This window comes from Wolffia australiana, chromosome 19 (assembly GCF_029677425.1).
Source record: "Wolffia australiana isolate 7733 chromosome 19, ASM2967742v1".
NCBI classification, from domain to species: Eukaryota; Viridiplantae; Streptophyta; class Magnoliopsida; order Alismatales; family Araceae; genus Wolffia; species Wolffia australiana.
Window position 1 is genome coordinate 3585340 of NC_135853.1, and position 72089 is coordinate 3657428.

The window sequence follows — 72089 nt, forward strand, 5'->3', positions numbered from 1 at the left end:
CACAAGCCAGAGAGATCGCCGAAGCAACCCTCTTCGTTGTCATGTGGTAATGCACGAGCCTCATAGAGGATGGGGGTGCAACGGCAATCTCCGAATTAGCTGAAAAAAATTGGCTGATTTTTTCACAGCAGCTTCCTGGCATTGAGAGATACCAGTATACAAATTTTCACGTCAAATGGAGGCCTACAATGCTGGGAAAATTGTTTCCAAGTTTCCAGGAACCTCCTTCTAGTAATTTTTATTTTAGAATCTGTATCTTCACCGTCCTATGTCTGTTGGGCACCAATTTTTTTAATATTTAGTTACAACCCATTGGAGGTACATGCCAAATTTCGAGCCAAAAGGATACCTAAAACATAGGTAACCAAGAATTGAAATTTGATTTCTCACCTCTATTCCACTCTTTTGAGCACCAAACTTGGATACGATATTTATAATTAGCAATTGGATAAGAATAAAAATTTTCAGCTCAAATGGAGCCTTGCATATGAAACAAATAAAGAAAAAAATTGTAATATCCTCCCTCCGCCGGCTAAAATGCCCAGGCCGCTACGCGGCCACTATGCGGGCACGGAAATTGTGCGGGTGTTCTACATGCGCAAGCGCATGCGTGTGCGCACGGGCATGGGCGCTGTGCGAGCGCTATGAGCGCTTGGCTACCACAAGCCAACTATCCCTGTTGTAACTTTTCTGACACCTCTAGCTTCAAATTCTGAAAGTCTAAAGAATCAATAGGTCACACTTTCACAGTTTGTATTCGTACTAGAAATCAGAATCAAAGGAGCTTTTACCCTTTTGTGCCACATGAGATTTCTGTTCTCGCTAAACTCATCTAAGGACACCTGTGTTATCTATTAACAGATGTGTCACGCCAACCCAATGTCCCACCTGATAATGTCTTCTGCCTGGATCGCCCCGCTAGAGTGGGGCATTGGCTCCAAAAAGAGGGGCGACGCCCCGCCTCCATCTCATGGAATAAGTAAAATAACATTGGGAGTAGTGGTATTTCATGCGTCATGTCGAAGAGTGTCTCCCACTTCTCCTAAACCTCTCCAGCCATTTCATAGAGTCATACTAGAGTCAAGCATAAGACGGTCTTCTTTCCCCTCTAGTTTGACCAATCGTGTTCCCTTCGCTGTGATTTTGCCAGATAGTAGACAGGGAAAGTGGGAATCTCGTTAATCCATTCATGCACATCACTAATTAGATGGTGTTGCATTTGACTACCTTGAGAGATTCATAGTTACTCTCATCGTTTAACTGTGTTTGGTCGAGTCTCTTCACTTTGACATTCCAAGCATTGGGCAGAAATCACATAGCGTGCGCATTTGTAGGGACCCTTGCCATGCTTTGTTTTACTTAAACAATCAGATTCCCTTTGTCTGTACCAGTTCTGAGCCAACTGTTTGTCTCGTACTTGCACATGCCTTCAGGCATGGGCGGGGCGGCCAGGGAGGGCCCCCGCTCCATCCCACGCTGTAATTTGGGGTTGCCAGACTAATTCAATGTGTCCCTTAATGTTGGGAATCATGTATTTGATCATCATGATCTAAACTTACATTTCTATAACATCAAATTGAAGATTGAGCTAAATACCAAAAACAAAGATAGAATTGGAAACATCACCTTTGAAAGGATTGACTCTATCATTTCTTGGTTCCTTGAATAATCATATTCAATAAGTCCAAGCTCTAGATATATCAACACTATCTTTAGGCCAATGGGTTTCCTCTTCATTTCTTTGACTAGTATTGGTGGAAATCTGATTTTCTCTCCATTTAGCCTCATCATAAGAAACACTTGGAAAGAGCTAGAGATGGGAGGGTACTAAAAATGACTTTATTGAATAACAAACAAAGTTTTCCTCTTTTATTTATTTATAGCCCCTAAGAAAATTTTACAGAAAATCCCCAAATATATTATTGATGGAAATATATGTGGTGGCAACAATCACACATTCCATATCATGTGCATATTCATTAATACAATGTGTTGATTATAGTGCGCGTGTAATGTTTATAATGAAGTCCACAAATACATGATCGGAGTTAGTAAATTATGATGAGATTTTAATATGGAGATCACTAATATGAAGTACATTGAATGGAAATTATGATGAGATTCAAAGGATACATGTGAAGGACATTGAAGCATCCGGATACAATAACTATATCTAGCCTCACTCATATGACCACTATAGTTAGTCTCGTATCCATTAGGGTGGATACACTAATGATAGATAGTGAGTGCTCTTTAGTGGAAAGAGTTCACTAATTAATCCATACGAATACCTAAATGATTCATGCCACAATTGTGTAAGTGGTCGTTAGACGTCATGTGTATGGACTCTCGCTGTCTATAAAGCAGTGTAGTTCATTTGACAAATTCCCACCTTTTTATCTATCCCTCAGATGTTTGGATTTTTACAACTATCTACACATGCAAAAAAAAATTTATATCCCTACTCGGATCAAGATATAACTTTCACCAAAATTTTATTATGATCTCTTTTTTCTAATAACATTTAAGGTAAAGCACGATATCTTTGAATAATTAAAGTTTAACTTTCATTTTTTATTTTTTGAATTTTCATATTTATTTTATGAGTAAATCTAATTTAATGAAAATAAAACAAGTAAAAATTATTTCAAACTATTTGTAGTAAGATCAGATATTATTAATCCTATTTAACATAATTTAATCAAAATTTATTGAAAAATTTTGGAAATTTTGATAAGAAATTGTAATTTAAAATACTAAATAAAATACCTTATCAGACTCTTTTAGAGCGCTGGGTGATGGTTTTTTTTTATTGGCAAAAAACACGGTGCCAGGTATAGCCAACCCGAGGGTTGTGCCCATATGCTGATCCAGCCGTGCCCTGGACACCACCCAGGAGGTTTTTATTTATAAGATGTAGTGTTTTTCAATGTTTATAGGCGTGGAACGAGTATATATAACCCAATTACACTCGGATCCCACTCGTCCATGCCCATATTTAGGGAAAAGAAAAGATACATGAGTGATACATCGCAGCTGCGCGAGGAAGTGTGTGCGCCTCCGTCCCTCCGGAGCTGCTCCGCGATGTCGATGTAGTAGCTGGTGACGCTCTATTCGGGGTGTGTCTTCTCCGTCGTCAAGTGTGCTCGAGGTAGTGCCCGGTGACGCTCTAGTCAAGGCGATCGTTGTCCACGCCTCAAATGCCAGCACTCCACGCAATCCTCCAATCTCGCGGGCTTGGCTTCGCGAGCAGGTGGCGTGTGCGGAGGGAGGGCATGCCAAGACGATCGAGCCGATGGCATCCTCGGGTCGTGGTCGGGAGCACCTGCCAAGAATGGAAAAGAGAGGAGGGGGTGCGGACATGTACCGCGTGGTTGGCAAGGGCATCGGCTGTCTGGTTGCCCTCTCGCAGCTGGTGACGATAGCACGCTATGCGCGAGCGGCACCGCACGATGTCTTTCCACACGCGATGTAGTCGCCACTGAGAGCATGTGCCTGAACGAAGCATATCAACCAATATTTGTGAGTCTGATTTCACTACGATATTGTGAAGGTTTCGTTCCTCACAGAGGAGTAGACCGTCACGTATCGCCATGGCCTCAGCTACTTTGTTAGTTTGTATGCCATAAAAAGAAGAAAAGGCAAAAAGTAAACTCCCTGTGTGGTCTCTGAGGATACCTCCTCCCCCTGCTGGCCCCGAATTCCCTTTCGTCGCCCCATCCACATTTAGTTTGAGATAGCCTATTGGTGGCGGGAGCCAATAAACAACTCGATACTGGATGCTTGTGGCAGCGGGGGTCACCGGGATGCCAATAGAGCGGAGGAGGGCGCACGCGAGTGCTGATCGGCCGACTCGATAGGGGAGTAGAGGATGGATGCGCCGAAGCCACAGCTGAACTCGACGCATGATGTCCATTGCGCGCATGGGTGTACCTACAAAACGAGAAGAATTTCGCCCCTTCCAAATCTCCCATAGAAGATAAGCTATGGTGATGGGGAGGATGGGGCTCCGGGCGGAGCGAGTTGGCGAGATGATAAATTTGCCAAAACACTCAGCCGGGGTAAGGGGGCGAAGATAGTCGGTGATGAGGCACCAGCAGTCCACTGCTGTCTCGCTGTGGAAGAAGAGGTGGTCGATCGTCTCCGTGTGCGGGAGATTGGGACAACAATGGCAGAGGGAACTAAGAGAATAGCAGATCCGAGTCACTCGATTGTCAGTCGGGAGGCCTCGGTGTATGAGTCTCCAAAGGAAGAAGGAGACTCGCGTATGGATTGCCTGATGCGCTGGGTGATGGTTGATCTTGATGGATGTGAGTGGACTGAAACATATGAAAGATGTACTGGTGATTACGTAACAGATGATGGTAGAATGGGCTCATGAGCATCTGAGCGGGGGCAATGAGGACAGAGGTGGGTATGTGTCAACAAGTTGTGGAGTTGGATTTGACATGCATGATGGTGAAAATCTAGGATATTGGTGATGATACCATAGGTAGAAGGATGAAGATGTGAGCCAAAAAAGATGGGGATCACACTAACCTTGTAGTCTTGTGTCCAACAGGTTGAGTGTTTCTTTCTCTAAATGATTCTTAATTTGAACATCATTCCTTCACTCTTTCACTCTTGGAAAGCAAGAATGGACCCAAACAAGATTTTCAAGGAGTAAGTCACTCCACTAATTGTAATTAGGAAAAAAATTCAAGGGTGCATTTTTTCCAAGGATGGGGGATCTATTTATAGATCTCAAAGTGTGAATATGGACTTACCAAATTCGGGCACAGTTCCTTCGAGATTGTTAGATGCCATTGTTTGAATTTGAGAAAATTTGACCCATCTGATGTTGTCTCTCCTCCAATTTCTGTAGAGGATCGCCATCATGGAACATAATTATAGGTCTGAAACATTCGTTTTAATTTTTTTAAAAATTAAATTTTGTATTGTCTGACTCTTTAAATTCTTTTTTTTATGAATTCAATGTCATAAAATTCCCTAAAATATCAAAAAATCCAAAAAAATCATAATATGATTCTAAAAATATAATAAACTCCAAAATATTTTAATTAATATTTTATGACTTTTAAAATTATTTTATTCATGAAATTAATATCATAAAAGTATGTTAAAATAACACAAAGTCAAGAAATAATAATAATTTATTTTAAAGTACTATAAATCATGTCAAGTTTTTATAAAATGCATTTATGTTCATTTCTGTGAAAATAAGTACATAAAATACATTAAAATAATAATAATATCATGTTATTTATGATTATTAATTTTGAAACACAAAAATATATTTACAAGGTATCTTTGGTGTCTTAGGTCTAAGGTCCAGTAACCAAACCATAACATGAATGCACTTGCTTTAAGTTAGGTATAGTACTATTCAGAGATTCATTTAGATCATTATTTGAACTACTTTCCCAAAGAGTACTCTCCATATATCCTTAGTGTCTCTACACTGATGATGATACACTCAACATTACTTATCATATGAGATAGACTATGTAATGTTATTTTTGAATATTTTGATGTCCCTCTCCAGTATCCTAAGAATACTAGTATTCAGAATATTTAGGTGTAGTGATCACTATATTATCATCTGTTCATAAGTATTGTAGTCCTTGGATGTATTCACGGACTTCAATTGTAAGCATTGGCCATGAATTATAATGAATATATCATATCATTCAATATTGAACAAGATGTGAACCAAGTAGTTGGCTTGGAATTCACATATAATTCCCCCACTTAATGTAGGCATGATGAGTTGATTCAACTCCTAAACTAGTCAAGATTCCATGTTTTAAACTATTCTCCAAAGCTTAATAAGACACTCATCTTATAATTTTATTCTTTGAAGCCCAACTAGGGTGTACGATGCCTTCCTTTGAATCTTAAGTCACTTGTATGAGTCCACTATGCTTCAAACTGTCACTTTGATATGGATTTTATTTTTGAAGCTTTATGTCCTCGTCCTCATTACCGTCACTAGATTTCCTTGAAATAGCCTTACATTGACCTCAATGCTCCTTCTAAAACACTATTGATAAAAATTATGCCATATTGACTATTCCAATACATCTCATTGACTCCTAAAAATCATCACAAACTAATTTTAACAATATAATTTAGATTCATTATTGTAGAATAAAATAGTTAATCCAATTGTCTGATAAAAGAGCCAAAGGCTCAATAGATATGAATATCTTGGATAAATAACTTCATATAAAAATATTTCTGGTCGAAAATTTCTATCTACATAAAACTTTTTATATGCTTTAGATCAAATCAAGAATAGATGTACGATGATATTAGAAAATACATATTGAGGTTAGTAAGCAGATATTTACTCAAATATTCAAATATAATATCCTAGAGAAGAAGTTGTGGAGTCAATTAAATCAGCTAGAATACATAATTCATACTATATAGTAATGATCATATTCAAAATTTTAATTAGCGTTCGCCCGTCCCGATACCGGTACCAGATGACGGTATCGGGATGGATGCTGTATCGAATACCGGAAAGGCAATTTCCGGTATCCGCTCATTCCGATATCCAGATATCGGATATCGGTATCGGATATCAACTGCTACAGTGCCGATATCCGATATCGATATCCGTCTCAATGTCGAGATCCGTCTCCGTCTTAGGGGGAAGGATGACGATATCGGATATCGGGCGTGGATATCAGTTTTCGATATCCAACACCGATATTTTTATAAAAATATATTTCATTTATTATAAATGAGTGAGATAGATAGTTTATCGATATCGGTACCAATATCTGGATATCGGTTTTCGATATCCGGATATCGAAAACCGACATCCGGCATCCGGTATCCGTCTCCGACATCCGGCATCCGGTATCCGTCTCCGACATCCGGATATCGAAAACCGATATCCGGCATCCAATATCCGCCTCGTCCCTCCACCTTCGGTATCCGATACCGATATCCGTCTAACCCCTTATAGACGGATATCAACCGATATCCGATATCCGATATCCGGCACCGTCCCATTTTTTCCCGGATATCGGATATCGGTTGTCCGATACCGGATGACGGACGGATATCGGTTGGGCGAACACTAATTTTAATACACAATTTTTATTTATGAGAGAATTGGACTGAACTAAGAAAAGAAGGTATCATATTTAATTTTAGCTCATGATTACTATGTTTTTTAAACAGAGTATGAAACTTAAACTGTCATCAATGGGTAACATAGATCCATTAATGCAGGTTAATCTAATATAAAATGGTTGATGAGTGTTTAAAAACCAAGATTCCTACTCAAACTGTTTTCTGAATGTTCCATTTTTACCAACAATAAATTTCAACCTAAAGGTCAGATTTGAGTATTCATTTATGGTCTATTGAACTGTATTTGAGTGTAGAGTATTGTTTATCAAGAACATAGATCATGGTATTGTACCGCTCAATTGGAAATATAAAAGGACAACAAAGACATTTCTGATTTAACCCAAAATGTAGCATCAAATGCTACATATTTTATGGTTATTTTGGCATTATTTTACATACATTCTATTCATTTTGATATTAATTTGTATTTCATGCATTACATGGGCCATTTGGTTCAACCAAAAGAATTTAATGTAATTATTACATTATTTACATGCCCATTAATTATAATTGAAGATATGTTAAAAATATTAATTTTAATGGGTTTAATTATTCCCTCAGTTATGCTTTTATATTTTTTAGTGCTGAAGTCAAATTTAGAGAAAGAATATTCATTTAAAAAGGTAGGAGAATGAAAAGGAAGAAAACATAAAAAATTGTGTTTTTGGTTAAGAAACAGTAGCAGAGACACTCAGGTGAAACAATTTCTTTTTATTTATGTCTTCGCAAGCTTCTGATTCATCAACATACACTTGGGAGGGTGATGAGGCCACGTGGGTGGTGAATCAGAGCATGAGTTGCTGATGAGGGTGGCTGATGTGTTTAATGATGGGGCTGTTGACATGGCTCAAGGGTACACTAAAGATTAAATGGGACCAGGGTTGTGATTTAATTACAGTGATTAACCGTTTTAAAGGGCAATCCAATGGCCAAGGGCAAATGCATACATATGTGCCCCCGGCCATCGTCCTCCAACCATATGGCAGTTTCCAGCCGAGGGGACCTCCATAGACAATCTGACAGATTAAGAGGACCATAATAGCCAGTCCATGCCATCTTTGGCCGTGGGGGGTCCTTCCAGGCCTTAAAAATGGATCTTCAATTCCCAATTTTATGATTTTATGATCAAAATCTGTAGCTTTGGTGGGAGACCAATTTAGAGCCCATACATGCAAAGCAGGGGCCATGACACCTCCATGAAGGCTTGGCTCCAATATTTCACTTGAATTTCTCCCATTTTCCTTATGAATCTTATTTCATAAAATACTGACAATCATCTATTTAACGTATAAACTATACAAACCACATTATTATATTACAATGCAATATTGTCTAACCATATATTAATATATACATAATTTTTTCTTAATTTCTCCTGATCTTCTTCACTATCTTCTATTATTCACTCTCTAACTAAATTCTCACAATTCCTCTAGAAAATTAAAAATAAATACCCCTTTTTGACTAATTCCCTACATAATCATCCTTATTCCACTACTATTATATCTATCCTACCCTACATACAACCTAAGTATCACTTAAAATAAATAATAATACATAAAAAAAATTATACTATGAATAATATCTTACTAATATAATATCTACCTTATTACTCCTACATCTTAATTAAAATATAAAAAACTCTTCCACTAGATATATTAATATCTTCCTCATTATAATAATTGAAGTAAATATCAGCCTCACTTACTTTCTTTCACTAATATCTATAAGCATATTAATTCTAAAAAATACATAATCAATAATTTCTCTTATAACTGTAATAAATATTTTTCCCTTAAAAAAATTCTTAGTATCTATTTTTACTTACTACTTTTTTTTACCTTATCACTATTATATCATTATTCATACTTAACTTCTTATATTATCATATTACAAACGTAATTCATCTAATAAGTCACTTCATCATATTATTTTCCATAACACTAACTCAAGTATTAGATACAACTCTAAAAGCCAGTCCCCACGGACACAACCTCACTCCTACTTGACATATGTGATTGAGTTTCTATAATTAAAAATTTTATGAAAATTGATTTTCAGCTACACAAAATCTAACTCCTGAATTGTTCTTGGTAAATTTCTTCACTATATTCAGAGTTGTGAGTTTTATAGTCATGAACATGTTTTAGTCACCGATAATAACACCATGAATCTTCTTTTGAAATATAAACATTACAAATCCTAAACCTAGATTCAGAAATCAATTATCACAAAAATTACAAAACCGAATCTGAAACAAGATGACCCATCCAAAAAGTAAGAAAAAACTCTAAATAAAATTCAATAAATCCAGATTTAAAGGCAATTTCTTTTAATCCCCAAAAAAATCAAACCAATCGGTTTTTAATCAAACAAAAAGCCTGAAAGATCAAAATTTATGTATGTATCTGGTGTGCCCTGATGACACACAATATTAATAGTTTAATATTATGATATTTCCATATTTATTCATCTTAAATTGGTTATATATGCTTGTTATCAAACCTAAAATAATCAAGTCTATTTTAAAATTATTTTTTAAATTTTTTTTCAAATTGTAACTAATTTTAAGGAATCTTATGACTACGTATACTGAAATAAAATAATTGTATGAATCAGAATAAGATTTTTCATGAATTTTTAGACATTAAATTAATAAAGATACAAATTTCTAAATTAATATATATGTTAATTTATATTTTTGACTTATATTAATTTTATATGAATTTAAAGATATTTTCTGGGTTTTTAGTTTCGTCATGTCACATGTTGCCATTCGATTTATCAAAAGACGACCAGATGACAATTACCATTGATGATTGGCGACCTCCAATCATTAAAAATGGTTAATTATTGGTGCCGACGAATCATTAAAGGCAAAAATGTTATGGCATTGCGATTACAGATGCCATTATGACATTTATTACGAACAGTTTCTCTCTCTTCATTTCTTATTCTAATGATGACACGGCGGAATAAAAAAAAGCTCTTTTGTAATAATTGCAACATGGAGACTGAGGCTTGAGAATTTCAAATTATCATTTTTTAATCCCTTGATTGGTCGACAATAGCGACGCCGTCTGACGTGTCACGATACATGTGGCACACATATGTCCCCCCCCTTAATTACGTTTTAAAAAGGAGTGTGCTTATCTGGCACATGCTGACGCATAGGATTTCATTGCTAAATATGTATAATGATATTATTCTATTAATAAAACTTTGTCTTTTTTAGGATGTGACATATGGCTCGATGAGAGCCGTTGATTGATGATGACGTGGGGAAATCAGAGTCAATAATTACATTTAATTCTCTAATAAGACAAAACCCTACAAAATGATATCAAAAAGTTGACGACGACGAGGAGAGAGAAAAATTTAGAATAAATTGATGGCTAGGAACTGTCCAACTTCAGGGTTGATATTTGAGAATCCAATATTAAACCTTTACTTAAATATTTATTCTGTTAATTTTTCCTTATTACTAGTCTTATCTTATCATCACCTCTTTGTCTTCCTCCATCCCACTTTCTCTTTGCTACTCGCTTTGTTTACAATCCACTATTTACCCCTCATGTAATACTTATCTTAGTCTTATTAAATATTTATTATTCTTCATCCTATCGCTACCTCTTAAGCTATACAGATCCTTTCTCATTCTCTTAAAATATATTATCAAGAGAGTTATTGCCCTAAGATCCGTTCCCTGTGGAGACAACCCTTATTCAAATGAGTATTGGTTTATAAATATTATTGACTAAACTTAAATCCAATAAAAATGTAATTTTGCACTTATTTTGAGTTTTTCATGCCCTTTTTGGTGTTAAAAGTTTTTTTATCATGGACAAACCAATCATAAAATGCATTCTTAACAAAACAATAATCAAGAAGTACCAGCATTGCTTCTTGGATCCTTCTTATTCTTTATCAAGAACCAATCAATTAATCAACCTTTTTAGTAAGATGTAGCTGTCCTATTGCATCCCACATGTTCATTTAATAAAAGATAAATAACATGCTTGATGGATATTTCATGATCATCAAGCCAATCACACTTCCATGTCATGTTTAAGTTAGTGTAAATAATTTTTTTTCCATTATTATTCTCGTGTGATTTATATAATGATGTCCATGAATTCATGAAATGACTTGCTGAATTATGATGATATCATAATAAAATGGTATTTAAATAGTAATCTAAAAATTTATATTTGAATAATACTCGAGGTGGAAATTGAACTATATGGAAATAATTTTACTATATGAGAAAATCATATAATATGGTGGATCAACTGGAAATTATTGTGGAGACACTAAGGACAAATGGTGAATATTATTTACATAAAGAGCTCACTGAATTGATATGTAGGAATCCCTAAAGGGTATCAAGTGGATGGACATGTATGTTTTGATTCATTTTGTGTAAATGGTTTGTTGATCTGAGACACCATGGACATCAAGTGGATGGACATGTATGTTTTGACTATAACTTAAGAGTCCCTGATCATGAGATAAAATTTAGTCTTAGATTAGATATGGCAAGAAACACAAAGGTCATCGAGTGATAAAGAAGGCATTGTTCACCCACGGTATAATATAATATTAACTTGAGGAAGAATATGCATTAAATTGCTGGCTGGGGTGGTGAAGCCATTGGAGAAGGCATTCTCTAGTGATCTCCGTTACACATCAATACTAATTGAAATCATGGATTAGGGATTAACAGATAGCGATACCCTAAGTCATTTGGGAGTCTCTTGTAGATTAAGGAATATGTGTGCATGATAATTTATCGCAATGAAGGCTTCATGAGAGTTTTCATTTACTACTTTGTATCTTCTTGTAGCCTAGGACCCACGAACTGAAGACTGAATATATTAATTAGGTTAACTAATAAATAATTTTGTACCAATTTTAACTAAGCACCATCTCTTATTGATTTTAATTTTCCTAATCCTACGTGAAATCATGAGAATGTAAAAATCCTAGAGGCACCAATCACTGGACTGACATATAATGTTTTTCATATACTTAATATGTGTTTTATTTTGGTAAATTCATGCTTAATGTGATTTGATTGTATAAAATTGTGCAAAAAAATCAAAGGTAGGAAAAAGCCATAAAATTCATCTAAACATGATATTAATGATTAAAAAATATGATAAGATCCGCACTATATTGGATGATAGCATGGCTGAATTTCATTCGACATTCCTCCATTTTATATTTGACAAGATCTTTTAAAAAAATATACATCCCTTAAATTATATCCTCCAATCTCCAATAAACCTCATGCATGTGACCCTCTAAGCCCATGTACTTGTCTATTTAATGACTCCATAAGCCCATTAACTCTTTAATACCCAAATATTTAATTAATTATATCAAGAAAAATCTCTCTCTCATACACATATATGTTAATCAAGGAATGGTTAAAGCAATTAATTGATTGAGTCACCAATACATGAGGTGTCAAACTACACTACATACGCAAGAAGATACTAGGGTTTATCAACCCTCTCATGAAAACTTTCTGCCATTGGTTCATCCCTCATCGATGTTAAATTCATAGAATGACTCAAGGAACGGTAGATGTGGACATGTCTAGGAAAATAGGTCTACTGAATTCCTTTTAAAAAAAATTGACCAAAAAATGGTAGCTGATTTGCCAATTCATGATACTTCTTCTTAGAGCATGCTAGAATATTTATCAATGCGTTCTGGAAAGAGTTAAATCCAGAGTAAATTATGACTGAAAGCCATCTTTGCACCCCACCCTTATGACTGAAAGCGATCAAGTGTAAACATCTTCCTGCCAAGGACGAATCCTGGGAAAGTAAAGGAGGAATTTATCTTAAATTCTTATATTTCATTGCGGGACAAGATGCCATAATTGGGTGAGAAAAATTATGATGCGGATGCAGTCAATGAAGCAAATGAAGACCCAGACCACTTGGGCACAGAGCATGTAAGACCATTATTTAATGAGGGGTTTATGGCATTTGAAGATCCTGAAGACAGTGAGGAAAGTCGGGAAGAGTGTCATAAGGGGACACGTAGATTGAGACCTCCGAAGAATGTCAACCAATGATCCATCATTGAGTAATCAGACATCTCTCTCTCCTCATACTCTTTCCCCTCTAATATTGACTTTTTCTAGGTGCAAGGGAACTCACGAAGATCAGCATTTTGAGGTTTGAAAATGTTCAGCCTTGACCTAACCCAGTTCTATCTTTGATGTTACAGGCTCATCAGTTTGTCTCTCAATGCCTATGGTATGAAAATGGTTCCATGATGGCAACACCAAGCAGACTTAATAGCCGTGAACAAAAAATCAATTCTTGCAACATTATGGAATTTCAAGAAATTTGATTTGATCTGATCGATAAATTAATTTTTTATATTCCTATCATCCAGGATTATTTCTTGGATCATCAGTTAAAAGTTTGAACAAGATGATTGCACCAAAGAGTATCGCTTTTATTTGTATGCTTCCTTCAGACTCATCTGGGTCATCCTCAATTTTTTCTTCTGAGAATATGTTTGCACTTTTGGGTTTGCTGTGTGGAATCTGTTGATTGGCCTCAATAACAGTTTTCTGCTTAATGGCGTTGTCATCTCTAATGGAGCATCTGTTCAATCTGATCAATGACCGGTCATTGAATGGACTGATCTACCTTTTTGTCCAATCATGATTTGGCCATAGATTTTGATCAAATATTTTGATTTGTAATTGATCAATGACTTAAATCAACTGAATTTAATATGATTGGATAATCAGTCCCTACTAGTCATCCCTATTGATAAAACCTTAAGAACATCATCAAAATATAATATTATCTCATGTTTTTTTGGTTCATAAGAATGATAGCCCCACAAAATGATAGTCCAATCATCTCATTTTAGAACCACTATTTCATTCCATCCATAACCAGATTTCCAACCATGTCACCTACATTTGTATCTTAAATTTTTTATCCCTATAATTTGACATTTTCTCTTACATGTTTCATATGCCTTAATTTTGCTAATTCTTTCATGTGAAACCAGAATCCTTACATGTCTTGCCTTACTTTTTTCACTCTAATAGAGTTATAATTATATATATATATATATATATATTTGTTTTCTTCAGCTTGTATGAAGTCTTGGTGTTGGTTTAGTGTGCCATTTAAATTATTATTTTTTAGGGGTTATATCACGGTGTGGCCCGAACTTTTTCGAAAATTCGAGTTACAGCCCTTACTTTTTTTTTGCCGCGACACAGCCCGAAGTCCCATTTGGTCCGCAGCCTGTGACGTGGAGTCTACGTGGCTGCCAGGTGGAGTTCCGGCGGAGTCCACCTAGGCGGAATCCACGTGGCAGCCGCGTGGATTCCACGTCACTGCGCGATTTGAAGAAAGAAAGATTTTAGCCCGCCCAATGTGAGTCACCCGGGAGAGAGCTGAGAAAGGCGACGAAGGAGAAGGAGACGGTGGAGAAGGAGGAAGAAAGGGCGCGAGGGAGAAGGGGCTTCCGCGCAGATCAACGTCGTTGGCGCCGGAATCGCTGGCAGCACGCCGCCCTCGCCCTCCTCGATTGGCTGAAGCGGCCGCCCTACTCTGTCGCGTCGACGGTCCTCACCTACAACACCGTCATCAACGCCTGCTCTCGGGCCACGGAGGTGCCCTGGGATAAAGAGGAGATGGGCGAGCTAAATTCATGCTCTTCCATACCCATTCGTTCATTTGCGCTTGCTGTTCTAGGGTTCATTGAAATTTGATCTTCAATTCTTCTTCCTCGCCGATTCTTTTTTGCTTTGGGAAGAACACTGACTTCCGATAATGATGTCAAAGTGGCATCATCTGTTGATAATTTTGTTAGTAGCAGCGAAGAACCTAGAGAAATTTCAGAAATGACAAGGACATCATCTGACGAATCTGATCCCAAAGAGGGCAATGCTCCCCAACAAGATAAGGAGATCTATGACCAAGATAACTCAAATGTTGGCCAAGATAACTTGGAGGTGGATCAGGGGAAAAAAGAAAGCGTCTGGAAAGGGAAGGATAATGATCATGCGTCTGAGCCGGTGGATACTTCAGGCACCAATAAGATACATGACCATAAAAGTGACAGAATGCCTGAGAAATTGCTTGAACAGCTTGACGAGGTTCGTTTATCTCTTTCCGTTTGTTGGCATTGGAATTTGAATGATTAAATGAATTCATGGATGATTCTAAAATGAACTTTAAATTGTATTTAAAATGCTGTTATTCGATTCTAGATTCAAAGCCAAATACTTTGGAAAATTGGCTTTGATTCACAAGAATCACTAGCATAGTTTTCTAACATTGTTTAGCACAGAATAAGAAACATTTTATCCAACGTATTGACTTTGATGAATTTGAGCCTTTTGCTGCTAAACAATGATTTTTCTTGTTGTCAGGCACAGTTTCTGGTAAAAAGTGCAGTCTCTACTGGTCAATCAAAAGAAGCAAGACTAGCAAGGGTGAGTTGGCTGTGTACTCTTAACCTTTTATTGACTTGTTTCTTGTTTTCCCTTGTACATTTCTAGACTAAATCCAAATATTTTCATTTGTTGGTTGAGTGTGCGTCCTCTACTTTTGATATCTTCTGTGCATAATATAATGCCAATGCCACCCGGCAGGGAACATTGCTGAAAAAATATCTTCAGTCTCAGCTCAGTTCTTTCTTTTATCTTCAGCATATTATTTTCCTATCCTCTTCCCCAAATTTTTGCACCTTATTTTAGGAGCCAGCCCTTCGTTTTTACGTTCTGACCATAGTTATTTCCATTTATTTTATTCATTTAACGTCACAATGTCAGTCTTCTCACCTTGATGTCCTAACTAATGCTTGGAAACAAGTTTGTGCCGGGCTATCATCTCGGCTTCAGGAGTACAAGGCTGAGAACGCTCAATTGGAAGAACTCCTCATGAGAGAGGTAGATTCTTCAACGACGGATTTGCTTCCATACTTGCGCAAATGTAGATTCTTCAAATAACTTGTTTTTACTTTTTATATGTTGTTTATCAGCGAGGACGCAGTAGTTCATATGAAGCTTCCATCAAACAACTAGAACAAGATTTATTATTGGCCCAAATGGAAATGAGTAAAGTGGAGTCAAGTATGGGTGATGCGCTGACCGCTAAAAATGCAGAAATCGAGAAGCTTGTTGGTTCTATAGACGCTTTCAAGAAACAAGCATCAACAGCAGAAGGAAAACTTGTGTCCTTACAGGTTTCCTGTCTTTACTCTTTTTCCTTTGTAGCTTATGAATTACATTTTAAGACGGCTCCACCATCCAAGAGACATCTATACTTTTTCTGTCAACTGCCTCCACAGGGTTTTGTGGAGCACTTTTGAATGAACTTTTCCCCATATTAAATATGAACCTCGGATGCAACATATGGACTCACTTGATAGAGTGCTCCTTGATATTAAACTAACTCCACTCTTAGATTACACTAGTGTCTCCCTTTGTAGGACTGTTCTTTGGCTTTGGCTCAACTGATTGAAACAATTATCGTTCATTTTAGTGCGTTCTTCTAATAATTCATGTAATGATTGGAAAAGATCTCATTTGCAGAACTTCCCATTTTGAACCAGGCAAATATGGATGCTTTGATGAGAGGCCGTGAACTTAGTGAGACAAGGGTGATACAGGTAGTTCACTGCATCTATTATTTTTTAAACTATACTTGAGACTAGCGATATTTTTTGAACTGCAAAATATTCTTTGACTCTTCTGTTCGTCATATTTCGCCTTATCTTTCTTCTCTGACAATCTTATTTTATTCGCCAGCGCTCGTGAAGAGCTCAGCTGCAGCGCAGAGCAGAAGAAGAGAGGACAGCGCATAATGCCACCAAGATGGTCTAAGCAGCATCTATGAGAATGTCTTCTGTTCACTTCTTTGTTTCTGTTTCTTGGTTTAATTTTACACATTTTATTTTTGAAGGCAGCCGTAGAAAGAGAAGTTGAATTGGAACACAGAGCTGTGGAGGCCTCAAATGCACTTGTAAGAATGCAAGTACGTCGTTCTGATATTCCATTTGAAGGTATCTAGGTGTATGTGCTGATGAAGTGGCCACCGCTCTTGTATAATGTGAATTCTCTTTGGGTCATTCTGACCATTTTGCTCTGCGCATTCAAAATTCTTCCACGTCTCAATGTTTCTCTAGTGTGCCCATTGTAACTAGTAAGCAGTTAAGTTGACATAATAAATGATATTACAAGTTTCGAGAATGCCTAATATAAATATGCATTATAATATCTGTGATTATTGTGGTGCTTTACAGCCAGGTTATGCATATATGATCAATTATAATGAATTTACTTAAATTAAAACAATACAGAGTGATTTCTGATATGATCCCGGCCCCTCCATGTTATTTATGTCTTTTGTCCGTAGGCTAATACTCAATAAATACATGTAGCCCCTCAATGAAGAACATGCACGTGATGCATTCATTGGGTCTGATTCAGCTAGAAGAAGGGGGGGGGAGGGGGAAGAATAAGCAGGAGAGATTGTGTAGAGGGCTGGCCAATATGGGAGAGGCTCCATATGCATGGGCCTAGTCAATACCGCAGAAGCTTCCTAGGAAGTATTCAGGCGTTGATACGGACCTGCACTGCCATTGTACCAACCGTGTTTAACTCGTCTCAGTCTCTATCTATCCATATGTAGGGCTTCCTTTTCTTCAAGTACTTCCTTCTTCACTAAAGACCTGTATCGTGGTCGCTATCAGTTCCTGTGTACCTTATGATAAAATAAGCCAGTTGTGTGTCTTTATGAGTTGATTGAAGAGGTTATTTTTAATTGGGTTAGAGCTTTCTCATTTGTCTCTGAATTTGTCTATTTTGGCCTGCCAATCCTACTACTGACTGATCAATTTTCAGAGGTCTGCAGATGAAAGCATATCAAAGGCAATGGATTTGGAACACAAAGTTGCTCTTCTTGAGGTTGGATGCCCTTTTTTTTCTCTTCATTTTTTGATGTAGCACCTTTTATGTGGGTTTGAACCTCCAGTGAACTCCATTGGCTATTTCAGGTAGAATGTGGATCTCTAAATCAAGAGCTTCAGGACATGGAAGCCAGGATGCGGCGTGGTCTGAAGAAGTCGTCGGAGGAAGCAAATCAAATTCTGCAGGTAAACAAAGCAAGCGTCTTCTTTTCTGTTTAGCTGGATAATGCACGTGATTAAACCTTTGACTTTTTTGTGCGGGAAGATTTGGACAGAAGCATCACTTTTTTCACTTTCTCTTGGTAGATCTGTGCCTTTTCTCTTGTGGTCGTCATGGATTTACTCTGCTTCAGGATTCAATTTCTTGCTTCTTTAATTGGTGGGTCTCTTTGCAGAGCAGATTCTTGTGAGGATTGAATCGTTGACCCCCCGGTTCCCTCTTGGCCCATGCTACAAGATCTAATGGAAAAAAAGAAGAACACGACGAATCTATTAGCCGCCGGACGGAAGAAGGTTTTTCTTGCCCCAATTCCCTTTCATGTTGCTTTTTCATTGTCCCAAGCATCAGTTTCTTGCTCTTTACGGATATTTCATGCTATTTTTCTCATTTTTTATCCTCATTTCTATTCAGTTGCAGCAATATAGGCAAAAGAAAGATCATAAATCTCCCATAGTTTGTCGAGCACCTTTGAAGATGTTGTTGCTAGAAATTACCTTGAGGAACGCCAAGCCCTCCAGAAGAAAGCAGAATCAATCAAAAAAGGAGAAACACCTCAGAATAACTTCTCCTGCCTTTCCCAGACGTAGGAGACTGAGTTCCCCACAGCCGGGCTGCATTCTGTGCCAGGTGAGACGAACAACTATATTGCACCATGCGTTTATTATTAATAAACAGCATTTCAATAAAGTTAAACATTATTCTTGATTGGCAATTTGAATTTAAAATATGTTCTTGCTGGGTAAGAGCAGGGGACGGTGAAGGAGGCATTGAAATGACGGGGAGCATGCAGCTTATCAGAGAGCTAATGATGGGGAGCATGCAGCTCGACCATGCCTGGAGGTTGACCCAGCACGGACCGGAGGTGGCCCGGAGGTGGACTGCTTGGCTCGACCCTTCCCGCCCCCTTTGATGTGCCCCGGGCGTTCAATGAGGCCATATCAATTTTGCCGACATCTCGCAAGCATGATGGATCACTTGTATCGAATTGTGAATGAGGACGTATCATTTTCGCAGACTTGTGAATTATATTCTGTTCTGTGACTCAATTTTGAGGTCGCGAGGAACATAATGAAATATGTTTTATTGGAAGACAATTTCTTGGTTTATTGGAGAATACATACTATAAGTAGGCATGACACTGGCCGATTTAGTTCGTAAGAACCTATTGTTTTACTGTGAAAACATGGGCCACGACGAAGAAGAAGGGCGAACAGGAAGGACGAATAAGTACCGAAATGCATGGATTAATCAACAGCGATTCAGAACGGCGAACATGAACGAGAATTCTGTGGAATTGGATAACAAAGTTTGTATCATCAACCGAGAACTGAATCCTGTTCTACAAATGTTTGTTTAGGGCGAGCGATTAATAAGCTTGAGCGCGTTGTGTTTCATAGCCGAATTGCAACTTCACCGTCGATGGTCTTCGACAATTGGCAGATATGTAGCTTCCTGAGATCCCTGCATGATTAGTGAAACAAGTTAATTGGTTAACATTCGGAAAAAAACGATGACACATGTAAACAAAGTTAGACATAAAATTGAAATTGTACCTGGCCTCCAGCTTCCATTTTTGGTTGGGTACATGTCTTCCGATTATGCCCAACTTGGTGGCAGAGGGAGCATGTCATGTGCAGGCCTCTCCTCGACAATCTATGTACTGTGGGTTCTTTCTCAGTGACGTCAATCCTCCTCTTCAGCTTGGGCCTTCCAGGTTGTCTCCTCACAAGAGGAGGGAATACATAGCTCCCATCAACTTCACTCCATAGGTTTTTGCCATTCATTGGCGGGATACCATAAGTGTAAGCTAGTTGGTATACGTCTTTCTTGAACCATTCACTGACAAAAATGACGGGGTCCTCCTTGACCCAATGAATGCAACATATAGCATGGGCGCATGGAATGCCCCTTAACTCCCAATATCTGCAACTACATGTTCTGTGAAGTACATCGACCACAAACCTGCTTCCCAAGTCTGTGACCTCAAATTGATACTTCCCTGCATGCCTAAGAGTGCATCTCCTGGACTACTTCTTGTTCTCGTCGACCACCTCCCTTATCCGAGGGCATAACGTATCAGTTCTATTTGAAAATAACTCCCTTTTTTTTGCTACCCTCTGCATTATTGCACCTCTGACTTCCTCCAGCATGTCGATGATTGGCTTAGACCTGGCCTCCATGATGTAGTTGTTGAAGCACTCGCAAATGTTGTTGTCGATCACCTCACACCTTCTGTCCTCATTAATGTACGCCCTGCAAAACTTCTTTATACCTATATCTTGGAAGTCTTGCGTGGCTTGTGGGTTCACACTGCTCATCTCCCTCATCAGCCGTTGGAAATCTTCGTGCGTGGTGGCCTTCGCAGCTTTCCAGAATAAGTTCTTCAAAAATGTCGTGGAATGTCCTTTCTTCTTCCAATTCGCGTAGATATGCCGAGCACAATTCCTATGCTCCGCATTGGGCAATAAGGAGGACACTGCGTTCTCCAGTCCCTGCATAATGTTAGACGGTACGCATCTATTAATGTACTACACGTGTCTAACAGTAAGCGATAAGAGTCCAAAGAAATAAATTAAGTACCTTCTGCTGATCGCTAATAATCGTCCAGCCATTTCCGTCCACCATTCCTAGATCATTCATCAGTAGTTGAATAAACCACGTCCACGAAGATTGATTTTCACCTTCAACTACCACCCAGGCGATGGGGAACATTTGATTATTCCCGTCCTTGCCGACAGCACTCAATAGTTGGCCTTTCAGTTCGGTCTTCAAAAAACATCCGTCCATTCCAATGACTCGTCTACAGCCTTCAAGGAACCCTCTTGCTATCGAATCGAAACATATGTAGAGCCTCTTAAACCTAACCAAGGAATCTAGGGTCGCTCTATCGAGAACCACCTCAAAAGTACCGCGCCTATTTACCCTCTTTAACTTGGCAACATATGTGGGAAGCATGTGGTAATGGTCGTCCAATGTTCCTAGAAGCTTCGTGCGCGCCTCGGCTCTGGCTCTATAGCATGTTTGTTTTGAAACAGTGATTCCGAACAGATCATTTATTTCCCGCATCATATCTGTCACCTTCATATCCAAATTCATTCGAATTTTCTCCAAGAAGTGTTTCGCAACCCAGTGATAATCAGCTTGGCTATTCCTCGGTGTCCTGCTGCACATATGAGTATCATTAAGCGTTTTCACAACAAACGCCTCTCTCCTAGCATCCAAATTAGCATATATCCTCCACAGACAGTTTCCCTTGCAGACGACCTCCACTTTCCGGTCACCGGACCTCAGAAAAGTGATGTTGAATCCGTTCCAAATAGCGTGGTCCTTCACAGCTGCCCTAAATTGCGACGCCGATTCAAACTTCATGCCCACTTGAAATATAAAACTCTCATTGGGGCATCTCGGATCATACGTATTGCCCCTGTATCTGTACCTTCAATTTTCATCATCGTCATCGGTACCATCGAGGGTTAACATATCATCCTCTGAATCATCATACTCGCTATGATCTACCAATTCGTCATTCCATTCCTCACTGGAATATTCGTCTGGTGCACTTAAATACACGTCACTTTCCTCAACTTCCTTATAGATATCATATTCTGAGTCATCATCGCTATTATACTCAAAACAGAACACCTTGCACTCGTCATCGGCCCTGTTAAGTGATGGATGGTAAATAGTAATAGAACATGCATTAACACCATAAATTTTCATCATGCAGGTTTTATAAAAAGATTATACAACCCACAGACATATGTATAACTCTGCAGAGAGTTCAACGCCAAAAAAAGTACATTACCAATTTTAAAAATAATTTGAATCATCAACGCGAAGAGGGTTAGTATTGCGATGTGAAAATATATCTCAAATAACATTGTAAATAATTAAAAATTAAAATTATAAGACGTGCAGGACAAATAGAGATAATAAAATCTTACATTACTTGAATCCAAGCGTCCACTGTCAAAGAAGAGAAGAACGCCTAAAAGCGCAAAAAATAGATGACTATGATGAGAAGAGGACAACTCTTCATATTTTTCATAACAGAAAGCAAAACAAATTCAAAATAAATTAAATAGGGATCACACTTCTTGTTCTCACCAATAAGTATGAGAAAGAAACACCATATCCTCAGTGATCAATAGAGAAACACCAACATCTTTGTCATGAAAATAATCTTATTCATCCAAGAGATATAAAGAGAGAGAGAGAGAGAGAATAATGATACACATAATAAGAGAGAATTGCACGAGTGAACTCAAAACATTTATACCAAGCGAGAGAAAGGAAATGCGGGAGAGATAACTTATACGAATGCAAGAGAGAGAACGACACAAATTTAAAAAATAAACATGGTAAGATGAAAAGAAGAGAGAAAGTTAACTTTTACACCGAGTCAAAAAACGCAGCTCACCGTAAACATCATTTATGGCAGAGAGGAACTGAAATTTTGAAATGCCATTGTATGAGATGTTTAAACTGATAGAGAAAGTTACATGAGTGGAGTGTGAAAGTTCTACATGAAGGCAAAAGTAACAGTCATAAATAATCTTCAATGAAGAGAGAGAGAGACTAAAATTATCCAAATGTCATTGAAAAAGATGTCAAAACTGATAGAGAAATTTTAACGAATGTAGTCTGCAAGTTTTACACGGAGACAAAAAACAACAGCCCAAGCGAATCTTCATTTAAGAGAGAGACTGCAATTTCCCAATGTCTTGTTAATCAAAAGAGCAACTCAAGGAAATCTTCCTTTAAGAGAGAAAGAGATCGTAAAATTTTCAACTGTCATTAAACAAGATGTGAAAAATGAGTGAAAGCTGCAAGAATGGAGTTTGAAAGTTTTACATAGAGACAACCAAACAGCCCAAGGTAGTCTTCATTAAAGGGAGAGAGACTGCACAGCTTTCCAAATGTTACTGAACAGAATGCTAAAAATTAATAGCAGCCATGGGTAATCTTTATTTAAGAGAGGGACAGAGATAAGAACTTTCAAAAGTCATTGAACAAGATCTTAAAAGTGACAGAGAAAGTTACATATGGGCTTCAAGAGAAAGAGAGAAGATCATCAGTATTTTGAGAAGCAGTAATGCATGTCCATCTGGAGAGAGAGAAAGAAACCCACATGTAGCTAAAGAATGCAGTAAACCATGAAATCTAGAGGGAGACAAAAAGTTACATGAATCGAAGAGAGAGCAATAAAATATGGGCTTCAAGATAAAGATAGAAGATCATCGGTATTTTGAGAAGCAGTAATGTATGTCCATCTAGAGAGAGAGAGAAAGCAACCCACACGTAGCTAAAAAAGCGGTAAACCATGAAATCTAGAGAGAGATAGAGAAAGTTACACATAGCTAAAAAAGCAGTAAACCCTACCTCGTGGAACTCCCGTAGCCAGGAAGAAGCTCGCAACGATTCCCGTAGCCAAGAAGAAGCCCCTTCTCCCTCGCGCCCTTTCTTCCTCCTTCTCCACCGTCTCCTTCTCCTTCGTCGCCTTTCTCAGCTCTCTCCCGGGTGACTCACATTGGGCGGGCTAAAATCTTTCTTTCTTCAAATCGCGCAGTGACGTGGAATCCACGCGGCTGCCACGTGGATTCCGCCTAGGTGGACTCCGCCGGAACTCCACCTGGCAGCCACGTAGACTCCACGTCACAGGCTGCGGACCAAATGGGACTTCGGGCTGTGTCGCGGCAAAAAAAAAGTAAGGGCTGTAACTCGAATTTTCGAAAAAGTTCGGGCCACACTGTGATATAACCCCTATTTTTTACGCTTGACTTTATCTGTCTGTTGAGAAAAAAATCACAGTCAAATCAAATTTGAAGTTTTCATTAATATCCTATGAGATAGATTTTTTCTTATCAAGTTTTTTATGTCTTAGTCGGCTTTACTTGAGTTTGCATTTTCTTTGCTTTGACTTCATTCAAAGTTCATTCTCTTATTTTGACTTTAAAAAGATTCATCAGCTCGCAACTTAAGATGCAATATTTAGGTGGATAAATGAAATTTCCCATCCATGACGTTAATGCTTGCGTTGGATGCACTAAAAATACCATTAGATGGATACATAATATTTTGAAAATAATTTAATAATATTTGAACATCTCAAATATTCAGATGTTCACATAACATAATACATATCTTGACTTTGAAAATGCGGTTAAAATCCAACAAAGTCAATGTTTCTTAGAATATTTTTAGTTAAAATTATAAAACTATAACATACCATAAGACAACCTAGCTTGACTCTAGAATGATCTTGAACCATAAACTGACCAGTCCTCAACTTATTTCTTGGAAATTAACTAATGACTTGTCTAACTCATTACTTTTAATGACTAATGGATAAACTACCCAACATTCAGCATTAAGAAGAAACTAACTGAAATATAATAAAAAGGTACTATCATTTTACCAATGACCACTAAATCAACATAACAAAAATATTAAAATCAGTAAATGCATAATTCTTGGGTAATCGAAATTTCTGTATATTTAATTTTCTCCTCCCATATTCATGTCAAGCGATAATCTTGATTTCATTATTCTCACTATCCTAAGTGCTAAAAAATCCTTTTTTTTAATATGTTGTATGTGTTAACCTTTATTTTAAGCCAAATTCATATGTCAGCACAATATTTGCATATTATTACAGTCAGATTGGTTATTTAAAAAGTTAATACTATTGATGTTTCTCTCATTTAATCAAACATTATAGAAACTATATTTTTTGCTCTGGGGCCCTTTAAATGAGTTCTATTCACTCCATCAACATCAGTTACCACAATTCTGGCTTGGGTGAATTTCATTCAGGGCCTTCACCTATTTATACTAAGTGGGTATTTTTCATAAAACCCCCAAAACTTAAGTATATCTTCCGACATCTAAAAAATCATTATGGATACAAAGAGGAGGGGAAGATGAAGCAACGCTGCAAAATTCAGCTCAATCAGAATTGTAGATCAAAAGTTATGGCCGTTTGAAGTTGGAGCATTTGTGTACAAATAAACCCCTACAGGTAATTGTATTTTTTGTTTAGTTTGATGTTAACTTTTCCTGAATAAATCCTTTTATTGACATATTTTATTAGCTCCCCCATCTGAATGATCTCTTTAACTAGTATTAATATCACCATTCCCTATCCACAGGTATCATTAAATTTACATAAATTATGTTAAGTAAGTTTTATTCACTTAGAGTCCTAACAAAAGTATTATATTTGGAAGATTTTTCCTAGGGGAAACAAGGACACTAGTAAATAACTTTGAAATACTTTAACCTGGCGTAAAAAGTCGTTATTCCTCTGGCAAAAAAAAAATGAAAACCACGAGACAAATCTGATTCCTTTTTGCGTTTTTCAGTATTCAAAAACTATTTAATAGTATAAGATAGTTTACAAAGAAGACACAACACCAAGTTCAAAGATATCTAGAAAGAGTAGCCATAACTACTTTTTCTTTCGATTTTCTGAGAAATCAGAACTCTCTCCTGAAGTCGCCCCTTTCCATTAACTTCGTTACCAAAAGCCCAAGTACTCACCGAACTCATTCTGAGTTTCAATCAAACTGCTGGCACCCATTTTCCAAGCCCTTGCTTTTAGGGCCGATAGATGGTCAGCTTAGTGATTTCAGAGCCTTCTCCAAAGAATTTGATTCAATATCGTCATGCTTCTATTGTTTGTTTTTCTTTGGCCCAATCAAGTTTTGCTCGCATCAGACTATTCATGAACTTGATATACTTTGAAAAAATATTTGTCAACTTGATACCCGATGTTTTCTCTCATTTTCATATCATTCCACAACAGGAATAATATTATGAAATGTCTGTTTCAAACTTTTCAGCTCTTTTAAAGCAGGTTCATAGAAGAAACATTAAAATTTTAGATCATTGCATTTCTTTAGAAATTATTTTCAGGACCAATTTCCCTCCGACCCTAAATCACCCCAACCTGAATCATACTTAACCAGAGTAACAGCCAGATAGTGAATGAACCATATTAAACATCCATGCTCATATGTTAGAAAACACTTGCACATTTTCTTCAGAGACTCACCTGGCCCATCTCTGTTAAATACTGATGCTGTCAACATATAATTATAAAAGATGAACTGCAAATATTAAAGAAGAAAGTGTGGTCAGAATGATATCTCAGAAGATGGTGAATAGAAGATTACGTCCTGACCTTTCTTACCAAGGCAGTCAACACGGGGAGAAAGACGAGCCGAAGCTGGGCTTACTATCACCGGATGACGAAGATGAAGGGTTCTGATCATCACTAGGAGACAGCGGCATTGACACGGGCGAGCCTTTTGAGGAGGTTCCTTCGGTCAACTCCCAGATGATCTCCAGCTCTCTGACCACCTCCGATATTCGCGGCCTGTCAGCTGTCTGATTACTGCAACATCTAAGACCAAGATCTGTAAACCTTTCAATGGACTCCAGTGGGGTGGGCCCCATCTTCTGGTCAACAATTAAACTGATCTTGCCGGCCTGGCGCACTGACGATACCTAGAATTTTGGGTCAAAGTCAACGCTCATGTATTCCTGTATACAGCTCCAGCCCAATCAAGATTAACTTACCTCGCGGACTATGTTCTTTCCATGGGTGATAGGGCGCATTCCTGTCAACAGTTCTAGAAAGACAACTCCAAGACTGTACACATCACTTTTGTCGGTCAACTGGAGGGTCCGTAAGTACTCGGGATCAAGATACCCCTGAAATTAAACATTGAATATCATAAATTATTACCCCTGAAAAAGAATCTAGGGATGGTCCCCACGCAGGTTGGTGGGGAGTTGCATGGTTTTGGGCAGTTCGGTAAGAAAATTCAAACCACCCTCTGCTTAAGCCCGGTGAGGATTCACCCGCCTGTCATAAAGAGCTTGGGAGGGGGCAAATTTTCTTGACCCGGTCAGATTTAATAATAATGTAATCATTTATTCTCAAAATTTTGCTGCGGAAAGCCAGGGTGGATGGGTGGCCAATATCTTAGACATTGGAAATGAGATCTCAGGTTCAAATCCCCACGTGAAACTTAATTATGATCTTTAATCCAATGAACTTAATTATGATATTTAATCCCCTGATACCCACCGCAGCTGTGGGATCTGAATTTGAGCGGTGGACGGTGCAGATTTCTCCACAAAATCTGCCCCTGCGCACCACCCCATGCATTTGGGACGTTCAAAATTTCGTCTATTTGGGGCGAATTTCTGTGCCTAACTGCATGCCCATGTCTGGAGTAGCTTGATGAATGAAACTTACCGGAGTTCCTTTGATCCCAGTTGAGATATGCCCCTTGGCATTCTCTTCACTATTCGGTTCCGGCGCCAGCCTGGACAACCCAAAGTCTGCCACTTTGGCAGTGAATTTGGAGTCCAACAGTATGTTGCTGGCTTTGATATCACGGTGGAAAACTGGTGGGCTTGCTTCTGTATGAAGGTACTTTATGCCTCTAGCTGCTCCCACTGCAATAAGTAATCTTGTCGAGAAATCCAACGGACGATTATATTTCCCTGTTAACGAATATAGGATTAATTTCACAAGTTAATCTTTGGATGTTATGACGAAAGAATTGTCTTACCGAAGAGGTGATCTCGTAGAGTACCATTTGGCATGAACTCGTACACAATCATCTGTGACAAAATCATTTAGTAACAAAAGAGGAAATTTTTACTTAGAAACTGGAAAAAATAGAGCTTTATGTAAGGAATAAGATCTTAAGTACAAAACATAGAGTCCTTGTAACAAAGAAAACTGTTTGTGAAAGTCAAATCTTCCTATATTGTAATTAAGTTCTTTATAAATCTTTTATATTGTTTGAGATATTAATTACTTATTCATCAGGACTCATGGTTTAGACTTTAGTACTTCAGGATTTAAGGATTATGATTCATGGTTTTACGTTTTATGGTTCAGGGTTTCGGATTCAGGAGTACAATTTAGGACTGAGATTTTAGGGTGCAAGGTCCAGGATGTAGGGTATGTAGGTCCAGCTTTAGGCTTAGGGTTTCGGATTCAGTCAGAGGCTGTGGTCATTATTTTTGAAGAAAGCTGTAATACTTGGTGTTTATTTCGTCTAGAAAACATGTATTCAGAGGAGATATTGTGTTTTCTTGAAACATCCTGAAACCTAAACCATAAAATCAATTATTTATAAATTTTGATGACCAAAAGGGTGACATGAAAACTAAGGTAGTGAATGCTCAAGCATATCTTAAGGTTTGGAACTCGTCAACACCACCGACCCTCTCTCAAGTTGATGATGATGATGATGACATCAATGAGGTTACTGTTGGCAGTGGTCAATGAAAAGAATGGGGCATTACAGAGAGTTGATGCTGTCTGTCACAGCCAGCAGTCAACATCAATGTCGTCGTTGTTGTCAACAAGGCTAGCAGAAAATGACCTTGACATACCTTTTTCATATGGGTAGTTGATTATGAAGATGACATTGACAACCATTAATGTAGACCACAAAGTGTCACCCAACATCAACTTCAGGTTATCTTATCGCATTGTTGGCACATGCGAAATGTTAGGTTACCTTAAAAAAATTGAAAAATGTGACAGTATTACCTGCTCCTCTTTTTCATGACAAAACCCAACCATAGAAACAAGGTTTCTGTGATGCAGTCTTGACAGGAACTCGATCTCTGTGAAGAACTCTTTTGAACCCTGTAAAGAATCTTTCTGAGCACGTTTAATGGCCACAGACGTTCCGTCTGCTAGAATGCCCTTGTAGACCTTGCCATAGCCACCTCGTCCTACTTGGCAGGAGCTGGCAAAATCATTTGTAGCCGCAGCCATTTCTTTAAAAGTGAATGAACTTACGCCATCAACTCTTTGAGAGAGTCTCAGCGCTGAAAAATAAATGCCCGGCAGTAAATTAGAGAAAAAGATAAACTTCATTCCAACATTTACAAACATGGTAAGATACAATCTAAGAAATACATGTGAAGCAATGTTTCATAACAGTGTAAAACGATATGCTGGATTTATTTCACCAGATAGCTACTAGAATATTTGAAATATAGTTTCATATCAATGTCAAAGTACATGCTGCATTCATTTCACCAGATAGTTCCTTGAATGTTTGAATCAAAATTTCATTCAAACTATATGCTGGATTTAGATTACCAGATAGTAACTAGAATATCTGAAATATAGTTTCATATCGATGCCAAAGTATATGCTGCATTTATTTCACCAGATAGTTCCTTGAATGTTTGAAACATTGTTTCATATCAACGTCGAAGTATATGCAGGATTTAGATCACCAGATAGTTACTAGAATGTTTGAAACATTGTTTCACATCAATGTCAAAGTATATGCTGGATTTTAATTTACCAGATAGTTTTAACAGACTTACGAGAATGCCATCCTGAAATGATTTGGTAGTGCCGATCAAATCTCTTCATCACAATGAAAGAAACCATTAAAACAAGAACAGCTGCACCAGCAATGGCTCCCAGAGAAATCCCAACTATTATATTTTTCCTTGGCTTTGGCGGCAATTGAAGGTCCACTGTAACGTTGCCAAATACAAATATCAGCTAAACTATCTAAAATTGGTTTTTTTTTGAAATATTTCTGATGATAAAGATGACTACACAGGGGCAAATTATGTATTGACAAAGAATTTTTTAAAAATACGATCAATGAGAAGAACTGATATACGCTGCATTTAACGACACAATGGTTCCAAAATTTTACGTGTGGGTAAATATATTTTTTTTAAAAATCGATCAGTTTTGAAATTTCCATTCTCGTGATCAATGAAGGTAGCGTTGAAGAAATTACCATCTGAGTATACCCCCAGAAGAGTAAAGTTGAGCAACTCGTAAGGCCCAAAGAAATCGCTGTTTCGGATCTTCCATTCAGTGAACATGACTTTAATCCGGAGTATTTCACTGACATTGAAGGATGAAGAGTTGCCGGGGAAAAAAATCAAATTCATCCTCAACCTCGGTCCAACTTCCCAAGAGTAAGAGGCAATGTAAAGTTGATAACGAAATAGGCTAAGATCCCGGGTTAATGATGTCACAAAAAGATCTTTGTGTGGAACAAAGTTTGAGAAACCAGGGCTTTTCAGTCGATATCCGACTCTCACTGGCGCCGCACAGAAACAACGGACAGGAGATGCAGGATTGTATTCAAAGAAGTCTGCAGACGGACAAGATTGAGGAGCGCAGACGCCTGAATTCTCAGAGGTTTTGTTCTTGCGATCCAGGTATCTAAGGTGGGACCCACAAAACTTTAATAACTTGGAATTGTTTGCATTTTCACAAAGGGGATTTCCTCCGAGCCTGGCCATGAGAGGAAACCCTAAGCTCAGAAAATAACTAATGGTTTTTCTAGATCAAAAAAGGCAGACTAAAGGGAGAATATGCACATTAGAGTGACGTTTGAAAGGAGATCAACGGCTTCGGAAGCATTCGTCAGAAAATTATTTTCGAAATTCCTGCATCAAGGCCCAGTTAGACAGGAAGATATAGACGATACATATTCGAAATTTAGGAGAAACTTTTCTCAAGCGACTTACAATATGACTCTTCCATTCCCAATGAAACTGTTCTTCGCCCAGATGAATGAAGGTACGGGACCAGTAAGCCTGTTGTTCTCAAGCGATCTGGCTCAAAAATTACATGCAGATTCAATAGATAAACGTAAGAATTTCTCTAAGATGACATCACATGTTATTCATTAGATTCCCATCCCTTTGAGGGTATTTTGGTCCTTTTCACAGTAGGTAGTTTCCCCATATGCTACATTATAATACAAGTATCCCTCAAAATAAAAGGCAGACTCTCTCTCTCTCTCTCTCTCTCTCTCTCTCTCTCTCTCTCTCTCTCTCTCTCTCTCTCTCTCTCTCTCTCTCTCTCTCTCTCTCTCTTCCTCTATACTATTCCAATATCATTTCCGATGGAGACCTACTGCAGGCATCTATCATAATTCCAGAGAATGATATCTACTAAAATCGTACTGACCAAACTGTTTAAATGGGCACAAATTTAGGAAGTTCATAAAACAATGAAAACAGATGCTAGGGGTGGATGACTAGTAATGTTCAAAACGTAAAGCACCAAGAATGACTAGATTCGTAAGCCAATGCAATTCATCTTTGAAAAATGTGAAACATCTGGACTCAAGCAATGTAAAAAGGGGAAAGAAGTTACATTCTCTGAAGTAAACGAAGGCCTGACAGACTAGATGGGATGGATCCACCCAGCATGTTGTGGGACAAGTCACTGCATGTGTTTTGTAACGCAAAGAAGAAAAGCTCACGTCAATGGATTAATACCAAAGGAATAAGTTACAAGCCATCCAATGCGAGGCTAATAACTCACATGGTGGTGATATAAGGAGACAAACTTGGTGCCAGAATCGACCCGTTAAGAAGATTGTTGCTCAGATCCCTAAACATAAATCCATCAGGTTGAGAAAAAATGTCATTGTGTGATGACATTGAAATTTCCAAATATATATCATTCGAAGGGAAGTTACAAAAAGTTGAGGTTGGGCAGGCCGCTAATGTCAGGCATTGACCCTTGGAGACTGCAGTTCCTGAGACTCCTGCGGACATCCAAATAGAAGATTTAGAAAAAAATCAAGTAAACGATAAACTTGTGCACTGTTTAAAATTTATTGGTGCACACGTGCATATAATTACATCCCTGATAATCCAGGAACGGATTAAATGCCTTCCTCTCTGCTTTCAACAGTGCGCAAATCCAATAGTGCACAAGGTTAACGTTTACTTGACCATTGATAACATATATCGGTCAGAAAATAAACATGGTCCATGAATGTTGTCAAAGCTATGATACTGCATGGATTGATCACTAATTCCAGGTGAATTTCTCCTTTGCTATTTAGGAAATTAAGGATACGATACTGCACATTAATACCCTGAACAGCATCAAAGATGAGGAAAAAAATGATGAATGCTATGGATATTTCTAGAGTTGAGGACCCTAGCCCCGAAAAGCAAGACTCAGGGCCATTGAAAGATCAGAAAATGGTTGAGTAGATAGATTTTTTTTTTGAAAGAAAGATGGGAAAGATCACAGTAAGTCGGTGACCCTCCCAATTAGATAAAATATATTATCCTTAAGTACTCTTAAAATATATTATCCTTAAGTACTCTTAAAATATATTACCCTGGCTTTTACACCATGTAGCGGTAAAACCCCACAGCTGGTTGAACCACAGCTGTCCGCCGATGCTTCCCGTTTGTTGAAGATGACTTCATTCCTGGGCGCAGCCTTAGAGCCCATAGCAATGCGAAGGGTCGAACCCGCCTCTCTCGGCCCCTGGGTGCTCCACTCTGCATAGAGTCCCAAAAGACCTCCTCTGATGAGATAGTTACCCCAGTGATTGGCTCACAGGTCCACACGTTCTGGCAAAGGAGCAGTCAAAAAAGAGGTGATCGCAATCCTCATCAACGTTTGCACACATAGCACATAGCGCTGAAGCTTTTGGGAGCCATCTCTTCCGGACAACCTTTGTCACTAGTCTTCATCAGAGGAGCAGACAACAGAAAAATTTCGCCTTAAGGAGGAACTTTTTGTCGCCATAACACTCATGAAGGATCCTCGGTTCCTTCTGTGTCTGTCTGCGGCTGAGCTTTGCATAAGCATCTTGAACCGAGAAGGATGCGCTTATCCACTCCCACCCATCCCGTGTCCTCCCCAAAGGGCGTAGGTGGATTGGGTTTGTTGCAACCTCGTATAATCTTCCATTCTTTGGTCGGATAGGGTGTCCCCTAGGCATGGGGTCCATGTGCCATCCCAGGACTCTCTAACTGTGGCATGGGGGTCCTTGCAAGGGCAAACAGGCGTGGGAATTCTGTCTTCAATGTGCCTTGGGGGGACCATGCATCTATCCAAAACCGGAATGCTGTGCCATCTCCTAGTTTGGCTTTGAAGAAATCACAGACTTGAGGAAACACATGATGCTTTGCAGGAGAATTTATTAGGAACCAATTTGAGTCAATAAGAAGAATCCATGCCAGGAAATGTAGGCAGTAGGAATACATTATACATGACACAAAGTGCTGATACAAAAAATAAACAAATCCATGATACTCCTCATTATGCAGAAGAATTGACGTCTCATAGATGCATGATCTCATTCCATCTGACTGTAAGATCATTCAGTTAACTTGGTGTAAGAGTGTAGAAATGGAGCATGTATCCAACTTGACAATCAACTATAATGTACATTGGGACCATGCTTTGACCAGATCACAAGAAACTCTGAACACAGATTTATTCTTATACAAGTTTTTTACTTTTTTCCCCAAAACTTTCAAGGGTTTGAGAAGTACTTGAATCTGACATCCATGGACGTAGGTGTCTCCAACAGACAGGTGGAAACCCTTAAACGAGAATAGGCTTCTTCTTTAACTACAGAAAACCCTACTTGTTTTCAATTCAAGCCTGGTTTAAATACCAGGTTAAAAGATACAGGTATTGGGCCAATAGTGAGGCCCATTAGTCTAAAAAACGAAAATTACAAAAATAGAAAGTAAACATGAAAAAGGAAATAACAATCTAAATAGGGCAGTCCGGCTGACAGAATCAACAGAACTTCATACAATACTAGTGCAATCGCTATAACTATGGCCCCTGCCCTCCAGCAAGCCTCGAAAGCTTATTCCCCCTCGTTCTAGCAGTGGATTATATAGTCACCTTTTATAGTGTGCATCTAACCTCCAGAGTGAAATTTCATAACATTTAGTCCACTGCAAGCATAAGTTCATTGCAGCGTCTGCCACCATTGAATGCCCAAGATAGTGTTGGTGCTCACCAATTCTGACAGAGTAATCCAACATTACTTTGAAAGCTTGAAAAATGAATTGCCAATTCTCAATAGAGACTTCCTACTGAGATAACTGATATACTGGCATACAAAAAATGGACGATCACCAACAACTGTGGGCAAAAAAAATCTGAGTACCCAGGTATATACCACAACAGTAGTCTTGACATTTTGCCTGCATCTTCAATTTTCCAGGTTGAGTCAGACGAACCTAAATTTCTGGACACTGTGCTGTCAATTGAAGGAAACTCAATACGAGTAGGCCTCTGTGAACTTGGTAGATTGGGTCTTCCACCCTAATCAAGACCCATTTTATATGGGGTTCATGTATGGCCACCGGTACGATTAATGTATGCGCTCATGGCAAGCTTAAGGGCTTTCAGACAGCTTTCTGTCGGGCATTCCGCTCCTCCAGTATGCAGATGACACCATTTTCTTCATGGAATGTTCTGCGGAGGTAAGCTCGAAATTTTCCTGGTTTCCCTTTTCTTGAAGCATGAAGCTCAAAATTTTCAAAGCTTCTGGACTTGCAGATCAATCGTAACAAATCCACTTTTTTGAGGTTTGACCTTCCGCAAGAGGAAGAGATTCAATGCTTGGAGGCTTTGGGAACACCCATCGGGACGTCACCTATGCACTATCTGGGATTGCTGTTGGAATTTGCCCTTGTTAACCAGCTCTTCTCCAGCCTCTCCTGTGTCACCCCTGTTTCCTTCTCATGAAGCTAGGGTTTACAAATGGGAAAAAGACATACCAGATTTCTCATAGTGGTTGGTTCAAATACCAGCTGGTGCAGTTAATGGGCTGGGTCCACCCACCTTAGGTTACTTATTCTCTCACGTGAGAGAATAACTAACTTGCCCCTCTTTGTCTTCCACATGGGTCTACTTATAGCACATGGCACACATATAAATAAAAAAGACAGAAAGGAAAATAAAAAATAGGAACATGGAGTAAATGAAATAGAACAGCTGTTTAATAATTGCCCCTGACAATGGGGAGGGTGTCATGCAAGGACTGAGCACCAGTAATCGAGAAGGCCGAGAGGAGACTGTAGGTTTGTGATAAGTTCTACTCCAAGAAGTATGGTCGGAGGAACAAGTACAAGCAGGACTGCAGGACTCTCTAACCCGGCGTTGACTAAGTCAAGATCCAGGAGGTCGGGTACTATAAATAAAGTGGTGTTGGAACTCACTAACTACTTTTGGCATTTCTTTCTTTCTTGAGGGGAAGAGTAGACGGTTCACTCCCCTCGAGGTCCGTCGCAGCGGGGAGGATGCTTCGCTGACTACGGAAGGTCTATCTAGAGCAAGGAGGAGGCAGGAGGTTCAGATCTGTGGAAGGAGCGTCTTCATCGAGAAGGAGCCGTCTCGATCTGATCTGGGGAAGGAACTCATCCGTGGGAAGGAGGGCCGTCCGATCCTGTCCAGTCCTTCCTGATTCCTATTCTTTTCTTAGAGTACTACATCGGCAGAACTGTTTTTCATACTGGATCCAAATCGAATTCTACTATTGATACAACTTGCGTATCAGTTTGGAGGGGCCGAGTGTTATCGAGAGCTGGCTGGCTGGTATTGTTGAGATAAGTGCTCTCTGCAATACCAATACTCTATCCTTCAATTTTCAAGCTTACTTAGGGGTTGGATTCCACCTGGAGTCCTTGATGAGATGCTTCCTCTGGAAAGGCCCTGGGATGGGGAACAGCAGAGGACTGGCTATGGTATCATGGGAGGTGGTCTACTGACCGATGGATCAAGGAGGCCTGGGGGTATTGCATCTTCATGAGATGAATAAGACATTGTTGACCAAATGGGTGCCCAGGATCATGGATCGGACATGAATAAGATATGGTCACAAAGGTCTTGAGAGAGAGCTAAGGATTGAGTTGGGAGCAGCAGTCAAAGCCCAAGAAGAGGGGTTTCCCCATTCTGGAGGAGCTTGAGACAAATCTTCCCACAAATTCAGGCATTTTGGGGGACAGTGATAGGGACTTCAATGTTGAGAAGAACTGAATACCAAAAACCAAGAACAGTTACTGATTATCAAATCGAGGTCACAGAATTCCAATATGCGATTTGGAATCTCGTTGTCAATGACAATGTGGAAAGAGAAAGAGAGGAACTGATAGAGATAAAGAGAAAGGACTGGCCAGATCGGATGCAAGCTCCTTCTCCCTCGAGCTGGAGGATCTCTGCTCTCGCCGCAATGCCAACGAATTCTTGATTACAGAAAAAGGAACCTGAAGAATCCACTGCTGCTTTATTAATAGTTTCCCGACGGGCCCATTAGTTTGGTGTCGCACGCGCTGCTCCCGCGGCACGCGTGGAGTCTCTTGACTGTCGGCTTCTCTTCGTTCTCTGATAGGTCTGAGTTGGGACCCTATCAGACAGTGTTATATTCCGATAATAGACAGACGACTGGTCAGCTAGAGGCAAGTTACGAGAGGCTTTTCCCCGCGTTTTTGAGCTAGCACGAAATCCCCAGGCCTCAATGCGCGATTGTTGGGATGCCACATGGAACCTGATGGTGGAGGGCGCATTGTCAAACCAGTGGGTGGAGGATTCGTTGCATATACAGAAATTGATCTTACATCTACCGCCCACAAGCAAAGCAGGGAATAGCTGAACATGGAGCGGCACAACATTTTCAGTTTACTATGCTTACAAAAGGATCAGAGTGGATGCAACAGAGAAATCTATTATTACTACCTGTCGTCGGCTATGGAAGCAACAGGTCCTGTTAAAAATCAAGATTTTTGGCTTGCTGCTTCTTAGATGACAACCGATGACACGTGTCTTACATAAGCATCTACTACCAGATACATCGGCTGTATGCCCCATGTGTGCACAAGGAGAAGAAGACTAATCACATCTCGTCTTTGAATGTCCATTTGCCCAGGCCATTTGGAACTCGCAGCATCCCATCGGGGTGGATATGACATCTGACAAAGCATGTTGGAGCTCACTCCGAGGAGGCACGTGCAGCGGACGATTGGGGTGGATAAGGATCCTCAATGTACTTTGGGCGATATGGCCGCACTGTAATGATATCGTGTTTAATGGAAGGGTTGTCTCTAAATTTTATGTTCTTCTGCATGATGTGGAGACTTGTATCTCCTACTGGTCACAGGGGGGGACTGTAAAGGGACCAAGTTGGTCAGTCTTGTATTCAACACGAGCATATATAACATTATACCTGGGTTGATCACCACTCCCGGGTGATCTTCCCTTTTCTTTTTCAACTAAGCTGAGGCTGTATATAAAATTCATACTTAGCAAAAAACTTGAGATTTTCAATAAAAGACCTTGAACGTTAGAAAACAACGTAAAACGATATAGCTCCAGTATATTTAAAAAACACAATATTTTTGTGAAAAGGATAAATAAAACACAAATACAATATTAAAAAAAGACATACAGTTTGACAAGTTTTGTCATGTTGCTATAAGACGGTGGAATCACGGCCCCAGTAAAGTTGTTATTGTCAAGTTGACTGCAAATTTGAAAAACAAAGGTAACAGAAAAATTAGAACAAATGGAATTTTTAAATAGAGTTAAGTTTATAAAGTTTCGGACAAACTCCATGGAGAAAGATAAAATAAAAAACAAAGTAAAAAAATTCCCCTCAACGACCTGGCAACCAGTAGCCACAGAGTGAGACACGTCTGAACCACTCATTTATTCAACAGAAACAGAAGAGGCACAAGCAAAAGTTGAAACATCAATAAAAGCAAGTCGAAAAATGAAGAATAAGTAAACTGAAAAAAAAGACGAATAACTGCAGGTTTCCCTTATACCAGATTATAATAGCACATTCAATTCACATATTCAAGTACAACTGAGATACCATCATATTCATAAGACTTATCTAACTCTAAATGATGCCATCATTCTGGCTATAGATATACTCCAAGTACGACACACCATCATAAAAAAACTGTAAAGTGCCATCATTCTCCCTACTTCATTCCCCAGATTTTACCAAGGGATACGTGAAATGCATGCTGTAACTCTCTTTTTGCGTTGTCTCTGTAAGGTCTGAGATATCAGGAGACTAAGGTAATCTGATTTCCCTGTTCGTCGAAAAACTTTCACAATGTCATCAACTTCCTGCTCCAGCTGTTGGTGTGCCTGGAGATGCCTATCGATAGCAAGACAAGATAAGATAGGCTACAAGTAACCTCAACCGGCACGACAGAAAATGATAAGATTTAACACACATTTCGATAAAAAGATTGCCAAGAAATATGAGGGAAAAGTGGATCAGGTACAAAGAACGTTCATAACTGAGGGAGAAAAAGGACCTACAGAATCAATAATCTTGGCATTTGTGAAAGCTCTGACGGAAGATACCCAGTCAGGTTGTTATTATCCAATAACCTGCGAAATTTTATGCACAGGATCAAATACTAAAAGAAACGTATCATCATAAATAACTGAGACAAATATTTATCTTACAGGTGCACAAGTCTTGATAATTTATAGAACTCTGGTGGAAGTTGTCCACTCAGTGAATTGTTATTCATGTGGCTGCAAATAAAGACATGAGGGAAATTTGATGTTAGAATGGACAGATTCGGTGTTCATGTCATACAGTGGCCAACCAGATTCACAACATACAAATGTTTTGCAGAAGATAAATTGCTAAATGATCCAGGTATTGGTCCTGAAATGTTATTTTCGTCTATTTGAAGTCTATTCAAGTTGACAAGGTTTCCAAGCTCTTCAGGAAGGGAGCCAGATAAATGATTCCCGCTTAGGAGCCTGCAAAAAATGAGAGCAGGGTTAGCATTGGAATCACCTTAAATCATTTTTTTTTGTTAGAGAAATCTTTGTAAGAATCAGTTAAGGAATATGTTAGAAAATGAATTGGAGCTGTAACAGTAAGCCGATGTTTGGTCATGCCTTCAGAACTAGAAGAAATTAACATTATTTGTTTTCAAAAAACTTTTTGTCCCAGTGAAACAGATCGATGACAACAAAAAATATGATGAAAAATCTGGCATTTGTAGAGACATTATAAAATTTTTGTTTGCCAAAATATGGCATCTATCGTTGTGGTTATAATCTGAGACATTCCTACATCCTCAGCCTTCAGCTGCGAATGCTTATCCTGCAGCATCCCCATTGGAGAAGAGCAGAAGACACAGAAGAAAAAGGATTGTGATTTCATTAATTCTAGATTGGGGAAAGTCTCTCTTTTAAAATATTCTTCTGGGCCAGCTCCTATAGAGTTTGACTGGAGTCCATGACTCATAAGAGCATTTCTAAAATATCAGAAAAATGGGTTAAAATAAGGAACTATAAGAAAAATACATCCCTAAAGCCTAGGGATGTGAAAAAAATGTTCCATTCATTCGTGAAGGAGCAAATGTTCGCCAACAAAAATTAACACAAAGAAAGAAAAGTCCACACGGGTAGTGTTCACGTATGGGCGAACCATTCATGAACTGGGAATATTGATCGATACAACTGAACAATTTATACTGGAATTCCATCAACTCAGCATTCGATCAGACCATCGATCAAACCAAGTTGATCAAGCCATTGGATAGATCGAGTCCCCAATCAATCAAGAACCAATAGCATCCGCGTCACTGGGAGTCGATTGATCGACACAAAAGATTAGGAATAGATGAAAAACATGTTGTCTGCAAAAAAACCCTCTCGTCTCTCTCTCTCTCTCCCTCTCTCACACTCTCTCTAAATCTCTACATCTCTCTTGTCCAGCCATTGACGTTTTCTACAGCAAGACTCTTTATGTCCCTTTATCTCTCTCAGAGTCCACTACTCTCCTCTCACACAGAACACTATCTACAGCCACTCTCTCTTCCAGCCACAAAAAAATAAAAGCTACATTGACTTTCACTCCATAAAATTTTCCATTTTAGTTTTTGACCGCAGTAAATGCTATACTTGATTTCATGTGCCTCAATCCACATCTACATTATGTAGAAATGATTTCATGCCCCTAATCTTCCTGTCTCTCATCACTTTTTGTGGCTCTATTGAAATAGAAGGCGAATTCAGGGGAGCATTTTTATGAATAAACTTTGCGTTGGCTGTTTCTGATGCCCTTTTGATTTCAGCTTACATTTGAGTGCGTCATCTTTGCTCTGTTTGTGTTTTTGTCATGCCTCCATGCTTTCATATTTTCAAAAGAATGTTCCCTGCTGGCACCATTGTCAATCCCTCTGCTGCCAAGGCCTCGAGCACCCAACAGCGAAGCGGTTCTCGAGGCCTTCAGGCCGAGGGCACCCACGCTTTCAGTTTAAGAGACAAATTACAAAATCCCCTACAGCGAAGTGCTACTCGAAGACCGAAGGTTCCCGTAGTTCTGGAGTTTCAGAGTTTTGGATGCTTACAGTTTCGGGTGTTTGCAGTCTCAGCTACCAACTGTTGTCCGAACGCTACAGCGAAGCGATTCTCGAGGCCTTCAGGCCCAGGGCACCCGATAAGCGGAGCGATCCTCGAGGCCTCCGCGCCGAGGGCACAAGGTAAAAGACGGTTCAGAAAAGCTGTCCCGGACCTGGGGAAGGCAGTCCAAACGAGAAGCTATCCTCAGAAACTATCCAATCAACGAGGGCACTTGGAGTTTCGGTTAAAAACCTGCAAGCAAGGAAGTCCGGAAGTCCCGAAGTCTGGAAGCCCTGAAGTCACGAGTTTGACAGCTCTGCAAGTTTGGAGGGTTGGAGTTTCAAATCCTTGCAACAGAAAACCCGGAATTGTGGTTTCGAGTTTTGAAAAGTGACTGTGACAGCGAGTTAGATTCGGTTTCAGTAACTCGATTTGCGATTTCTTAAATTCAGAGGGACGAGTGGGACATGCGAAATGGATACGAGAGCAGACCTGTGATACGATCCCAGTAAGAGTATATGAAAGAAGAAAGAGAGGAGGCCAGAAAGGCAGCGGGCCAGCTGGCGCTGAGCTGGCCAAATAACCACCCTTCTTGAAAGGGTAGTTAGTTAGGAAATAAAAGACTATAAATAAGGAGCGAAGGGGGAGAAGAAGGGGTACGGAGCATTTCGGGTTTCTTGAGCAAGGGGGTCGGGAGGAGCAGAGCTGCATTCGGCGAGCTGCCTCTACGGTGATCTTGAGAAGAAGATTCGAAGGCGACGTGGACTTGTACCAGAGTACGAGGAGCGGAATCAAGATCCTTCTGTAAGTCTTAAATTCCAGCCGTTGCTTTTTCCATTTGGGACTGCATCGTATCATTGGTATCAGAGCTACGATCCTGGCCACAATGACGTTGAAAGAAGTGGAAGCGAGATTGGAAGAGAATGAGGCAGAGTTGGGCGAGCTGAAGGTGGAGCAGAAGAGGATAGCAGATGAAATGAAACTGATCCGCGAAGAGGCCAGAGAAAACGGTGAACTGCTACGACAAGTGCTGCGTACCCTGGCGACATTGAATCAGGGTAGCACATCTGAAGAACGAGGTCCGGAAGAGGAGATCCCGAGAAGCCATGGCAAGAACAAGAACCAAGTACCGGGGGAAGTCGAGACGAGGAACGACACACGATCTGGCAATCGGAATATGGAGCATATCCAACAAGTTAGAAGCAAGATGGAAGCGCCCAAGTTTCGAGGAGACGATGTAGAAGGCTGGGTGAGGGGTATGGAGAGGTTCTTCCAAGTCCAAGAAGTAGTATCGGAAGACCGGATCGATGTGGCAATGGCAAATTTGGAAGGCGAAGCTCTGCAGTGGTACCTCTGGACCACTGACAGGTACACCTTTCTCGGTTGGAACGATTTCAAGATCCAGATCGGGAAACGGTTCGATGAAACGCTAGCAGATAACATCAAACATCAGTTTATGGATATCAAGCAGACGGGGACAGTGAAGGAGTACCGGAAGGAGTTTGAAAGGCTATCCGTATATCTACCTCCGATGCCAGAAGACATAATGTACGACATATTTTTGAAGGGATTGAAGACAGAGATACAAACAGAGATGGATATCGAAGAATTTGTGGGACTAAGAAGACTTATGGATTTAGCGCTTAAAACAGAGAAACGACTCAAGGCCCTTTGGCAAGCCTGGGAGAACCATAGTCAAAAAGGGGGAAGACCACCAAATGCGGGAGTACGCTACCAGGAGAATCACATTCACTCGGTTCAGTCTACAGGAGCAGGAGGAGGAAGTTATCATCAGAACAAGACTAAAATACAAGAGAACACTCAAGGGACACCAGCGTATAGAAGGAAACTGATGTTAACAGGAGAAGAATTTCAAAAACGCAGAGAGAAGGGCCTCTGTTATAACTGCAACGAGAAATTCGGCCCGGGACATCGATGCAAGAAAACTCTACAAATCTTGATTGTGAGTGAAGAAGATCGGGATAAATCGGATCCAGATACGGATGCCATTGTGGATATAGAGGCTAACGACATACCACCAGAGGCCCAACTGCTATCCGCACACGTCTCATTGAACTCTATGTTGGGGTGGACCAACCCAAGGTCCATCAAGCTGAAAGGGGAACTACGAGGCAGGGAAATCACTGTATTAATTGACAGTGGAGCTTCCCATAATTTTCTGAGTACAGCCATTGTGGAGGAATTCCATTTCCGGAGTGATACGTCAGTGCTATTTGAAGTGACATTGGGAAATGGGGAGTCTAGCAAAGGTCAGGGATTATGTGTGGGAGTCCAGTATAACCTTCAAGGCATTGAAATGACTAGCGACTTCTTGCCATTCAAGTTGGGGGGAATTGACATGATCCTAGGCATGGCATGGTTAGCATCCTTGGGATGGACCCATATCCACTGGGAGAGGCATATTCTAAAATTCAGAAGAGGCGACAAGGTGGTGACTTTGAATGGGGACCAGAGCTTATCCAGAACCGATATTAAAAACCACTCTGTTGACAAGGAGCTGATGAGAAGCCAATTATTGATGATCGAATTGTATAAACTAGACACTAGTATCAAGTTGCCTCAAACATCACAAGGTCGTGCTCTAGAAGAGAAGCTCAGGAAGCAATTTTCTAAGGTCTTTGAGCCACTGTCAGAATTACCACCTGCCAGGCCGATCGATCACGCCATACAACTTATACCCCAAGCTCAACCAACCAACCAGAGACCGTACAAATATTCATACTTACAAAAGGACGAGATAGAAAAGATAGTCAGTGAACTTCTAAAGGCGGAATTCATCAGACCATTGCATAGTCCCTTCGCAAGCCCAGTCTTACTGGTTAAGAAGAAAGATGCCGGATGGCGATTTTGTGTTGACTACCGTGCACTTAATAAAATAACTATACCAAATCGATATCCAATTCCTGTGGTGGAAGAATTATTGGATGAACTCCATGGCGCATTATTGTTTTCCAAGTTAGATCTGAAATCGGGGTATCATCAGATCAGGATGAAAGAAGAGGACGTTCATAAAACTGCATTTAAAACCCATGAAGGGCATTATGAATTCCGGGTTATGCCCTTTGGGCTTATGAACGCCCCAGCTACATTTCAATCTCTTATGAACCACCTGTTTCATCCGTACCTCAGAAAATTCTTACTGGTGTTTTTTGATGATATATTGATTTACAGTAAGTCATTGGAAGACCATGAGTCACATTTGCAACAAGTCTTTACTGTCCTGGCTGATAATGATCTTCATGTGAATCCCAAAAAGTGTCAATTGGCTTGCAATCAGTTGGAATTCCTGGGGCATTGGATTTCGCATCAAGGAGTTATGGCGGATAAGAGCAAGGTGGAGGCGATGGTGAGCTGGCCCGTGCATCAAGAATCTCAAGCAACTGCGAGGGTTCTTGGGTTTGACAGGGTATTATCGCAGGTTTGTCAAAGAGTACTCCTTGAAGGCCGCCCCTTTAACAGCATTGCTGAAGAAAGATGCATTTGGGTGGAATGTAGATGCGCAAGCTGCATTTGATCGACTTAAACTAGCAATGAGTTCTACTCCAGTGTTGGCCTTACCAAATTTTGAATTACCTTTTACCATCGAGACGGATGCATCAGGAGTAGGCATTGGTGCTGTCCTCATACAGAATGGACGACCCATCGCTTATTTTAGTCAGGTCCTTCCCAAGCGGAGCCAAGTCAAATCTGCTTATGAACGTGAATTGATGGCTATTGTCCTGTCAGTGCAGAAATGGCGACACTATTTGACACATTTGCCTTTCATTATCCGCACCGATCAGTACAGTCTTAAATACTTATTGTGTCAGAAGCAGATTCAAGAGCCGTACAGCAAATGGGCTTACAAATTACTGGGGTTTAATTTCGAAATTGAATATAAACCAGGGAAGAGCAATGTTGTAGCTGATGCATTATCCAGGGCCCCATCATCAGTGGAAGTCAATGCATTGCAAGTGTCCAGGTTCCAGCTATTAGACCAAGCGATCATCCAACAGGAGGTGGGTCAGGATCTGAAATTTCAAAAAGTAATTCAGGAGTTGCGACTCAGTCCATTTTCCTATCCAAAGTTCAAATTATACAAGGATACCCTACTGTACAAGGGACGACTGGTGCTTACGGGGACTTCTTCATTACTACCAAAAGTGTTACAGACCTATCATGATTCAGCACCGGGGGGGCATACGGGATGCAAACGAACCTATAAGCGCATTGCTCAAGACTTATACTGGCCACGCATGAAAGATCACATAAAGAGATATGTGAATCAGTGTCATATTTGTCAAACTAACAAGATATCTTCCCTCTCACCTGCTGGGTTATTACAAGCTCTACCCATTCCTGAACGCATCTGGGAAGACATATCGTTAGATTTCATAGAAGGGCTGCCAACATCACACGGATTCAACTGCATTATGGTGATTGTGGACAGACTGAGCAAGTATAGTCACTTCCTACCACTGAAACACCCATTTACTGCCCGAGATGTAGCTGACATCTTCGTCCGAGAAATTGTACGCTCGCATGGGATACCCTCCTCAATTGTTTCAGACAGAGATAAAATCTTTACCAGTATGTTCTGGAAGGAGTTGTTCCGCTTGCAAGGCACCACATTATGCATGAGTTCCTCGTACCACCCCCAAACAGATGGTCAAACAGAGGTGGTAAACAGATGTTTGGAATCATATTTACGCTGTTTTGCTGGTGAGAAACCGAAGTCTTGGTCCAAGTGGCTCCATTGGGCAGAGTTCTCTTATAATACAGCTTTCCATTCATCCATTCAGATGACACCTTTCAAAGCAGTGTATGGGAGGGACCCACCAAAACTTTTGTACTATGGGACCCCTTCATCTCCACTTGAGTCTGTCGACACTCTATTAAAAGAGAGAGATGATACTCTGAAAGTGATAAGAAACAACTTACTAGCGGCGCAATCCAGCATGAAACGCCAAGCGGATAAGCACCGAAGAGACCTTGAGTTTCAGGTGGGGGAACAAGTGTATCTTCGATTACGTCCCTACCGCATGAAGTCCTTAGCAAAAAGGATCAATGAAAAGTTATCTCCAAAATATTTTGGTCCATTTCGGATCTTACAAAAGGTGGGGCCTGTGGCCTACAAACTAGAACTGCCAGACAGTTGTTCCCTACATCCGGTGTTCCACGTATCTAAACTAAGGAAAGCAGTGGGTCCAGGCAGGGTCACGCAATTACTGCCTCCTTCATTTACTGATGATTTTGAGTGGCAGCTATCTCCAGCAGAGGTGGTGTCGGCTAGGAGACGGAATGGACAAGTGGAAGTGTTGATTAAATGGAAAGGGCTTCCAGAAGAAGATGCATCATGGGAACCTCTATCAGTCATCCGAGGGCAATTCCCCGACATCCACCTTGGGGACAAGGTGATAGTCGATGAGGGGGGAAATGATACGATCCCAGTAAGAGTATATGAAAGAAGAAAGAGAGGAGGCCAGAAAGGCAGCGGGCCAGCTGGCGCTGAGCTGGCCAAATAACCACCCTTCTTGAAAGGGTAGTTAGTTAGGAAATAAAAGACTATAAATAAGGAGCGAAGGGGGAGAAGAAGGGGTACGGAGCATTTCGGGTTTCTTGAGCAAGGGGGTCGGGAGGAGCAGAGCTGCATTCGGCGAGCTGCCTCTACGGTGATCTTGAGAAGAAGATTCGAAGGCGACGTGGACTTGTACCAGAGTACGAGGAGCGGAATCAAGATCCTTCTGTAAGTCTTAAATTCCAGCCGTTGCTTTTTCCATTTGGGACTGCATCGTATCAACCTGTTGCAAGTGTTTGGTTTGTTTTGAGTTTCAAGTTGCTGATTTTTATACTTGGAGAGTTTGCCCAACGTGACTACCCGTGCGAATGTGGTTGCGAGCGGATACTTCGAGCGAGAAGAAAAAGCAAATTGAGGGTTTTCGAGAGCGAGCTCTTGGGGCCCCTAACTGCAAGACTTCGGCAGCTAGCAACACGGGCTAGAACCTTCGACTGTTAGCTACAAAGGGACTTCAGACTCCGAGAGTTAGCTACAAGGAAACGAGGTTACTCGCGCGCGCGCGCGCATGCATAACATGCGCAATAGCAAAACCCCCTCTAAAACCTGCGTTTTAATCCCGAAATGTAGTTTGTATCATCGGCAGCTAAAACTCGTGTTTTAGACGCTGTTTCCCTGAATAAAATTTAATGTTAGTGCTGGGCCGAGACCCGAATATCGGGTCGAGGAGCTCCTCGTACACAAGCGTGCGAGCACGCGATGCACACAAGCGCACGCATGTGCGCTATCCAAACCCGCACGCGTACTTGCGTACGCGATCTACATCACACGCGCGTGCACGCGCTTGCATACACTCGCGCCTCTGGGCGCGCTTTATGGTTAATTATTTTATATAAAATAATTAACGCGTGCGCACATACACGTGCAGGAAAGATATTTACTACCTCGGGGAAGTAGTGAATATCTACACACGCGCGTAGGAAATATCTCTACCTCCTCGGGGAGGAGGTAGATATATTATACACGCATACAGGCGCAGGAAGAAATGAACTAACTCGGGGAGTTAGTTTATTTCTATGCGCGCGCAAGGCTCCCTCCCTCTAGGCCTCCTCCCGGTTAGGTTTGGGAAACTCAAATCGAAATCGCCGATATCAAATCCGGGAGGACTTGCCAGGTTATTGCGAAATCACTTTTGAGCTCCCCAAACTCGAACAACCGGTTTGGAGTCTGTCGGTCGGTCGCCGACGACAAGGCACAGCTAGCACCTTGCATCAACTACGAGATTTTGGGAACCAGATTCTCTTTGACTTGCAAGATAAGTGAAACTCACCAAACAGCAGTTCATTCACGAGTGAACTGAACACGAACAAGAACCGAATTTTTTGCCTGCTCATTAGACTCAACAAAAACTTCCTATCCCTAAGAAAGTCCCCCTCATGTAGGAGGGTGGATGTCATTCATTTCAAACTGGCCAATGAATATTTCCAATACTTCATTGTGGATTTTTTTAGTGAAGATGTCCAGATACTGTTCTTCCAATCGAACATGTGTGCATATGATCACAGCTTCCAACTTTTCCTCGATAAAGTGTCAGACTAATTTCATCTACACTAAGTGATCAAGATAAGTTGGACTAAGGGATACATTGATAGTCAAACTGTTGTCACAGGAATCTGATAGGAGTGACTAATGTCACTATGAGCTCCTAAACTCATATAATGGAAAAGTGGGTTTTGGGCAACATACTTTAATGTCCTTATCTTCCCCTGCCCTGAGAGTACCATCTCTGTTAATGAAACTAGTCGTTGGGCTACATATTATGTTATCATAAGGGGCACCTATGTTTTGGCCCAACAAACTGTGTATATACTCTTCGGCCTAATTGAGAAAAGACCTAAGTGCCTATTTTTGCTCTCGTTCTGGCTCCCCGTTTCTTCATCTCTCCAATCTGAGATCTGATCCAAAAAATACTCTACAGATGACAATTGCAATACAGTCTGCCCACTGGAGGGTAGCAGTTCATTTGAACTAGTGTTCTTCAGGGAATCATAAAGGTCTAAGCAACAGAAGGGGTATTCTAAAGATGTCTGACATCTATCAAAAGTAGGTATCAAATTTCAATCAAGAAACACTCACAGAGCTATGTTTCCCTCCCCCATTCCCTCCCCCATTCGATCGTATTGCTGACCTCCCACTCTTCCAAGCGATCCTAAACCACCAACAGCCCGTGCGCCTCCTGAGTCTAGACTGGATGCAGTCTCCAGTTGCCAGAGGTCTCATGCGCCTGATTCTTGGGATAGCAGAAAAGTCTCAATTATTTCTCGCAGTAATCCATTGATAATTCCCTGCACAGGTGCCCATTATTTATGGGGTTTATGAGGGGCCCCTCATTTGCAATTCACCGAATGTTGCCACAAGAGATCCCTTCTCTAAGTTGTAGCATTGGGTTCAAACCCCTTTCACCCGTGATCTGGCATACACCATGTTGGTCTGTCCTCTTCCTTGATCAACTTTGACTGCTCTTTTTCTGTTTCTTCTGGTCTGTTGCATAAATGTCATTATCAATATCTCAGGCAGAAGAGGAGATAGATTGAAGTTTCTTTTTTTCTGAAATATACAAGGGATGACTACCCAACGAATCGGTGAACCTCCCATCAAGACCTTAGGGTCCCTTCCCTTTCATTCCGACCATTCAAAATCCCCCTCATCCTGTCTTTCGCAGGAGTCATGCTGCCTGAAATCCGCCTGCTTCGTGGATTGCTCCATCCGTAGAAGCCATTCTTCCCCTGAATAGCACATCATTTCTGTGCAGCCAGATAGCCCACAGAACCGTTAATGCTCTTCCACCTTCCCCATTTCCTCTGCCTCAACATTTCTGTACCGAGCCCCAGAAAGCCCTTTCTGATGTCATCTTTATCCTTGAAAGAATCTGGCTGGCCCAAATCGTGCGAGCAAAGGAGCACTCAAAGAAGAGATGGTTGCAGTCTTCTTCACCAGTCAAGCATAGCGTGCATTGTGACGATGCATCTGGATATAACCTTCGGCAGAAGACTCTTGTCATTAGTCTTCTTCATGCCAGAAGCCATCCAAAAAATCTCACCTTCAAGGGGACTTTTTGTCGCCATATGAACCTGCATGCCCTGATTAGTGCCGTGTCTTCCTCTTGTCCCCCCCTCAATCCTCGCATAAGCCTTCTGGACAGAGAAGGAGTCATTTGTCCATGCCCAGCTGTCCCTTTCTCCCTCTTTTGGTCGTAGTTGGATTAGGGACTGCTGCATGTTCATGAACTCAAACACGCGCTGGTCGGATAATGTCCCCTGGATTATCGGGTTCCACGTTCCATCCCAACAGTCCCGAACCTGGGCATTATGATCTTGTGCAAGTGCATACAGTCGGGGGAACATCACGCTCAGGCTGCCCTGTGGCGACCATGCATCTTTCCAGTATTGAAATGTCGCCCCATCTCCTAACTTGGCAGAAAAAAACATTGTACTCTTGGGAAGATCTGTCTAAGCCCTTGCCTAAGAGGCGATGCACCAGGATACGGCTCTACCTTTCTGTCCCAATTCAGTCCCCTGCCATAGATGTCTTGGAGTAATTTGATGACAAGATCCTCTCGTGGGTTCATAATTCTCTCCCCCCATTTGGTTAGTAGCACCATGTTCATACTTTGCATATGTAGGACCCCCAGACCTCCCGCTTTGGTGGGCCGACATACTTAATCCCATCCACCATCACGAGTCCCCTGCTTTGTTCTGCTCCAGAACCTTTCCATAGGAATTGGCGCATCATGCATTCTATTCTCTTCCTGACTCCCGTTGGCATCTTGAATACTGAGAGTTAGAAAATCAGGATGGATGATAATACTGACCTCAGCAGCACCAATCTGCCCCTCTCGATAACACCTTTGCCTGCCATCCCTCTAGTCGTCGTTCCACTTTCTCAATAACCGGTTGCCAATCTGCTTTTGTCAACCTTCCCTTCGTCAATGGTAGGCCCAAATATCTCATTGGTTAACTCCCGATCGGTTTTCTCAGTATCCCTGCGCATTGTGCCTCCTCTTCTGGCGATAGCCCGTTGCACGTCAAGGCTGATTTGCTTCTATTGATTTGAAGTCCCGAGAAATCTACAAAAAGATCAATAATTATGGATAAATTTCTCGCTTCCCTCACTGAACCTTCGATGAAGAAGGTGGTGTCATCAGCATATTGTAGTAGGGGAATTCCCTGTTGTTGCTCCGACAGTTGGTAGCCTCGCAGTAGTCCCTTTGTGCATGCCTGGTCGGTACAAACTGCAAGCGCGTCCACTGCCAAGACAAACATTAAAGCTGTCAATGGACAGCCTTGTCTCATGCCTCTTTGTGGTTGTATTCGGCCTCCTTCAGGTCGTCCATTTACCAGCACCGTGCAGGAATGTGATGTGATGCATCTCTTCACCTAAAATATCCATTCCTTAGGGAACCTCCTCCTCTTCATGGAGGCCCACAGGAAATCCCAATCTAATGAGTCGTATGCATTGGCAAAATCGACCTTCCACATGAATCCTTTGGTTCCATTCCTCTTCCATGCTGCCAGTATTTCTCCAGCTGTTACTGCACTGTCCACCAGTAGTCTACCGGGGATGAAGGCTGATTGAGCCAGTCCAACCAACTCTCCTATCCTTGCCCTCATTCTGTTTGCTAGCACCTTGGCAATAATCAGATAGATTGAGTTTGACAAAGAGATGGGCCAAAAATCTTCAATGTTGTCCGCCCCTTGACATTTCGGCTGAAGAAACAGAGCAAGGATAGAAAAGGAGATAACCCAGGAGAATAAATTGAAGTTTCTGATTGGGAAAGGAGATAACCCAAGACTTCCAGCAGCAGAGCTTCAGCCTTTCCTTGAGGTCTCACTAAATGCAGCTCTCTAAGGATGTAAAGATGGAGTGCTTACTCGAGGTCTCAGAATGTATGGGCATCAGAACCTCTATCCATTGTTTTCGAAGAATCCAACAGAGGCGAATGACAACATGTACTGTAATATTTGACCTCAGAATCATCAAAAGCATCAAAGGATAGAATCAAAGCACCTGATAGCTCTTTTGTGATGTATAATCACCAATAGGCTGAAACTCACTGATCACTGGACCCTCTTTTCATTCAAAAAGAAATCACCAATAGGCTGAAGCCTACATAGGCCTATTCATTTATTTATCTTTCTATTCCTTCACATATCCTCTTCTGATGTATATTTCATCAGTAAAGTAATCTCTCTGCTAGGGCTTCTAATCTTGTTGGCATCACTGCACAACCATGACTTCCATGCTATCCGCACCCTGCCCCCACACCCCCCCATGTGCTCCTTCAATGAGCCGCATGCAGACAGTCCAGAAACCGCACAAAGCTGCCTGCATCCCTTCTGGGCATTGTACCTGCGGTCTGCATACAGTCTCTCTCCTTTTAAAAAGCATGATTATGGCCGGTACTTCTTCTGTATGAACTTTGCCTGCTGTATCTCCCTCCATCCTTAGTGCCACAGCCTACGGTCGTTCCCATGGTATTCCCACTATCACTGCTAGGGTTTCCAGGAGAGGCTGCCATGAGTCTGGCTGAAGTGTGCCACGTTCAACACCAGTTATCACCTGGACATTAAAAAAGCATCTATTCTCAAAAGATCTACAAGAGGAGGTTAATATGAAGTAGCCACTTTTATGATACGATCATATAGCCCCAATTGTATCTTTGGCACTTTATCCCATTAGAGGCATTTTAGTCATTAGATGTTCAGGTTAGGTTACACATTTCTCTTCAAATACTTGTAGCCCTCTCTCACTGTCCCTTCCCTTCCTTTCTCAATCCCATCCCCTCAGTCGCTTAGCAATGCCCCACCTAGTGCAATCGCCTCACTGGATCTTTTTCAGGAGACTCCCCCTTAATCTGATCCCTATCCCTCCCAATTGGTTATCTCCCCGTCTTTGGCAACCATGTCCCCGCGATTGTCAATCCTTAACTGTGTTTTCAGGAGGCCCGTCTCCAGCCAATCCATGCCTCCTCCATTTAACCTCTTCTTATCCAGCTTCCCTGATACAAACTCAAATCAAGGTACATATCACTCTGTTCACCAGACGAAATGTCTTCATGGCCTAAAACAATTTTGAGGGCTCAATTTAGTCGCTTCAGCAGAACACATTGGATTGACCTTCATTGTTGTGGTGTGGATTATTCTTGTTCTACTGTCATGGCTCTTATGACATTCTCCTGGTCATCTATGTCTATAACATCATTATCTTTGGTGATGACTGTATAAGGATATCTAGAGAAACAGAATGGAGAAAGAAGAATGGCAGAGAAAACAAGAATGGGAAAACGTTCTGAGAATCAAACTAGAGCAAAAGAATACTGGACCTCTGCCACATCAGCCTTGTTCCTCTGAATTGGTGGATCCAGGGAAATTTTGGTAAGGTCTCTTCTTGAATTCAAATGGGGCCACCCCCTTTAATGATGGTGGGTTCTTTCCCGCCCAATTCCTTGACTTGCATCTTAGATGCGCATGTGCTTCATGCCTTGCACGCCTTTTGTGTTTCCTTAAACAGATTACTCGGATTTGTATCATATTGTCTTGTCGTGAGTCTGTAGGATATGAGTATGCAGATGTTGAAGCCTGCCGTTACTCCACTGGATACTCAGTGTATACTAGGACTGCTGGATGATGAAACTTTGAAAGATCTCAGTTAGCACCGTCACCTCATGGGTCAGCAAAATAATCGCCTATCTAGATATCTAATTTCCATGAATGTCGTGAATCAGCTCTTTCCCCTTCCTGCAGAGCTCACCTTGATGGGTGCATTTTTTTGGTATCTAAAAAAACATACTGTTGATGTTTTTCTCTATCAACATCGGGGTCATCTTGAGGTATGTGGCGATTCTGATGTCAACTGAACTGGGTCCCATATTTAACAACAGTCTACTACTGGATATTCTGTTTTTCTCGGTTGCAATCTGATCTCCTGGAAGAGCTGGAAACAGAATGATGTATCCCTGACCACTGCCGAAGCAGAGTGTTGGGCTGTATACCATGCCATGCGTGAACCTCTCTCTGTCTGTCACTTCATTCTGAATGGTTTAAAGTCATAGCCTATATATATTTCTATCTCTGCCATTTTTTCTCCCTCTCTCTTTCCCTCCCCCTCCCCCTCTTTCTCTCTCTATCCTCCCTTTCTCATGTCCCATCTTGCTGTTCTTTCCTCTGTAAAATTCAATTCTCTCCTCTTACAGCTCTAATACCACATAGGTGTGGCCATAATCTGAATTCCACAATGATTAGAGAAACGCAAAAGAGTAAGAAAGAAGAAAAGAAAACATAATCTAATTAACCACTGTCTGGGGAAAGTCCCCCCATTTTTACATTGTCTTATGCATTAGATCCAAGAAAGGGACCTGTATCTGATCCATTAAATGGACTCAACGGCTCAAAATAGCATTTCTCCAAATAGTAGAATAAGGATTTGAAATAAACCAAATGGTAAGAGAATGCAAGTGTCACAACAAAATCCGATGTTTATATTTTCACGAAATCATAATTTTCCAGGAATAATTGAAGAGAAATAATGTACATGAACTTACAAAAGCTTCAAAAACGTAAGTTTGCTAATCTCCTTCGGGATGCTGCCAGTGATATCATTCCACATGAAGTCCCTGCAAATTTTAAATAAAAAGGGTAATATTAATATAATTTACAGGCAGTATTTTATCTACTAAAAACGGAAATAAATTATAAATTGCAAGTTTCAGATCCAGACAAAATCCTAACTTACAGGACTTGCAAGCGAGATAACTGCCCAACTTCAGGAGCAATTTGCCCTGATAGATTCATATTTAACAGCACCCTGCATTGAAAGTAAGATGCACTCTTAAAGATTGAAAATTGACAAAAAGGGTAAAAACCAAGATGCATCCAAAGACGTTTTAATTCTAAAAGAGAAATGAAATTCAACAAAAAAAAACTATAATTATTTATCTTGCTTAAAAGTACTTGAGTAAAAAACACAAAGGAGACTAGCCAATGAGGATGACTAGTTTTAGAAAAGGATCCCTGTTGTAGATTATGAAATTACTTTGAGCCAAACTCAATTCCCTTCTGTAGCTGTCAAATCCCTTGTGACATAATCTCTCTTACGAAATAAAATAAAATTCGACATGAAATAACGAAGCCTGAGACAAACTATTAGATTCCCATCGCACAAATATTTGAATTGTTGTGAAGAGAAAAAAAAAAATAATGACGCAGAGATAAGATACAGTGAAAGTATAAGTCATACAGGCTACGGATATGAAGATATCCGTCATTTTCTGCACTACCAAAACACAAGACACCCGCCCAGCGAGACCTGCAAGGATCCCCCCCCTTCCAAGACCTCAAGTTTCCCCAAGGATCAATTAAATTGGACCTGATCGCTCTCAACGCGCGAACTGAAAATAATTAAAATCTCACGTAAAGGTTTGATCTGTGATTGTAAAAATGCATTAACAGTAAGGAATCAATTTATACAATGTTTTCTACAGGAAGGAATTTTGGAAATCAGCTGAAGCCAACCTTTTCTATCTTATGAAAGGCATTTTTAACTTAAAGATTGGCTTAATTATTCGTCATCATGAACATATGAGGAGCGTGCGAACAAATGAAGAAAAAATTTCAGTTATAATCTCAAGCTATAGATCAATACAGCTGTTATTCAAATGAGAGATTAAATATCATTTTCCAATAGAATTTCTCTTGGGTGCACATAAACTTCTCGATGCAGAATTGTTTCGGGCACAAAACACATGCTTATCAAAAGCATGCCACAGAATCGGGTAAGAAGGGAGTATACGTCAAAGGAAAGGATAAGCCTTTGGGAATGGAGGAAATGGTACACACTCGGCACAAAGAAAACCTAGTTCTTTACAGTAATGCTCAATATTGGAAGGATTAATATCATTTAATTGCATTGATACAACAATGAATTTAAAACTCAAAACTCGATCGAGTTACCTCGCACGACAAGTAGAGTCGCTAAACTTCCAAACATTATAATTAACAGTCAAATAAAATCTACATTCGAACAATAACTCACCTTCTAACGGATCGGTCTCTTCCGCGGCCGCCAGGAACCAGAAGGACGACAAAAGACAGAGGAAAATAAATATCTTCCTTTCAAAATCAAACATCCTCTACCCCCGACAAAGTCAATCAGATCCAGAAGAATGATCAAAAGAACGCCAATTATCTGCTTCCTCCAAAACCGCCGTAAACGTAAAATAATCCGACGGATACCCCAAATCTAGGAGATAGCTGCTGCGTTTTCGAAATTCCCAATAGAAATACGGAAGATAATATGCCGGAAGCCACCGATCGGTCGTTTTTTCGCAATTCTTAGAAGAGATACCGAAGATATTATGCTTGAAGGACCCCCTCCTGCTGTGTTGGAGATCGGTAGAAGGATTCCGGAATACAAAATACATCGCGGCCTCTTGAGCCTCGATTGACCTACTTCCGCCGCGATCCTTACCATAAATGGATAAACTATTCATCGCCGCTGACCTTTTCCGATGACAGCGACCAGAATTCACCAAATTCCACGCCGATCTTCGCAAGAACTTCCCGTCTTCTAGCCAACCTTTCCTTTTTCCGCCACTTGTTCACATTGGAACCTAGGAATAAATAAAATAATAAGAGTTGGTTCCTATTAGTTTGAAAAAAGAGAACTTTTATGTCTTAATTTCGACCCTGTTTGTCGAGCAATTTTATGTCTGCCTACGTACATGGTCAATCCGACGTAGACGAATGGGAAAATGACACGTGGCGAGCTAATCCACACCCGCATAAATCAAGATTTTTTTTATTCTTTTAAAATATTTAAATTTAAGGGTTAATAGCACAAAATATCCCAAACTTTTTCAAAAATCTGAGATATAACCCAAACTTTTTTTTTGGCACGGTATATCCCAAACTCTCTAAGTTGACGCCGACATATCCCGGTGATGACGTGGAATCCATCGTCGCAGCCACGATGGATTCCACGTCATAACGGGGATTCCACCTGCCAGGTGTTTTCCGATAAGAGAGAGAGGCATTCTAGAGAGAGAGAGAAGGAGAGAGAGAGGTGTTCTAGAGAGAGAAAGAGAGGCATTCTAGAGAGAGAGAGAGAAAGGTGTTCTAGAGAGAGAAAGAGAGGCATTCTAGAGAGAAAGAGAATGAGAGAGAGGCGTTCTAGAGAGAGAAAGATAGGCATTCTAGAGAGAGAGAGAGAGAAAGGGGGAGAGAGAGAGAGAGACATTCTAGAGAGAGAAAGAGAGGCATTCTAGAGAGAGAAAGAAAGGCCTCGTGATATCCAGAAATATTGATATCTAGAAAGAGAGGCGTCACTCTTTTTCTCTCTCTCCCCCCCTCTCACTCTCTTTCTCTCTCTCCAATATCTAAGACGATCGTCGATAACCTTCCCCTTTCCCTCTCTGTCTATGTCTCTGTTTCTGCACCTCCTCTCTCTCCCGAGCGATTCGATTCGGTCGGGTCTCTCTAGAACGCCTCACTCCCCCTTTCTCTCTCTCTCTAGAATGCCTCTCTTTTTCTCTCTAGAATGCCTCTCTTTCTCTCTCTAGAATGCATCTCTTTCTCTCTAGAATGCCTCTCTTTCTCTCTCTAGAATGCCTCTCTCTCTCCTTCTCTCTCTCTAGAATGCATCTCTCTCTTATAGGAAAACACCTGGCAGGTGGAATCCCCGTTATGACGTGGAATCCATCGTGGCTGCCGGGTGGATTCTGCCAGGTCAAAATCTGGCCGGAAATCCACCTAGCAGCCACGATGGATTCCACGTCATCACCGGGATATGTCGGCGTCAACTTAAGAGAGTTTGGGATGTACCGTGCCAAAAAAAAAGTTTAGGCTATATCTCAGATTTTTGAAAAAGTTTGGGATATTTCGTGCTATTAACCCTAAATTTAAATCTACTGTGACTTTATTTTTTCAAATCTGGATAGTAATGAATATTTTATAGATATTAGGATACTGCCTCTTCCTCCTCTGCCTAACCCATCCCACAATCAACAAATGAGATTGGAAACATGGGGTAGAGAGAGAGAGAGAGATGTGAAATTGAAAGAACTCCTTGACGCAATGCTTAAGCAAGAGCAAGAATGTGGATAGAGGAAAAGGAGAGGGAAGAGAGTAGAGATATAGGCGGTTAAGATCATGAATTCCCCAAATTTTCCATCCTACACTGGAGCATATTTATAACACTCTATAGTAGTGTAACAATAAAAAGTATTTGGTCATTTTAATCTTAGACATTATAACTAATTATAACGGCAAGATTAGATTAAATCCTTGCCTTTGATTTGTTCCCTATCTATGGTTTAATCATGACCCTCTATATTTGATCCAATAGATGTTTAAACTTAGATTTAATCCTGGCCGTTACTTCTCCTGACAAGTATTGGGTATGTATCATGTTTTTAATAAATTCTCTTTTATTTATGTTCATATTGGTTGGCGCTAGGGATTGGCACGACCGAGACGTGACACCCTGGACATGATGGGACAGATGACAATCCGTGACGGACGAGGACGTGACGAAAGTTTCGTTACGTCACCGTCCCGTTGCATATCTGAGGATTTCAGAAAAATCTGTCATGCTCACGTAGAGTTCGCCCGTCCCGATACCGGTATCGGATGACGGTATCGGGACGGATGCTGTGTGGGATACTGGAAAGGGAATTTCCAGTATTTCGATATCCGGATATCAGATATCGGTTGCTACAGTGACAAAATCCGATACCGATATCCGTCTCGATGTCGTCATCTGCCTCCGTCTCAGGGGGGAGGATGATGACATTGGATATCGGGTGTGGATATCAGATTTCAATATCCACTTCAAAAAGATACTTAAAAATATTATTAACCAACAAGTATTTCGTGGTTTGTAGGGATTAATGTGGGCAAGAGATTACTAGGAGACCTTTATGATTGTTTACCCGTTTCGTTTAATATATATAGCTCAATATTTTCAATTTCTTCCATATGGGATAACCGGTTTCGGAGTTCGATGTTAAACTCGGAATCCCTTTATCCCATATGGAAGAAAATAGAAATTGTTAGCTCTATTTATTGAACGATATGTAAATACATTAATTAACCAACATATTTATGGGGCTTGAAATATAGTGACGATAGGTAGAATATTATTTTATTATTTAACATATAGCCTGCCATATTTAATATATACAAAGCAACATTTCTAATTTCTTCCATGTTGGATAATGGGATTTGGACTTTACATTAAAATTTGAATTCCGTTATACCATATGGAAGAAATTAAAACTGTTGCACTCTATATATTAACTCAGGTTGGTATAACATTAAAATAATACGACGCTGATGTACATAAGCCGATAAATGCGGTAGAAATGTTTATTTTTTTCAGTCGATACCGGATATCGATATCCGGATATCGAAATCCGATATCCGGTATTCGATACCCATTTTGTCCTCACCCCCCTGATATCCGTCATCGATATCTGTCTAGACTTAAAGGATGGATATCGACCGATATAAGATTTATGATATCAGACACCGTCCCGGTTTTCTCCCGGATATCAGTTGTCCATTATCAGATATATTGGACGGATATCGATTGGACAATCACTACGTTCACATCATCGTCATGGTTTGTGGCGTCCCTGTCATGTCCCTGTCACCGGACGGTGTCACTGTCACGTGTGACAGAAAAAACAACCATGCGAAGGAGAGAGAATTAGAGGGGCATATCTCCAATTATCTTTGGACAAGATCATTTTGTGCCTGTGAATTAATGTAGGGACTTTTCTGCAAAATGCCAAGAAATCGAGTAGCGACACCACGTGGCGAAATCTCGGCCATCAAAAAGCTTAAATCTAACGATTTTTAAGCTTTTGGACATTTCTAAATAACCGTCACAGCCGTCATCCGTGACGGCCGTCCCGTCACGTCACTCATCCGAGGCCCCCCGTCATCATCAACTCACTGTCACGCCCAGTTCATCATCTGTCACTGTCACGGGCCCCCAATTTCATCACCGTCACCATCACGTCATCCATCACATTGCCGTCACCATTACGTGTGACGTGACTGATGACGATTGCCGTTCCCTAGTTGGTGCAGCTGCTAACGTGATTGGCAAGTTGCTGACTATAGTAATTTGTCTTCGACAGAAATGAGGCATATGGCAAATGAGAAAGGGAGATGAGGGTCGAGAGATGAGAGAAAGGGAGAGAGATGTGAAATGAGGGAGATGGAGAAAGGAGAGAGAGATGAGAATGGAGAGACCAGAGAGAAATAGAGATGAAATAAAGGGGATGGGAAATGTGTGAGAGAGAGTGTGCATTGAGAATGATGAGACAGGAGAGATATAGAGAGAGAACGATGTGAAATGCAGGAGAGGGGAAATGAGAGAGAGATGAGAATGGAGAGACAGGAGAGAGAGTTGTAAAATGATGGAGAAGAGAAATATGAGAGAGACAGAAAGAGATGAGAATGGAGAGACGTGAGAGAGGGTTGTAGAACAAGGGAGAAGAGAAATACGAGAGAGAGAGAGAGATGAGAATGGAGAGACAGGAGAGAGAGTCATAAAATGAGGGAGAAGAGAAATATGAGAGAGAAAGAGATGAGAATGGCGAGATGGGAGAGAGAGATGAGATGAGGGAGATAGATGAGAAGGGAGAGGGGGAGAGAGAGAGAGATGTGAAATGAGAGAGATGATAATGGAACATAGGAGAGAGAGAGATGTGAGACGGGGGACATGGGAAATGAGAGAAATAGGACTAGATGAGAAGGGAGAGATGCGGGAGAAAGATATGAAAATAGAGAGACCAGGAACACGAGAGAGGAGAATCAAGAGATAGACATAGAGAATGGCAAACATCATTTGTCGCGTCATTTGTCACGCTGATAGAGGCGCCACAGAAAAAGGATGACATTTTAGATGGTCTAAATGATGAAGGGTGAGGTGAAGGAATACTGGTGATAGAGGATCTTGGGCGGGTGGCCAAGAGAGAGGGAGAAGGAGAGATCAAGAGAAAAAGAGAGACATGGAGAGAGAGACCAATGGAGAAAGAGAGACTAAGAGAGAGAGATAACGAGCGAAAAAAGAAAGACCAACAGAAAAAGATAGGCATGCGAAGAGAGACAAATAGAGAAAGAGAGATTGAGAGAGAGAGCAAGAAAGAGAGACCAAGAGAGATCAAGAGAGAGAGAAAAAAAAGAGTGAAAGATAGAGAGATAAGAGGGAAGAGACAATAGAGAGGGAGTCAAGGTGAGAGAAAGACCAAGAGAATGGAGAGGGGGAGGGAGAGAAAAACTAGGCATGTTGGACAAATGATGAATCATTATCTGTCTAACCGAAAATTGTCTTCCTTCATCATTCGGAACGATGTACAAATGACAAGCATGACTGATGACGTTTAGGGATGACAGATATGTGAAGAAATATTATATATGTATAAAGCATCAATGGATGGGGGAAACGAGTCCTGAGCGCAGGAACGACAACAAGCAACGAGGATTGGGACAACAACCATCAAAGACACGTGGCTAGCAAGCCAATCGCACATTCCATATCTCGTTTAATGTTCATTAATAGAACATATTCATTATAGTGTACTTATGATGCTTATAATGAGGTGCATGAATATATGATTAGACTTAGTAAATTATGATGAGATCGTAATACAGTGATCTCTTATCTTTAAGTATGTGTTCTAAATATTCATATTCAAAAGATACTCGAGAAGGCATCAAAGTATTCAGATATAATAACACTATCTTGCATCACTCATATGATGAGTATGATCGTTGCCGTAGCCATTAGTGTGGAGACAATGAGAATCGAAAATGGGTGTTGTTTAGTGGAAATAGTTCACTGAATTAATTTTTATGAATCCCTAAATGGTATTATACCGAACTGTCAATCAAGTTGATTCATGTCATGGTTGTGTAAGTGGTCCTTAGATTTGAGACACCAAAGATGTCAGTGGGATTCTTAACAATCTTAGTTCATGTGCATCAAGAAGTTTGCGAAGACGATTGAGTTAGGCTTTGCCCGTCCCGATGCTGGTATCGGGACGGATGCTGTATCGGATATCGGAAATGAAATTTTCAATATCCATTTTCTTCGATATCCGGATACCCGATATCGGTATCAGATATCGGTTGCTACAATGCCGATATCCGATACCGGTATCCGTCTCGATATCGGCATCCGTCTCTATCTCAAGGGGACAGTTGACGGTACCGAATATCGGTTGTGGATATCGGTTTTTGATATCCACATCGAAAGTATAGTTAAAAATATAATTAATTGATAATTAGTTAGCGAAAGGTCGATTTATCGTGGGCCAGAGAGTTAGGAGAGAACCTATTAAGAGTTAAGTCATCACATTTAATACATACATCCACACATTTCTAATCTTTTCTATATGGGATAACCAGATTCGAGGTGTTAAACTCCGAATCCCTTTATCCCATATGGAAGAATATAGAGATGTTTACTTCTATTTATTAGACGCTGTGATAAATTATTAAATAATGACCAAATATAAGGGCCAATAAATATATCGAATATTTATTATAATATAATTTTACCATTTAATATAATATCGGATTCATTTAATATATACAAAGAAAGATTTCTAAATTCTTCCATGTGGGATAACGGGATTCTGAGTTTACATTAAACTTCGAATCCTGTTATCCCATATGGAAGAAAATAAAAATTTTAAACTCTATATATTAACTGAGATTCAAATAGAATAAAACAATTCGATATCAATTCTGATATCCGGATATCAAAAACTGACATCCGGCATCCGGTATCCATCTCTGACATCCGAATATTGAAAAATCGATATCCAGTATCTGATACCCTATTCGTCCTCACCCCCCCCCTGGATATCTGATACCGATATCCGTCTAACCCCTTATAGACGGATATCGATCGATATCCGATATCCGATATCCGGCCCTATCCCATTTTTTCCTAGATATCGGAAATCGGTTGTCCGATACAGGATATCAGAAGGATATCGGTTGGGCAAAGCCTAGATTGAGTGGTCAAGATGTGATCATCCATCCTTAGTATAAGAGGTGACAGCTCAAGGAACATGATGCAATGAAGTCCTTGGCCAAGGTATCGAAATATCGGAGAAGAGTTCTCCAATTATTTTTGAACGCATCAGTACTTACTCGGATGAATAATTAGGGTTTGACATTTGACCATACCCTAAGTCATCCTAAGACCATCAAGTGGATGAGGGACAATACATACATGGTAACCGATGACGATCAGGTTCCATGAGTGAGTCGATACACTCTTATTTGTATTTTCTACAATACGAGGTGTAGCTTGGCACCCCACATGTTAGAAACTCAAAATGTCATTTGGGTTAAATCGATGTGACATTAATTAATCTATATGATAAAATAGTTAATTAATTTAGAAAGCCAATAAAGGCTATTAAGTCATTGGAGCTGTTAACTATATTGACACATGGGCCTAAAGGGTCACATGCAAATGGTATTTGGATGGCGGAAGATATACTTAAGTTTGGAGAGTTTTATGAAAAAATACCCACTTACTATACATAGGGGACGGTTTTGAATGAAATTCACCTAGGTTAAAATTTTCAGGGGCCTTCCCCTTCTTCTCCCCATGGCTCCTCTCCATTCCTGATGCAATTGAGATACCGTCATGATGACAACGGAGGTTCAACAGAGCTTGCCAAGGTGAAGGAGGAGATTTTGACGTGCTATGGACCGCATGGATACTTCTATAGGACGCACACATGAGCATCTCAACAGCTGGAGCGCACCAGCCCACTCCATCGAAGATGCCTTCAGAGCCACCATCATTGTCATTGACGGCCCCGCCAGTTCGCGTCCAACCCGACCGGCACCCCAAGTCCCAAGTGAAGGCACCCGGGTTCAAATACCCCGAGTAAAGTACATCTGTATTTTAGCCATTTTGATTTTCGTCGGCATGTGCTCATCCTTTTCGTTGTTTTATCATGTTTGTATTCATCGTGTTCTTGTCCGTCACATTCGTGTTCATGTTGTCTTGTGTCACATTGCCTTCGCGTCGTTTTGGCATGCATCTTCTGTCATTATCTTTCAGTATTGTTATTTTGTTTTAAAGGGGGTCCTTATGTAAATGGACCCCCATATTAGACCCTTTTGTAGGGGCCCATCATGCCCCCTATATAAGGGCATGATGGGTGCCCTAGTTTGCTCAGCCACATTTCTTTTTGCATTATGAAAGCAGTTAGTTTTTCTTGAACATGGTTTGCCCTAGAAGGAGAGGAGGAGAAGAAGAAGAAAGAAAGGAAGAAGGAAGCTCCGCCGCGACCTACCACACATTCCTGGACCTTCCTTCAGTGCCCTAGCCCCCGCTCGAGCCCTGAAACTGACTCACCACGATGTGATTCCATGGCCAGATGACATCCACCGCAAGCCTTGTTGCACCTTGCGATTGTCACACCTTTGTAGCCCATGAACGATCAACACGGACATTAACTCGACTGATTCGCGTGCACGGAGCTGCCTCCTTCGTGTCGTACAATCGAGTTATGCATCTTCTGCAATCCTGAATGCCCGCCCGTGCCGTGGGAGTCGTCTACCACTGATGTGACTCGTTCGCCTGCACCGACGACGTCTGGGGTCGCGTTCAAGCACCCCAACGTCATCCCATTGACACCCCACGAGCCCTAAGGCAATTTCGTGGTCGACGCCCCTACGACACCCAATATCGTCTGGTTCAGCTGCAATCGCGCTTGCCCGTCCGTGCAACGACTAGGGTCGTGTTCAGGTGCACCGGTGTCACTCGGTCAACACTCTTCGAGCCCTAAACCTCTTGAACGGTCAACACCCTTGTGTTAATCAGCATCGCCTAGCACCGGCGTGATCCCAATCGTCCATCATCTGTGACATTCAGGTCGCATTCGAGCACACCGGCGTCATTCAGTGGGCGCCCCTACATCACTCTGCACCACCCAAACACTGTCACAACTACCGATATTGTTGCTGCTCCCACTTGCAACCACGCTGTGCCAGGCCCCGTTTGTCCGCCGCCGCCGCCACTTCAGCCCGCCTTCACAGGAATAGTTGTTTGTTCCGCGCCAACGCCTGTGCCGCCCAGCCGCTACTTCCATTGTCGACAACGCTGTTTCTACTGCTTGCGGCCGCGCCCACGCCACGCCCAACATTGCTTGCAGTCGTCGTTGCCTCTGTCCTACTTGTCCTCAACTTCCTCTTGCATTGCGCTTTAGCGCCATGACTCCACCACAAGTCGAACAACATCTAGCCTTCTCCGGCATTCTCCCACCACACCCCTCCGCACCAACCCTCGCACCGACAAAGACACCAACGGCTAGCGACACCGCCGATGAGGTACGTAGTTCCCCGTGCTCGTCAATTATATTATTGTCTTCAGTATATTGTCGATTGTGCTCCACCACTCTCGGGTTAGCATTAGGTGAGAGTTTATATTCTAAAACTACGATACGAGTGAATTCCTAGGTACGGGTCAAGGCCGTCTGTTACATGTGATCGCCAATGGATTTCTTCCGTTCAACGCCATAATCGTCGTCATCGCTTTGATGAGGATCATAAGGTCATTGTTCCCAGTTGCCCCCCCCAGAGCCCGGAGCTCGGTGAACCCAATGAGTTGGGGCATGCACGTACATCCGCCTAGGACACGTCATCACGTAGTTACATTTCCTTTAGGGAATTACCCCTCGAACGACATCACTGACGACATCCGGAATCATCTTGGTATCAGAGCATCATGTCGATACCCCATCGAACGACATCCCCGACAATGTCCATCATCACCCACGTGACTCATTCAAGGATTGAAGGAATCACAAATGCAATCCTTGCACATGAGCTTCGTTTCATATTTTTGTTGATGTCGTTATACAAGTATTTTGCTGCATGGAATCCTTATGCTCATCAAGATCAAAGCCTCTAGAACCCAACAATCGTATCAAAGCTAGGTTGTACCTTGATTTGGATGTAGAACGACATCAAAATCATCCAAAACAAAGTGAAAAAAGTTATTTTTTTACACCCTTCTTGTTCATTTCCACTTGGTCGTGTTCCTCATTCCCCTAGGATTTATCTTTAGCTTGAAGCAACCTTGTTTAGTGGCTGAACAGGGTATGTTCCAGCTAGAATGGGCCCTTTTTGGCCTATCGGGGCCTACCCAGGCAGAACATTCATCCTCTAGGCAGAACGGGGCCCTATTTAGCCTGAACATAGCCCATTCTACGACAATGGGCCCCCACAATTTACTTGCAGGCCAGCATTGGGTTGACACTTTCTAGTCTGGCCTAGTAACTGCCCTTTGAAGGGGGGGGATGCCTGTGGGTGAACAGGTACCACATGGCGTGGACTGGATCAGACCCGATCCGTTGTAGGCGGGTCCACCCACACATTCAAACGTGGACCTACATAGTGAGGCTAGGTTGGCGCACGGCCCGCATGGCAGGTGCCACCTAGGTGGGGCTCCTAAGTAGTAGACAACACCTAGACATGTGTCCTACGTGGAGGACGCTACCTAGACGGGCGGCCCATGTGACAGGAGCCACCTAGGCGGGCACTAACTGGGCGCAAAAATGCATTAAACATTTTTAATGCCTAGTGGGATTTGAACTCAGGTTGCTCAAGTCATGAGGAAGGTCCACTACCACTAGGCTAGCCATTGCTCATAGAAATGAAATATAGTTAAACTCTATAAAAAGCAAAATATTTGTTTGGACATTCAACAAATTCTAAACTATTCTGAATATTACGTCTGCACGTTGTTGGCATAGATTACCAAATATTGACGATAGAATTCAGCTACATCAGTTGGTATTATAGCCAAAAAGATGAAGTCATATTGGAAATCTATGGAGTTGCATGATCATCCGCTGCTAACCCTTCATTCTTGTGTGTCGTAATAACATCCTTTATACATGTTGAAGAAGGTATGTCTATGTGGGCTCGTACTTGTCAACTAACAATATGACAAGTGTAAAAGCATACTCTTAGGTCACATGTGAATCATCAGTCAGTTATTTGATCCAAATGTGCATCACCTACCAAAGAAATCTTTAACATCACCCCAGCCAACAATTTAAGAGGTCTACGTGAAGGACCCTCTTGAAGTCACAACATGGCATCACCTGCCCTTCAAGATGTTTCCCCTCGAGACACGTGAGGATTGTTTAAACCCCACTTGGTCCCCATGCCCTTATGACAACCTTGATTTGTAGATGTTTTTGCATGCAGTGGATATTGACACCTTGCTGTAAGTTTCCCAATGTGCACCCTGATCATCACATAAAAGGACCTCCTTGCAAGTCATACCTTTGGAGGACCCTCAACATCTGGACAAAGAGTAATATGAATTTGATCCAAATTTTGTTTACCCAAAAGAAGGGGCCAACCTCCATTACATAAATATATAGAATAACAAGTCAAAGGTCATTGATCTAGTACGCACATCTATTTTGTACACGTGTCTGTCGGCCCTCGTCACTACAAGGTCATCATTGAGAATGTGGAAAGTGTAAATTCCATCTCTCAAGAAGCAATAGAGAAAATGTTATTGCACCTAAAAAGAAACCCGTCACCTTATCAAGTTTAGGGGGGGGTATATTCTCAATACTCCCATGTCATCCATAGATGTATGTTTAACTAACGAGTCATGTTGTACAATGATGACATATGGCTTGACGTCCTTCCCATGAAAGTGAGCAGCATGGTTTTATGTCGTAGGTGATTATTCGACATGGATGCATGGTATTACATATTAATAAGAAGGTGATCGTCAAGACTTTCCAACTCAAGCAGGAAATGTCAACCCCTAATACCAATGTTTGCCTGCAGTTACAAATCATCCACTTATACTATACTCAAATGATATCTCAAGAGCTTTATTTCCCTTTTTCTTGGTATGACTTGCTATGGCAATGACCATTGGGATCCCTTCTATATTGGGTCCTTGTTTTTGTCAGCTTTAGCACGAGTTCCCAGATGTTCACATTAACAAGATACCAATTGTTCCCAACATACCCTATGAAACATTCAACATTTTATTTATATTTACCTACGACTTCATCCCCCCCAACATACCCTGCTATCTTTTAACACCCTTAAAACACTAAGAATTATGTTAGTCTGTGCAAGAGCTCCCCAAATGAGGTTCACAGGGGAAGTCTAAGTCCATGAGTTGTTCCCGCCTTCTTGGTACCTAAGAAAGACACCACATGGCGTATGTGTATCAATTATCAGACCATCAACAAGATCATGTTGAAACATTGATTTCATATTCCTTAGGTTAGATGAAATTATTCATGTGATCACAAGGGCATGAATATTTTCCAAGACTGACCTACAGGATGGATATCATCAGGTGCATTTTGCCTTTGTGGCAAGTAGAAAATAACATTCAAAACGAAAGGATAACTTACACGCATGATTGATCATGTCATTAGGACTCTCTGATGCTCCCAATATGTTCACATGGTTTATGATATGCATCTTTCAAGAGTTGGGAAAATTTATCATCATATATTTTGACGATACCCTAATATATAGTTCCTCGTCATACATTCATGTGGTGTATCATTAGATCATCTATTAAACCCTTAAAGCTAAGAACTTTTCTGGTAACCCATAAATGTAGTTTTTCTTGAGCACAACACTGTCTTTTTGGGCTCCATAGTCTCATCAAAAGGTATTTTGAAAAGATTCGAGTCATCGTAAAACTACATATGCAGCGTAATTTAGTATACACTTGTCACCATTCACAACATATGCAGCTTCCACGTCCTTTCCATCTTTTACATATGTTTCATAAAAAAACTTTAATGCCATCATGACTCCCTTAACAAATTGACTCTGCAAAGGTGAATTCTGTTGGACAACTTCAGCCATACGGCCTTTGAGATGATTAAACGCCTAACGGCTAGTGCCCCATCTTATAATTATGAGACTTTGATCTCTTGTTTGATGTTATGTACAATGTGTCAAGAATTGGGGTAGGAGGGGTTGTCTGCCAAGGCAGCCACACCATCACATTTGATAGAGAAAATCCTGATAACTCCCAACAAAGGTATTATACATATGATAAGGAACTATATGCCCTTGTCAAAGTGCTCCAACATAGGGGACATTATAGAATAAATCATGAGTTTGTTTAATACTCGGATCACGAAGCCCTGAAATATTTGAGTATCCAGCAACAGTTACATCCTCAACATGAGAAGTGATTTGAATATTGTCAACCCTTAGCCATTGACTACACATGCTCATAACACTTGTGCCTGGGCTCATTGATTTTTACAATATTTCTAACCCATATCACACTTGTCCTGATTTTATCGTTAGTTCTGCACACCTAACAACGGTATCAAAGTGTGTGCCACTAATTTATTCCTTTTCCAAAATAGCCGCATATGGGAAATGCATCAAGGGGGGTTTTCTCATCATGTGGAGGTGAGAGAAGACAATAGAAGCCATTTGAGACTGCTTCTACTAGGTAGAAATGGATCAATGTATCAGTCGCGCCATTACCTAGTGTCGTACATGCATTGTGGGTTATATGAACCCTTGCCCATTCCCGCTCAACTTTGTGGAGATGTCAATATGAGCTTCATTCTAGGGTTTCTGCCTACTGCCAACTAGTCTGACTCTGTCTGTGTCATCATCAATCAATTTTCTAAAATGTCTCATTTTATAGCATGTCATAAACGTCAAGATCCTCACACATCACTAAACTTTTATTTTTAAAAGTGTTCAGGCTATATGATATCTCCAAGACTATTGTCTCTGATTGTGATCCAAAGTTTAAGATCTATTTTTGGATAACATAATGGCACCACATGGGAAAAAAGCTTTAGTTCTCCTCTACCTTTCATCCTCAAACAAACATATAGATGCAGGTCATGAATCATAGCTTGGGTAATGAGCTACGCTATCTCGTACAATATACTTGCACCGCTTAGGCCAAATTCTGTCACCTAATGAGTTTGCCAAACAGCACAAGCAATTTCTCGATGGGAAAGAAACCTTTTATGATACTGTAATGACACTGAAGATTAAGCTTTTAGGGCATTTGAGTACAATGTTGTAATGTGTGTTTTGAAGAATGTTCAAAGTAATGCATGCCTCAATAACAGTTGTGATCAAATCACAATAGGTCCTCAGATAACTAGTTGACTGATTGTAAGTGAAGATAAAATAGGAGCCTTAGTTATATTAAAAGGCTACTTAGGTTGACCATACGGTGAACAAATTAAATCTTGTATTTAGGACTTGTATTTTCTATGCCATGAAGATAAATATATTTTCTGACGGTGTTAAAATATATCTCAATTTGACTCCATTTGATTTTTTTAATAACCTATTTAAATTCCTAATTACTACCTTTAAGTATTTAAGGCTGAATTTACATATTATTTAATGAGAATTAATTACATGAAGATATTACTACCCAATGGTGATATCTTGATTAAAATGATGTGATAAACATACCTAAAATATTTTTTTAAAGCTGAAATCCTAGGCATAACTGCTAGTTTTGCTCTTAAAAGGTACTTTGAACTTATGGCCAAATTGTAAATATAAAAATTTGACATTAAAATGATTATTGTTTTATATTGCTTAACCATAATCAATACATATGACTGTTGGACTTCTGAAAAATTACCATTATACCCTTTAAAAATTTTAAGTCCATATATACAGTTTTGCGCCCTAATTTCAAAGTCCCTTTTCATTGCCCTGTGAAAATTGCAGTCCAAAAGCTAGAGAGATCTTTCGATCTCTAGAGCAATTTTCAAGCAGTTTTTGAGATTCTTTGAAGAGATCATTTTTCGGTAACATCAATCCAAGTCCAAAGAAGTTAGAATTGATTTTTTGGTGCAGGGTGTTTCAAGATTCAAAGGAAAGAAGGCTGGCCTCTAAAATTCGCACATTCCTGACCTTGTGATAAGTTTAAAATCTTTAACATAAATTTTGTACTGATTTTGAGATTCTGTTCAACATATGAATCATTGCTAACATCCATACAAAACCAAATAACTGGGAATCACATCATTTGGTTGAGTTACAGGGGTTTGAATTTGGACACGGAGGAATCAGACAGTAAACTAAGAACATGGAAAGAGTGATCTCAAGAGATTTATCTGATTTGATTTTGAACACTTTGTGTATAACAACACTTTTGAAAAAAATTTGTCTTACAAAACTGTTTTTGGTGGAATCATCACATATGGTGCAGGAATAAAAAATACATTTGAATTTTAAGCACCAAAGGTCAAATACAAATCAAGGAATTTCATCCAAAGAAAAACGTGGAGGGAAAGAGGACTTCAAGAAAGAACTACCACAAATAGGGAGGTATTATTACAGGGAAGTCATATTTAAATTTATGAATTTTTATCTCTTAATTAATAAATTTCTGGTCTAAAAATATTCCTGTTGAAAATTGAAATTAGTCATTGTCTTGATTACTATTTAAGGAGTTGTCATACTAAGTGTTGTTGAAGAGAATATATTATTCAGAAATATATTTTTCTTGCTAGATCTTTGTGGTCAGTCAGGTTAAGGCTTTGGGGGCTAGAAAAATAAGGCTTTGGACGCTAGAAGAAGAAGGCCTAGGCGGCCAAGTTTAAGTAGATCAAGCAACGTCGTTCTGTAGAAGTCTTTGGGGGTTGAGGACAATAAAGCTTCATCGACTTTTTTTTTTTTGGTATCCTTGTTCAGACCTATTTCCAAGTGATTTTATGGGGGCCATTCACACAAACTCGATAAGGGCACAAAGACCCTTCCTGAAACAATCGCCATTTTTTCTTACTCCACCTTGAGACCACTCAAACCTACTACATGCCCTAGATGACATCCTCGATGTGTGTTGCAAAAAGAGTGACCTCTCGATCATGGATGTCCTTGTCAAATGGATAGATCTACTGTCGTTAGATGCTACATGGATTTCACCAACCGATGTGTTAAATCTTGCCCCACAGTTATGGAATGGGTTCGTTGCAAGTGCTATGGAGCACTCCAATAGCGAACCAATCAAGAATGCAACTGATGCAAGAGTATAATTTCGTGTTGCCTCTTCCATGATCATAACAGTACATACGCCACTCATGGGGACATCCACTAAAATTTTTGAAAAGCTACTTTTATGTAGACAACACATTTATCATAGAAATGCCAAACTCCTATAATATTTGGGTCTTTAATCTTGAGAGAAGAATCAGAACATGTTTTTGTTTAACCTCCCCCTGTGAGACACAATGTTTGTATCTCAATTAGGGGATCTCATAACCAACTTCTTACCTGAATTTCACGTTAACATGAGTTGATCAACATGAGACAAGCATACCAAATTGCACGCCTTCAACCGCATCTTGTTCCAAGAGAAGCCCGTCCAGAGGTCCTTGATGACTACTTTTGACTGCCTTTTCTCAAAAGCCCACAGCTTATACTGAGACATGATTTCTGAGGTCCAGTGCATTGTAACATAATATTTTCAATACCGGATACTAAGCGTAGCCCCATGTAAAACGCTACAACTGAAACTTTATGGCTCTAACAATGGTTGGCTTGTTGTGTCGCAACCTAAAGGAGCATACATTCTTATTCAGCAAAGTTGAATATTCAATACCCCGTATGAATTGATGTAGTATGAAGCTGATGCAGTATTAGGCTTACCATTTTGCTTTTATTTTCATAGGATAGGTTGAATGGAGATTGTGAGTTACAAGAACTCAATCATTCGGTAGTTATTTTTTGACCATTCATCTCTTGTGGCTCAAACAAATTGCAATTAACCAGTACATCTCCGATAATACCCCGAGGGGATCAACTATACTTCAAACAACTCATATTCATGGATCGACTCATCTGCTCAGGCTTTCTCATGATTCCAAACCCAACCACTTTTTATTATTTGTTCGTTCTTGCATGTGGAATACATCATCTATGGACTGTCAACATAGAACATTGAGTATCAAC

General features: G+C 40.5%; 2 protein-coding genes, 2 long non-coding RNA genes and 1 pseudogene across 6 annotated transcripts; 3 read left to right on the forward strand and 2 right to left on the reverse strand.

The window, feature by feature from the left end:
• Nucleotides 1–368: 368 nt before the first annotated feature.
• LOC144715967 (25S ribosomal RNA) lies at nt 369–1568 on the reverse strand (annotated as a pseudogene).
• Nucleotides 1569–16018: 14450 nt separating this feature from the next.
• LOC144715765 (uncharacterized) lies at nt 16019–16816 on the forward strand. The gene is made up of 3 exons (XR_013584735.1): nt 16019–16093; nt 16186–16389; nt 16759–16816. It is a non-coding gene; the product is annotated as an uncharacterized LOC144715765 (long non-coding RNA).
• Nucleotides 16817–17651: 835 nt separating this feature from the next.
• LOC144715827 (uncharacterized) lies at nt 17652–18556 on the forward strand. Its single transcript, XR_013584744.1, has 3 exons — nt 17652–18112; nt 18202–18300; nt 18510–18556. It is a non-coding gene; the product is annotated as an uncharacterized LOC144715827 (long non-coding RNA).
• Nucleotides 18557–26199: 7643 nt separating this feature from the next.
• LOC144715794 (putative LRR receptor-like serine/threonine-protein kinase At1g06840) lies at nt 26200–55713 on the reverse strand. Of its 3 annotated transcripts, none has more exons than XM_078590798.1 (22): nt 55126–55713; nt 54331–54481; nt 53827–53898; nt 53636–53707; nt 38784–38927; nt 38622–38693; nt 38472–38543; nt 38146–38304; nt 37582–37656; nt 31846–31914; nt 31689–31757; nt 31518–31589; nt 30884–30970; nt 30734–30802; nt 30142–30647; nt 29711–29866; nt 28917–29200; nt 27922–27973; nt 27603–27853; nt 26918–27052; nt 26520–26845; nt 26200–26445 (listed from the first exon to the last, which is right to left on the reverse strand). In XM_078590798.1, exons 1-21 carry the CDS (start codon nt 55217–55219, stop codon nt 26537–26539), a joined length of 2970 nt encoding a protein of 989 aa, XP_078446924.1. In that variant the 5' UTR covers nt 55220–55713; the 3' UTR covers nt 26200–26445; nt 26520–26536. The 3 variants fall into 3 exon arrangements, with proteins under 3 accessions (XP_078446924.1, XP_078446923.1, XP_078446925.1); XM_078590797.1 differs by having other exon boundaries at nt 26529–26845; nt 55126–55712; XM_078590799.1 differs by lacking the exon at nt 38146–38304 and having other exon boundaries at nt 26529–26845; nt 55126–55712.
• On the forward strand, nt 41022–47395 carry LOC144715877 (uncharacterized). The gene is made up of 4 exons (XM_078590883.1): nt 41022–43959; nt 44351–44539; nt 45785–45970; nt 47210–47395. Exons 1-4 carry the CDS (start codon nt 41407–41409, stop codon nt 47393–47395), a joined length of 3114 nt encoding a protein of 1037 aa, XP_078447009.1. The 5' UTR covers nt 41022–41406.
• Nucleotides 55714–72089: the final 16376 nt, after the last annotated feature.

Bases quoted from the DNA above. Each gene is read 5' to 3' on its own strand.
- LOC144715877 (XM_078590883.1), top strand. From the start codon at position 41,407: ATGACGTTGAAAGAAGTGGAAGCGAGATTGGAAGAGAATGAGGCAGAG. The intron at 44,540-45,784 runs GTGGGTCAGGAT...TTTGAGTGGCAG, and splicing joins AAGCGATCATCCAACAGGAG to CTATCTCCAGCAGAGGTGGT. The intron at 45,971-47,209 runs GTAAGAGTATAT...AGGACTTGCCAG, and splicing joins GGGGAAATGATACGATCCCA to GTTATTGCGAAATCACTTTT.
- LOC144715794 (XM_078590798.1), bottom strand. From the start codon at position 55,219: ATGTTTGATTTTGAAAGGAAGATATTTATTTTCCTCTGTCTTTTGTCG. The intron at 38,928-53,635 runs GTAAGTTCATGT...CATTTTTTGCAG, and splicing joins CTTACGTTTTTGAAGCTTTT to GCTCCTAAGCGGGAATCATT. The intron at 31,758-31,845 runs GTAACTTCCCTT...ATTTATGTTTAG, and splicing joins CTGCCCAACCTCAACTTTTT to GGATCTGAGCAACAATCTTC.